Source organism: Bidens hawaiensis, unplaced genomic scaffold (genome assembly GCF_021521415.1).
Source record: "Bidens hawaiensis isolate Kalapana, Puna unplaced genomic scaffold, B.hawaiensis_p1.1 tig00035194_1, whole genome shotgun sequence".
NCBI lineage: Eukaryota > Viridiplantae > Streptophyta > Magnoliopsida > Asterales > Asteraceae > Bidens > Bidens hawaiensis.
Window position 1 is genome coordinate 1 of NW_027505359.1, and position 72,089 is coordinate 72,089.

Genomic DNA, 72,089 nt, shown 5'->3' on the forward strand with positions numbered 1-72,089 from the left:
GACTGAAACAAAAAAGTTAAACCAATTTCAATTTCTCATTAGATAATATCTGGATCTGAAAATGATTAAAGTTCATAAATCATAGCCTATATAACCAGCTTCTATGAAGGTTTACCATGTCAGCAGGTGCTGAGATCTGCTCGCTGATAGCTGCAAGAGTCAATCATGATGTGCTTATTCAGATTCGGGGCCAAGTTGAAAGCAGTTCATTTGTGCCATCGCCATCTACTTTGATGAACCTTGATTTTGTCTGCAAGAAGCACCATATATAAATTTATTTGATTTTGGGTGTATGTAATGAAAATAGCAATTTTTTTTTGTTAAACAGATCTATGCCCCAGAAAAAATCACTAACTTCTTTAATCATGTGCAAGTCTAACAAATACAATCTAATCTACTCGTCACATGCAAAATAAAAAATATCAATCTTAATACCCGTTGCAAAATAAACGTCAAAAATAAAAATCAGCCATGGAACTATTCATGACACATATTTTCCATCTCCACCTGTCGCAAATGATGGTTATACAGGCTGCACTAAAACCTTTCGAGTTAAACGTTATGGTTCGTCTCCATACATGATGCTGGAACAGAAACATTCAAATGGCTCATGACTTTAGTTAATCAAAGACCGATAACTGAACCATAGATAGTAGGTAGAACTTATTAAATACCGCGGTCACTGGTATCTAATAAGTTTTTATACCCATTTGATTATAGTAATATTTTTTTTTGTATCTTTTCTATTCTATTTATATTTATAGTAGGTAGAACTTATTAGATACCGCGGTCAATGTCATTCTCAATTTTGGCAAACTAATTAATTAATTCATATCAAACTTACCTCTTCATCATATTTGATTGGGAATCCACTACCAAAGAAAAAGTTCTCTGCAGATCATCCTACACTTGATGGTCCACCTATGCAACATCTTTGGTAAGTTTGAATCTTTTCTCATTAAAAAATTATTTAAATACATGTAAATGAATGAATACAATTACTTACTTTCTCCATGGGCCGAAACTGGATGCCATCTATCACTAACACAGAAGAATCATAACTCCCTAAGCTCTCAAAAATAGTTTCAAGATCAGCATTTCTACTTTCGCTAGTAAACTTATACAGTTTAGCCATCAACCATCCATCTTCTCTTTGCTCTGCAAAGTACAAAACCCAAGGATCTGTCCCTACCGTAGGTGCTACTCGTAACCATTTGCTTAAAGGGTGATTCTTTTTGATAATTTTGAAAACCAGGTTTACTGTATAGACTGTTTTTGGTGACAAGAATTGAGTTCGGACATGTGTCTTGAATTTCCTGTTATATGCGAGATAGCTGCCAAATGCGAATCTGCACCAACAAACAACAACAAACACCAACAAACATGATCCAATAGCTATGATTTATTCTTGGTCTTCCTAGGAAACTATTTCTTTTTACTATAACCCTCCCCTAGGGGTGGGATCCAGTGAAAACTGAAAACTCCTCTTAAAGAGAAAACTTAAAAACACCTAAAAACTATTTTTAACTTTTTTAAAATTTTTTTTTTTGAAGTTTCTGTTTTTTCCATTATTCTTATATTTTGTTATTGGTTCCCAAAAAAAAAACTTGTCGGTAACCTCGTCGGTGTACTGCACATGTGTAATGGTGTGCATTGCTTGTATGCAAAAGTGTTTGTATTACATAGTATACAACACTATTGCACATATTTGATACACACTATTGTATATATGCAATATAAGACTAATACGCACATCGATTACACATTAGTACGTATGTGTAATACAACATTAACGCGCATGTGCACTACATCGACTTTTATTTTTTTTTCAATATAATACAACACTACTAGACATATTCAATACACAAGTATTGAATATATACAACTAAACACTATTGAATTTAAAAATACATAGTAATACACATGTGTAATACAACGGTTTCGCACAGTAATACGTATGTGCATTACAGCGGGTTTTTTTTAATTTTTAATTTTTTTTATTTTTTTCGAGTGAAGGGGACCAAAATATAAGAATAATATCAAAAACGGAAATTTGAAAATATTTTTTTATATTTAATTAAAAATAATTCTTTAGGAGTTTTTAAGTTTTCTCCCTAAAGATGAGTTTTCTCTTGATCCTCTCCCTATATATATTATATATAAACAAAAAAAATGATGTTACATAGGGTTTTCACGGGTTTTCACAACTCAAGTGTGTTTTCATTTTATACTTCCCTATATATATTTAATTAAATGAAATGGAATATGTGGTTGAGATTAAATCTGGCAAAAAAGTCAAACTAGGAGAGAGAATAAAGATATAATTGGTTACACTAACTTTTACGTTCGTTACACATGTGTAAAAAGTCGACTCGGTGCGTAAAAAATTATGTAATTTTTTTTACGTGTATGTAACTTATATATATTACGCATGTGTAAAAAAAGTTCGAAAAAAAACCATTACAATGAGTTCTTTCGAGTTCTTAAAACTCAAAGGGGTTCTCATTTGAAATCTTCCATATATATATATATATATATATATATATATATATATATATATATATATATATATATATATATATAGGGTTAGGTTAAAATAAAAACCAACTTGAGTTGTGAAAACTCTAGAAACCCATTCCCAACCACATGTTTTTAATTAAAGTTTGAATCATGTGGTCCACAATTAAAGTTAATAAAAAATGTAAACATAAATATAACTTTTTCTCTCTCCTGAAAACATATAAAAAAATTAGTAAAGAAATGTTAAAAAATATCAAAACAATTTTTTTTTGTGTTTCGATGTTTTGTATTAAATGCTACAACATATATTACGTGTGCGAAAAAAAAACGATGTTACATAGGGTTTTCACGGGTCTTCACAACTCAAATGAGTTTTCATTCTATACTATATATATATATATATATAGGGGAGAGATATTTTGAGAACCATGTTGAGTTTTAAGAACTTAATTCTAGGCCACACATTTAATTAAATTGATTGGAATATGTGGTTGAGATCAAATCTGACAAAAAAGTCAAAGTAAGAGAGAGAATAAATATGTAAGTGGTTACACGAACTTTTACGTCTGTTACACGTGTAAAAAGTCGACTCGGTGCGTAAAAAATTCTGTAATTTTTTTACGTGTATGTAACTTACATATATTACGCATGTGTAAAAAAATTAAAAAAAAATCGTTACATTGAGTTCTTTTGAGTTCTTAAAACTTAAAGGGGTTTTTAATTGAAATCTCCCATATATATGTATATATATAGTCTCGATCAAATGGGAGGAAGATGAAATTACCTTGAGTTATATTCATGTGAATATTGATCCTTGTTATGCATACATGAAAGAGGAGTCAAACATTCTTCTACAGATATCATTTCACAATTTTCTCCATGCTTGTTTAATGAAAACCACTGTCCATGGAAGCTAAAATGGTTAAGTTGTGTTGATGAATTTAGTGTTATTATGATCATTTTAGTATAATTGAATTTACGTATCAATTCATCAAACTGAAATAAACATGCAGTAATATTCAATAGTATGCTAGCATTAATCAGCACAAATTGTTTTTTAGTAGCAAATGGTCAGCTGTGACTGCACTGCCTTGAAACTTTTTATTCAGGAACTACGCGTCACCCATAACTGAATAAAGTTTCTACTAAAGACTTTCTACTAATTGTGTTAACAATCAACAATTTTTAACTGTTAACATTCTTTAAGGGTGCGTTTGGTTCGTGGATTGTATTGGAATTGGAATTGGAATTTGGATGGGAAATGGAATTGGAATTGGAATTGGAATTGGAATTTAATGAATTCCATTGAAAATTGATATCTTGTTTGGTTATGCATTTGTTAAAGGAATTGAAATGTGAAGGCACTTAAAAAGACAAAATTGCCCTTTCAAATAAACAAATATAACCAACCTTACCACCAACAAAAAAAAGATCAGCTCTCTTTCTCTTTCAATCTGCCGACCACCACCACCGGTCACAATCATCAGGCACCACCACTGCCCCTCAGTTACTCACCAACGCCGGTCAACTACCGTCTCCGACTACCGCTAGCAATCAAAACTGATTAAGGGGAAAAAAACGGGGTGTGTTGGTTTAGATCTGGCCAGAAAATGCGGGTTTAGATCTGGGCGGAAAACGCGGTTTTAGATATGGCCGGAAAAAGTGGGTTTAGATCTGGCCGGAAAACGCAAGTTTAGATAGGCCGGAAAAAAGCGCTGCTTAGCCGGTGTTTCCAAGTCGGAAAAACATGGTTCATGTAACACCCCGACCAAAGGCGGATTATACATCGGGGCGCCACATATTGTTTCATTACTCGTGACACTATTGGGTGTCAATATTTAATAAATATATTCATTCACGCACGCGCAACGTAAACACGAGATAACATAAATCAATATATTATAAGGCAAAATATTCGAACAACAATAACTTGTCTTGATACATTTTAATCTAGGTCCAAAAGTAAAAACGTCCTACGTGTCCACAAGCTCCAAATGTAGCTACAGCAAACCTGAACATGTGTTAAAATAAAACGTCAAACACTTGCGTGTTGGTGAGAAATCAAGTTTAATACAATACATAGATAACAATAAATCTGCGCGCAACATGTGTATGTCTGGTTTTCAACAAGGGTGTAATCCGATCGGGACCAACTCTAAGATTCATACTCATAGACTGCCAGTGCTCACAATTGAGCTCACAAACAAGAAAGACTGTGCAAGTGTAAACAAAAGAGAAAATCATAAACGATAGTTCTCCCGTGTTCATCTAATGGTACCATGAGAACTGCGGAATAGACCGACAAGACGGTTAATGATCCACACATACAAATAAACAGCCAAGTCTACGTCCTCAACACATGGGATACTGCGCGACTAAAGTTCATAAACAAGTTTAAGACTCTAAGTTTGTATGAACACATGAACATCCCAAAACATTAAAAATAAAAAGGGATTAGGTACGAGATTACTCACTTGATAAACGGTGCGGTGTAAGATAAAGCAAGAACCAACTCTAAACAAGCACAAGTTAACCTATAAATAAGATTATTGTTTTAATGATTTGATTTAAGTCTTGATTATAAGTTAGCATAATTAATAAGTAAATTATTATATATAATATATATATTACCGGAAAAGCAGGGCAGAACAGGATAGAAGACGAAGGCAAAGAGAGAGGAGACGGCAGAGGAAGAACAACGGCAAGGAGCAAAGGAAGAGAAAGATAATAAGTATTTGTGTGTGTAGTGTTAAGAAAATGGCATTATTATTTATAGGGAAACCCTAGGGAACACAATCCCTAGAAAAGGGGAAAAGATCTCCAAAAAGCAAAAGATTCCAAAAGCAAAAGATATCAAAAGATATGGCAGCTGCAGGGGGCAAAGGAAAAGCTGACAGGTAACAGTAAACAGGCATGGGAGGGTCAGATAAAGGTACAGGTCAAGCATGGAAAAAGCAGATCTCAAAAGATAATGTCAGTCACTTTTTCTGTCAACCAATGGGGTTGGTGCGCATGCTGCGCCAAAAGTGGCTTTTCAGACACAAGATAGGTCGGGTCAATAACACAGGAGATAAGACATCACAAAAGTAAACGGCTAGATTAAACAGAAGACTTAAAGGGTTTAGCGCGAGAAGGCATCGAGCGCACGCGCAAGGGCGAAGGCAGACAGAGAACAGTCCACAGCGCGCCGCGGGAAGAACTAAAATCCTTAGCGCGTCGCGGGAAGAACTACCATTCTTAGCGCGCTGCGAGAAGAACTACAATTCTTAGCGCGTCGCGGGAAGAACTTCCGTTCTTAGCGCGCTGCGAGAAGAACTACAATTCTTAGCGCGCTGCGAGAACAGTTCGCCTCGCGTATCGCAGGAACAACTGGTCTTCGCGCAGGCTTCCTTGTAAGGAGTCTGGCGCGTGGAGCTGCGCAGACAACCTTAGGCGGGAAGGAACAAAGGACAGTTAGGGGTTCAAGGCTTAAGGGCGGAACAACGACAAGAGAGAGAAAGAGGCGGGATGGCAACAAGAGGGAAAAGAAGGCGGAAAGAGAGAAGAAGAGGGACGGGACGGCGGGAAGGAAAAGAGAGAAGAAAAAGGAAGGAAAATATATTATTATTATTAAAAGTAAAGTATAAGTATAAATAAATATTAAATCATAAAAGAAAGAGATCGGATCGGGGAAACGGGTACCTGGGTCGGGTCGGATCGGGGCAGATGCCACAGTCTCCCCTACTTTAAGAAATTTCGTCCCGAAATTTATCTCGAAGTAGGTTGCACAGAGAACAGGTGCGGGTACTTGATCTTCATTTGATCTTCCCTTTCCCATGTAAACTCGGCTCCGCGCTTGGACTCCCAGCGAACTTTCACGATAGGGATGCGACTGCGCTTGGTTTGCTTAACCTCGCGATCCATAATCTCAACAGGCTTCTCAACGAAATGCATAGATTCATCAACTTGAACTTCATCAAGTGGAATGTGAAGGTTCTCGTCAGCTAAACACTTCTTGAGATTGGATACATGGAACGTTGGATGCACATTACTGAGCGCGGGCGGCAGGTCAAGTCTGTAGGCAACTTTTCCCACACGCGCGAGAATCTTGAATGGACCAACATAACGAGGAGCAAGCTTACCTTTCTTCCCAAAGCGGACAACACCTTTCCAAGGCGACACTTTGAGGAGAACAAGATCACCAACTTGAAATTCGAGAGGCTTTCGCCTGCGATCTGCGTAACTCTTCTGTCGGCTTCTGGCAGTCAGCAGATGATCACGGATCTTGGCGATTTTATCGGTTGTCTCTTGAACAAGTTCGGGTCCTGTGATTTGAGCTTCACCCACTTCGCTCCAACAAATCGGGGAGCGGCACTTACGACCGTAAAGTGCTTCAAATGGGGCCATACCAATACTGGAATGATAGCTGTTATTATAAGAGAACTCGATCAAAGGCAGGTGCGAATCCCAATTACCTCCAAAATCAAGAACACAAGATCAGAGCATATCCTCAAGAGTTTGAATAGTTCGCTCAGACTGACCGTCAGTCTGAGGATGATATGCCGTACTCATGTCCAAGCGAGTTCCTAGCGCAGATTGGAGAGATTTCCAAAAGCGAGATATAAAACGGCCATCGCGATCGGATATGATGCTCAAAGGAGTACCATGGCGGCAGACAATTTCCTTGACATAAAGCTGCGCGAGTTGCTCAACACGGTAGTTTTCACGAATGGGCAGAAAGTGAGCAGACTTAGTCAAACGATCCACTATTACCCAAATGCTATCATGTTTGCTTGCTGTCAAAGGTAACTTGGTAATAAAGTCCATCGCTATACCTTCCCATTTCCACGTAGGAATTTCTGGTTGTTCGAGCAAACCAGATGGGCGTTGGTGTTCAGCTTTTACCTTAGAACAAGTCAGGCATTTAGCTACGAACACAGCAATATCCTTTTTCATACCGGGCCACCAATAAGTGATGCGCAAATCTTTGTACATTTTATCAGCGCCGGGATGAATAGAATACCGAGATTTATGCGCTTCACTCAGGATATCAGCGCGAAGATTCTCATCAAAGGGAATCCAGATGCGATTGAGATAGCAGAGAATTCCACTCAGATTAGGAACAAAATGAGCTTCCGCGCCACACGCTAACTCGGCGCGAAGGTTACCATTACTGATGGATGCGCGCTGCGCGTCACGAATGCGCGATTCAAGGTTGCTTTGGATCGGCGCGAAGTGAAGCTGCGTGCGCGGCAAGATACAGTTAAGCTGGCTGGGTTTTCGGCTGAGCGCATCGGCTACCACATTAGCCTTACCAGGATGATACCGGATCTCACAATCGTAATCGCTGATGAGTTCGTTCCATCGGCGTTGCCTCATGTTGAGTTCCTTTTGATCAAAGATGTGCTGAAGGCTTTTATGGTCAGTGTAGAGGATACACTTAGTACCATAAAGGTAGTGTCTCCAGATCTTCAAGGCAAGAACAACTGCGCCTAGTTCGAGGTCGTGAGTTGTATAATTCTTTTCATGAATTTTAAGTTGCCTTGACGCGTAAGCGATAACCTTGCCTCGTTGCATAAGTACACAACCGAGACCTTGGTTGGAGGTATCGCAATACACGACAAAATCATCATTACCCTCAGGTAACGCAAGGACAGGAGCTTCACACAACAAACGCTTGAGCGTTAGAAAGGCTTCTTCTTGCTTCGAGCCCCAAATATACGGTTTACCTTTGTGCGTTAGAGCTGTTAAAGGCAATGCGATCTTTGAGAAGTTCGAAATAAATCGCCGGTAGTAACCAGCTAAGCCCAAAAAGGAACGGATTTCGGTAGGCGTGGATGGCGTAATCCAGTTCTTGATTGCTTCAATCTTGGATGGGTCGACATGAATACCCATCTTGTTTACAACATGACCAAGAAACTGTACTTCATCCGACCAGAATTCACACTTGGAGAGCTTGGCAAAGAGCTGCTCGGCTCTAAGCTTTTGCAATACCAACCGAAGATGTTGCTCATGCTCGGCCTTGGTCTTAGAATAAATCAGAACGTCATCGATAAACACAATCACGAATTTATCCAAGAAAGGCCTACACACCCGATTCATTAGATCCATGAAAACGGCGGGTGCGTTGGTTAAACCGAAGGACATGACCAAGAATTCAAAATGGCCATAACGAGTTCGAAAAGCAGTCTTCGGAACATCCTCATCGCGGATGCGCAACTGGTGATAGCCAGAGCGGAGATCAATCTTGGAGAAACAAGAGGCACCTTGGAGTTGATCAAAGAGGTCGTCAATACGCGGTAAGGGATACCGGTTCTTAATGGTGAGTTTGTTCAACTCGCGGTAATCGATACACATGCGAAACGTACCATCTTTCTTTTTAACGAACAACACCGGAGCACCCCAGGGCGAAGAGCTAGGGCGAATGAATCCCTTAGCGGTCAACTCTTGAAGTTGGCTTGCCAATTCTTGCATCTCAGCGGGCGCAAGACGGTAAGGAGATTTAGCTACGGGGGAAGCACCAGGGACAAGATCAATACGGAACTCGACTTCACGAACGGGAGGGATACCAGGAAGATCATCAGGAAAAACTTCAGGGAAATCACGCACAACGGGGATATCGCGAAGCTTCTTTTCTTCAGCAGGTTTAACCACATGGGCTAAGAATGCAATACACCTTTTCCGCATGAGCCTTCGGGCTTCGGCGCAAGTCATAAGCTTAAGACCACTGGAGGGTTTCTCGCCGTAGATATGAAGATCACCATTTTCTCGAGGAATGCGAATCAACTTCTTGGCGCAAATAACTTCGGCGCGATTCTTCGAGAGCCCGTCCATACCAATAATAACATCAAAGCTTCCAAGAGGCATGGGGATGAGGTCGATCAGAAAATCGTTTTCGTTAAGGTTAAGCGTGCAATCCTTAATCACGGAGTTAATTAAAACAGTTTCACCATTAGCCAATTCAACAGAAAAATTTTCTTTTAAATCGTTGCGCGGTCGCGCAAGCTTCTGCTCAAACGCGCGAGAAATAAAACTTCGATCGGCGCCAGTATCAAAAAGTACAGAAGCATAAAATCCGTTAAGAAAAAATGTACCATTAACTACGTCATTATTCGCTTGCGCTTGGTGCGCGGTTATGTTAAAAGCTCGTCCACGCATCACTTGGATCGAAATCTGGTTCACCGGATTCGCTTGCGTAATCTGAACTTGTAGTCTCGGGCACGCGTTCCGGAAATGACTGGGATCACCGCAGTTAAAGCACGATCTGGGTCGGGGGTTTTGGTAGATTGGTTGTGGGTTTTGCGGGTAGACTGGTGGTGTTGGCGCAATTGGATTGGCGGGAAGGACTCTACAGTTTTCTGCAAGGTGACCAGCGCGGCCACATCGGTTACAAAGTCGACATGGGACTTGAGGTGGGTGGTGGAGTCTACAGGTTGGGCAAAAGGGGTGGTTTCCTGTGTAGGGTTTCTTAGTTGGCGGGGCAGGGAGTGCGGGATTGGTTAGGGCATAGTTGTGGACTACAGGGGGAGTTGGGTAGGCTGACAGTGGGTTAGGCGCGTATACTAGAGGTTGGTAGGCGGGTTGCTGGACTATGGGCGGGCTGGTAAGCGCGTAGACTTGTCTGCGCCTACGTTTCTGGTTATGGTTTGAGGGTTCTGGTTTGGTTTCTGCGGGTTCAGGGACAGTTTTGGTGGGTTTGGTCTTCTCAGTTCCCCGCAGGAACAGGGTTCCTGCTCTGACATGGTTGTCGCTGAGCACAGCGGCCAATTCGATGGCGTCAGAGAGGGTAACTGGGTTTCTGTGTAACACCCCGACCAAAGGCGGATTATACATCGGGGCGCCACATATTGTTTCATTACTCGTGACACTATTGGGTGTCAATATTTAATAAATACATTCATTCGCGCACGCGCAGGGTAAACACAAATAATATAAATCAACATAAATCAATATATTATAAGGCAAAATATTCGAACAACAATAACTTGTCTTGATACATTTTAATCTAGGTCCAAAATAAAGAAAACTTCCTACGTGTCCACAAGCTCCAAAACAGCTACTGCAAACCTGAACATGTGTTAAAATAAACGTCAAACACTTGCGTGTTGGTGAGAAATCAAGTTTAATAGATAATAATAGATAACAATAAATCTGCGCGCAACATGTGTATGTCTGGTTTTCAACAAGGGTGTAATCTGATCGGGACCAACTCTAAGATTCATAAGACTGCCAGTGCTCACAATTGAGCTCACAAACAAGACAAACTGTGCATGTGTAAACAAAAGAGAAAATCATAAACGATAGTTCTCCCGTGTTCATCTAATGGTACCATGAGAACTGCGGAATAGACCGACAAGACGGTTAATGATCCACACATACAAATAAACAGCCAAGTCTACATCCTCAACACATGGGATACTGCGCGACTAAAGTTCATAAACAAGTTTAAGACTCTAAGTTTGTATGAACACATGAACATCCCAAAACATTAAAAGCAAAAAGGGATTAGGTACGAGATTACTCACTTGATAAACGATGTGGTGTAAGATAAGGCAAGAACCAACTTTAAACAAGCACAAGTTAACCTATAAATAAGATTATTGTTTTAATGAATTGATTTAAGTCTTAATTATAAGTTAGCCTAATTAATAAGTAAATTATTATATATAATATATATATATTACCGGAAAAGCAGGGCAGAACAGGGAGGAAGACGGAGGCAGAGAGGAAGACGGCAGAGAGAGCAAGGGGCAAGAGAACAGGAGAGATTAAGTGTTTTGTGTGTGTAGTGTTATGAAAATATTACTATTATATATAGGAAAACCCTAGGAGACATAATCCCTAGAAAAGGGGAAAGGATCTTTAACAGGATCAAGCAAAAGATATCAAAAAGCATAAGAATCCAAAAGCAAAAGATATGGAAAGATATGGCAGCTGCAGAGGCAAGATAAAGCTGACAGGGAACAGTAAAAAGCATGGGCGGGTCAGATAAAGGTTCTGGTCAAGCATGGAAAAAGCAGATCTCAAAAGATAATGTCAGTCACTTTTTCTGCCAACCAATGGGGTTGGTGCGCATGCTGCGCCGAAAGTAACTTTTCAGACATAAAGCAGATTAGGTCAACAGCTCAAAAGATAAGACAACACAAAAGCAACGGCTAGATTAAACAGAAGAAAACTCAAAGGGTTCAGCGCGAGAAGGCTGGAGCGCGAAGGCAGACACAGAAGGTCAAGAGAGCGCGAGCGCGAAGGCAGTCAGAAACAACCTTAACGCGTCGCGGAAAGAACTACATTTCTAAGCGCGCCGCGGGAAGAATCACATTTCTTAGCGCGCCGCGGGAGGAACTAAAATTCCTAGCGCGCCGCGGGAAGAACTATAATTCTTCGCGCGTCGAGGGATGAACTACGATTCTTAGCGTGCTGCGAGAAGAACTACAATCCTTAGCGCGTCGCGGGAAGAACTACCGTTCTTAGCGCGCTGCGAGAAGAATTACAATTCTTAGCGCGCTGCGAGAAGAGTTCGTCTCGCGTATCGCTGAAACAGGTGGTCTTCACGCAGGATTCCTTGTAAGGGGTCTGGCGCGTGGAGCTGCGCAGACAACCTTAGGCGGGAAGGAACAAAGGACAAGCAAAGAGTTAGAAGAAAAAGAGGGAAACAAGGCTTAAGGGCGGGACGGCGACAAGAGGGAAAAGAAGGCGGAAAGAGAGAAGGAGAGGGACGGGATGGCGGAAAGAAAGAGAGAGAGAGGCGGGAAGGAAAATATATATTATTATTAAAAGTAAAATATAAGTATAAATATTAAATCATAAAAGAAAGAGATCGGGTCAGAGAAACGGGTACCTGGGTCGGGTCGGATCGGGGCAGATGTCACAGTCTCCCCTACTTTAAGAAATTTCGTCCCGAAATTTATCTCGAAGTAGGTTGCGCAGAGAACAGGTGCGGGTACTTGATCTTCATTTGATCTTCCCTTTCCCATGTAAACTCGGCTCCGCGCTTGGACTCCCAACGAACTTTCACGATAGGGATACGACTGCGCTTGGTTTGCTTTACCTCGCGATCCATAATCTCAACAGGCTTCTCAACGAAATGCATAGTTTCATCAACTTGAACTTCATCAAGTGGAATGTGAAGGTTCTCGTCAGCTAAACACTTCTTGAGATTGGATACATGGAACGTTGGATGCACATTACTGAGCGCGGGCGGCAGGTCAAGTCTGTAGGCAACTTTTCCTACACGCGCGAGAATCTTGAATGGACCAACATAACGAGGAGCAAGCTTACCTTTCTTCCCAAAGCGGACAACACCTTTCCAGGGCGACACTTTGAGGAGAACAAGACCACCAACTTGAAATTCGAGAGGCTTTCGCCTACGATCTGCGTAACTCTTCTGTCGGCTTCTGGCAGTCAGCAGATGATCACGGATCTTGGCGATTTTATCGGTTGTCTCTTGAACAAGTTCGGGTCCTGTGATTTGAGTTTCACCCACTTCGCTCCAACAAATCGGGGAGCGGCACTTACGACCGTAAAGTGCTTCAAATGGGGCCATACCGATACTGGAATGATAGCTGTTATTATAAGAGAACTCGATCAAAGGCAGGTGCGAATCCCAATTACCTCCAAAATCAAGAACACTAGATCGGAGCATATCCTCAAGAGTTTGAATAGTTCGCTCAGACTGACCGTCAGTCTGAGGATGATATGCCGTACTTATGTCCAAGCGAGTTCCTAGCGCAGATTGGAGAGATTTCCAAAAGCGGGATATAAAACGGCCATCGCGATCGGATATGATGCTCAAAGGAGTACCATGGCGGCAGACAATTTCCTTGACATAAAGCTGCGCGAGTTGCTCAACACGGTAGTTTTCACGAATGGGCAGAAAGTGAGCAGACTTAGTCAAACGATCCACTATTACCCAAATGCTATCATGTTTGCTTGCTGTCAAAGGTAACTTGGTAATAAAGTCCATCGCTACACATTCCCATTTCCACGTAGGAATTTCTGGTTGTTCGAGCAAACCAGATGGGCGTTGGTGTTCAGCTTTCACTTTAGAACAAGTCAGACATCTAGCTACGAACACAGCAATATCCTTCTTCATACCGGGCCACCAATAAGTAATGCGCAAATCCTTGTACATCTTATCAGCGCCAGGATGAATAGAATACCGAGATTTGTGCGCTTCACTCAGGATATCAGCGCGAAGATTCTCATCAAAGGGAATCCAGATGCGATTAAGATAGCAGAGAATTCCACTCAGATTAGGCACAAAATGCGCTTCCGCGCCACACGCTAACTCGGCGCGAAGGTTACCATTACTGATGGATGCGCGCTGCGCGTCACGAATACGCGATTCAAGGTTGCTTTGAATCGGCGCGAAGTGAAGCTGGGTGCGCGGCAAGATACAGTTAAGCTGGTAGGGTTTTCGGCTGAGCGCATCGGCTACCACATTAGCCTTACCAGGATGATACCGGATCTCACAATCGTAATCGCTGATGAGTTCGTTCCATCGGCGTTGCCTCATGTTAAGTTCCTTTTGATCAAAGATATGCTGAAGGCTTTTATGGTCAGTGTAAAGGATACACTTAGTACCATAAAGGTAGTGTCTCCAGATCTTCAAGGCAAATACAACTGCACCAAGTTCGAGGTCGTGAGTTGTATAATTCTTTTCATGAACCTTGAGTTGCCTTGATGCGTAAGCGATAACCTTGCCTCGTTGCATAAGAACACAACCGAGACCTTGGTTGGATGCATCGCAATACACGACAAAATCATCATTACCCTCAGCTAGCGCAAGGACAGGAGCTTCACACAACAATCGCTTGAGCGTTAGAAAGGCTTCTTCTTGCTTCGAGCCCCAAATATATGGTTTACCTTTGTGCGTTAGAGCTGTTAAAGGCAAAGCGATCTTCGAGAAGTTCGAAATGAAGCGCCGGTAATAACCAGCTAAGCCTAGAAAGGAACGGATCTCAGAAGGAGAGGATGGCGTAATCCAGTTCTTGATTGCTTCAATTTTGGATGGGTCGACATGAATACCCATCTTGTTAACAACATGACCAAGAAACTGTACCTCATCAGACCAGAATTCACACTTGGAAAGCTTAGCATAGAGTTGCTCAGCTCTAAGCTTTTGCAATACCAATCGGAGATGTTGCTCATGCTCGGCCTTGGTCTTAGAATACACCAGAACATCATCGATAAACACAATCACGAATTTATCCAAGAAAGGCCTACACACTCGGTTCATTAGATCCATGAAAACGGCGGGTGCGTTGGTTAAACCGAAGGACATGACCAAGAATTCAAAATGGCCATAACGAGTTCGAAAAGCAGTCTTCGGAACATCTTCATCGCGGATGCGCAACTGGTGATAACCAGAGCGGAGATCAATCTTCGAGAAACAAGAGGCACCTTGGAGTTGATCAAAGAGGTCGTCAATACGCGGTAAGGGATACCGGTTTTTAATGGTGAGTTTGTTCAACTCGCGGTAATCAATACACATGCGAAACGATCCATCTTTCTTTTTAACGAACAACACCGGAGCACCCCAGGGCGAAGAGCTAGGGCGGATGAATCCTTTAGCTGTCAACTCTTGAAGTTGGCTGGCCAATTCTTGCATCTCAGCGGGTGCAAGACGGTAAGGAGATTTAGCCACGGGGGAAGCACCAGGGACAAGATCAATACGAAACTCGACTTCACGAGCGGGAGGGATACCAGGAAGATCATCAGGAAAAACTTCAGGGAAATCACGCACAACAGGGATATCGCGAAGCTTCTTTTCTTCAGCAGGTTTAACCACATGGGCTAAGAATGCAATACACTTCTTCCGCATGAGTCTTTGGGCTTCGGCGCAAGACATAAGCTTAAGACCGCGGAAGGGTTTTTCGCCGTAGATATGAAGATCACCATTTTCTCGAGGTATGCGAATCAATTTCTTGGCGCAAATAACTTCGGCGCGATTATGCGTAAGCCAGTCCATACCAATAATAACATCAAAGCTTCCAAGAGGCATGGGGATGAGGTCGATCAGAAAATCGTTTTCGTTAAGGTTAAGCGTGCAATCTTTAATCACTGAGTTAATTAAAACAGTTTCACCGTTAGCCAATTCAACTGAAAAATCTTCTTTTAAATCGCTGCGCGGTCGCGCAAGCTTCTGTTCAAACGCGCGAGAAATAAAACTTCGATCGGCGCCAGTATCAAAAAGTACAGAAGCATAAAATCCGTTAAGCAAAAATGTACCATTAACTACGTCATTATTCGCTTGCGCTTGGTGCGCGGTTATGTTAAAAGCTCGTCCACGCGTCACTTGGTTCGAAATCTGGTTCACCGGATTCGCTTGCGTAATCTGAACTTGTAGTCTCGGGCACGCGTTCCGGAAATGACTGGGATCACCGCAGTTAAAGCACGATCTGGGTCGTGGGTTTTGGTAGGTTGGTTGTGGGTTCTGCGGGTAGACTGGTGGTGTTGGCGCAATTGGATTGGCGAAAAGGACTCTACAGTTTTCTGCAAGGTGACCAGCGCGGCCACATCGGGTACAAAGTCGACACGGGGTTTGGGTTGGGTGGTGAAATCTACAGGTTGGGCAAAAGGGGTGGTTTCCTGAGTAAGGTTTCTTAGTTGGCGGGGCAGGGAGTGCTGGATTGGTTAAGGCATAGTTATGGGCTACAGGAGGTGTTGGGTAGGCTGACGGTGGGTTAGGCGCATAAACTGGAGGTTGGTAAATGGGTTGCTGGACAATGGGCGGGTTGGTAAGCGCATAGGCCTTGCGCCTGCGCTTGAGGTTGTTACGGTTTGAGGGTTCTGGTTTGGTTTCTGTTGGTTCAGGGACAGTCTTGGTGAGTTTGGTCTTTTCAGATCCCCGCAGGAACAGGGTTCCTGCTCTGACATGGTTGTCGCTGAGCACAGCGGTCAACTCGATGGCGTCAGAGAGGGTAACTGGGTTTCTGGCCCATACAGAATCTTGAATTTCCATGGGGAGACCCCCAAGGAATTTCTCTATGGCTCGGCGGGAAGGGGTAACAAGGTGAGGGACAAGCAGGCTTAGTTCATGGAAGCGCGTCGCGTACTCGCGCGCTTCACCGCTGTATTGCTTAAGATTCCAAAATTCCTCCTCCAGGCGCTTAACTTCGTTGGGAGGGCAGAATTCTCGCGTAAGAATTTCCTTGAATTCCTCCCATGTCATGCTAGAAGCAGCCTCTGCGCCACGCGCATGAGCTACTCCATTCCACCATGTAAGCGCTCTAGATTCCAGGACACTGGAAGCATACAGGGTTCGTCTGTCTGAGGGGCATTGGGTGTGGAGGAAAGTGTTTTCTATTTTCTCAAGCCACTGGAGCATCACGGTGGCTCCTTCAAGACCTGTGAACTTTGGAGGGTTACCCGCGTTAAAGGATTTAATGTTATAACTAGAGGTGTTGGTATTGTTTTGGCTCAAAGCTTGGGCTATTGCGGCGGCCATTTCCTGGGAACGTTGCTGTCTACGCATGCGCGAGGCTTCTCTTCTCTGAAATCGGCGAGATAGCGGAGGCATTCTATAAAAGTTTTAATTTTAGTTAATATCTTGGTTTTATCGCAAAGTATAACTTTATAAAGCTTGGTTTCACGGAGTCAGTTACTGTCAAAAGTTAAAGTAAAATAAATGACCCTAAATGCAGACTTAATAAATGTAACAAATTCGAATCAAGAATCGACAATTAATGTATCACCATGACTTTCCGAATTCCCAATTTAAAATATACGAGCAAACGAGTATTGGAGATTGACGATTCATGTATCACCATGACTTTTCAATCTTCAATATAAAATACACAAGAAAATGAGTATTGGAAGTTGACAATTCATGTATCACCATGACTTTTCAAGTCTCCAACCTCAGAACATAATCGTAAATGGAAATTGAAAATCAACTATTCATGTATCACCATGACTTTTCGGATTTTCAAACCCAACAAATGAATATGTAAGAAAAATCAATAAAAATCGAAATTCAACAAAAATCGAAATATCGCGAACTAAAACATAAAATCATATACTGCGCAAGCGCGAGCATATTCATAAATAACGAGTAATTAACAATAAGCGCGCAAACATGAGATTTCTCTCATGCGCGAGAAGGGACTCTTAGGTATTCTAGGTCGTTACGTCTAACCACCTATCCTAAAGTCAACGAGCTCTGATACCAATCTGTAACACCCCGACCAAAGGCGGATTATACATCGGGGCGCCACATATTGTTTCATTACTCGTGACACTATTGGGTGTCAATATTTAATAAATACATTCATTCGCGCACGCGCAGGGTAAACACAAATAATATAAATCAACATAAATCAATATATTATAAGGCAAAATATTCGAACAACAATAACTTGTCTTGATACATTTTAATCTAGGTCCAAAATAAAGAAAACTTCCTACGTGTCCACAAGCTCCAAAACAGCTACTGCAAACCTGAACATGTGTTAAAATAAACGTCAAACACTTGCGTGTTGGTGAGAAATCAAGTTTAATAGATAATAATAGATAACAATAAATCTGCGCGCAACATGTGTATGTCTGGTTTTCAACAAGGGTGTAATCTGATCGGGACCAACTCTAAGATTCATAAGACTGCCAGTGCTCACAATTGAGCTCACAAACAAGACAAACTGTGCATGTGTAAACAAAAGAGAAAATCATAAACGATAGTTCTCCCGTGTTCATCTAATGGTACCATGAGAACTGCGGAATAGACCGACAAGACGGTTAATGATCCACACATACAAATAAACAGCCAAGTCTACATCCTCAACACATGGGATACTGCGCGACTAAAGTTCATAAACAAGTTTAAGACTCTAAGTTTGTATGAACACATGAACATCCCAAAACATTAAAAGCAAAAAGGGATTAGGTACGAGATTACTCACTTGATAAACGATGTGGTGTAAGATAAGGCAAGAACCAACTTTAAACAAGCACAAGTTAACCTATAAATAAGATTATTGTTTTAATGAATTGATTTAAGTCTTAATTATAAGTTAGCCTAATTAATAAGTAAATTATTATATATAATATATATATATTACCGGAAAAGCAGGGCAGAACAGGGAGGAAGACGGAGGCAGAGAGGAAGACGGCAGAGAGAGCAAGGGGCAAGAGAACAGGAGAGATTAAGTGTTTTGTGTGTGTAGTGTTATGAAAATATTACTATTATATATAGGAAAACCCTATGTGACATAATCCCTAGAAAAGGGGAAAGGATCTTTAACAGGATCAAGCAAAAGATATCAAAAAGCATAAGAATCCAAAAGCAAAAGATATGGAAAGATATGGCAGCTGCAGAGGCAAGATAAAGCTGACAGGGAACAGTAAAAAGCATGGGCGGGTCAGATAAAGGTTCTGGTCAAGCATGGAAAAAGCAGATCTCAAAAGATAATGTCAGTCACTTTTTCTGCCAACCAATGGGGTTGGTGCGCATGCTGCGCCGAAAGTAACTTTTCAGACATAAAGCAGATTAGGTCAACAGCTCAAAAGATAAGACAACACAAAAGCAACGGCTAGATTAAACAGAAGAAAACTCAAAGGGTTCAGCGCGAGAAGGCTGGAGCGCGAAGGCAGACACAGAAGGTCAAGAGAGCGCGAGCGCGAAGGCAGTCAGAAACAACCTTAACGCGTCGCGGAAAGAACTACATTTCTAAGCGCGCCGCGGGAAGAATCACATTTCTTAGCGCGCCGCGGGAGGAACTAAAATTCCTAGCGCGCCGCGGGAAGAACTATAATTCTTCGCGCGTCGAGGGATGAACTACGATTCTTAGCGCGCTGCGAGAAGAACTACAATCCTTAGCGCGTCGCGGGAAGAACTACCGTTCTTAGCGCGCTGCGAGAAGAATTACAATTCTTAGCGCGCTGCGAGAAGAGTTCGTCTCGCGTATCGCTGAAACAGGTGGTCTTCACGCAGGATTCCTTGTAAGGGGTCTGGCGCGTGGAGCTGCGCAGACAACCTTAGGCGGGAAGGAACAAAGGACAAGCAAAGAGTTAGAAGAAAAAGAGGGAAACAAGGCTTAAGGGCGGGACGGCGACAAGAGGGAAAAGAAGGCGGAAAGAGAGAAGGAGAGGGACGGGACGGCGGAAAGAAAGAGAGAGAGAGGCGGGAAGGAAAATATATATTATTATTAAAAGTAAAATATAAGTATAAATATTAAATCAAAAAAGAAAGAGATCGGGTCAGAGAAACGGGTACCTGGGTCGGGTCGGATCGGGGCAGATGTCACATTCTGGCCCATACAGAATCTTGAATTTCCATGGGGAGACCCCCAAGGAATTTCTCTATGGCTCGGCGGGAAGGGGTAACAAGGTGAGGGACAAGCAGGCTTAGTTCATGGAAGCGCGTCGCGTACTCGCGCGCTTCACCGCTGTATTGCTTAAGATTCCAAAATTCCTCCTCCAGGCGCTTAACTTCGTTGGGAGGGCAGAATTCTCGCGTCAGAATTTCCTTGAATTCCTCCCATGTCATGCTAGAAGCAGCTTCTGCGCCACGCGCATGAGCTACTCCATTCCACCATGTAAGCGCTCTAGATTCCAGGACACTGGAAGCATATAGGGTTCGTCTGATTGGAGGGCATTGGGTGTGGAGGAAAGTGTTTTCTATTTTCTCAAGCCACTGGAGCATCACGGTGGCTCCTTCAAGCCCTGTGAATTTCGGAGGGTTACCCGCATTAAAGGACTTAATGTTGTAACCGGAGGTATTGTTTTGGCTCAAAGCTTGGGCTATTGCGGCGGCCATTTCCTGGGAACGTTGCTGTCTACGCCTGCGCGAGGCTTCTCTCCTCTGATGACGGCGAGATAGCGGAGGCATTCTATAAAAGTTTTAGTTTTGTTAATATCTTAGCGCAAAGTATAATCTTATAAAGCTTGGTTTCGCGGGGTTAGATACCATCAACAGTTAAAGTAAAACATGAATTTGAATGCAAACTCATTACAGATAACAAATTCGAATCGAGAATCGACAATTCATGTATCACCATGACTTTCCGAATTCTCAATTTAAAATGACTAGTAAACGAGTATTGGAGATTGACGATTCATGTATCACCATGACTTTTCAATCCTCAATATAAAATATACAAGAAAATGAGTATTGGAGGTTGACAATTAATGTATCACCATGACTTTTCAAGTCTCCAACCTCAGAACATAATCGTAAATGGAAATTGAAAATCAACTATTCATGTATCACCATGACTTTTCGGATTTTCAATCCCAACAAACGAATATGTAAGTAAAATCAATAAAAATCGAAATTCAGCAAAAATCGAAATATCGCGAAATAAAACATAAAACCATACGCTGCGTCTGCGCAAGCATATTTATAAATAACGAGTAATTAACAATAAGCGCGCAAACATGAGATTTCTCTCATGCGCGAGAAGGGACTCTTAGGTATTCTAGGCCGTTACGTCTAACCACCTATCCTAAAGTCAACGAGCTCTGATACCAATCTGTAACACCCCGACCAAAGGCGGATTATACATCGGGGCGCCACATATTGTTTCATTACTCGTGACACTATTGGGTGTCAATATTTAATAAATATATTCATTCACGCACGCGCAACGTAAACACGAGATAACATAAATCAATATATTATAAGGCAAAATATTCGAACAACAATAACTTGTCTTGATACATTTTAATCTAGGTCCAAAAGTAAAAACGTCCTACGTGTCCACAAGCTCCAAATGTAGCTACAGCAAACCTGAACATGTGTTAAAATAAAACGTCAAACACTTGCGTGTTGGTGAGAAATCAAGTTTAATACAATACATAGATAACAATAAATCTGCGCGCAACATGTGTATGTCTGGTTTTCAACAAGGGTGTAATCCGATCGGGACCAACTCTAAGATTCATACTCATAGACTGCCAGTGCTCACAATTGAGCTCACAAACAAGAAAGACTGTGCAAGTGTAAACAAAAGAGAAAATCATAAACGATAGTTCTCCCGTGTTCATCTAATGGTACCATAAGAACTGCGGAATAGACCGACAAGACGGTTAATGATCCACACATACAAATAAACAGCCAAGTCTACGTCCTCAACACATGGGATACTGCGCGACTAAAGTTCATAAATAAGTTTAAGACTCTAAGTTTGTATGAACACATGAACATCCCAAAACATTAAAAATAAAAAGGGATTAGGTACGAGATTACTCACTTGATAAACGGTGCGGTGTAAGATAAAGCAAGAACCAACTCTAAACAAGCACAAGTTAACCTATAAATAAGATTATTGTTTTAATGATTTGATTTAAGTCTTGATTATAAGTTAGCATAATTAATAAGTAAATTATTATATATAATATATATATTACCGGAAAAGCAGGGCAGAACAGGATAGAAGACGAAGGCAAAGAGAGAGGAGACGGCAGAGGAAGAACAACGGCAAGGAGCAAAGGAAGAGAAAGATAATAAGTATTTGTGTGTGTAGTGTTAAGAAAATGGCATTATTATTTATAGGGAAACCCTAGGGAACACAATCCCTAGAAAAGGGGAAAAGATCTCCAAAAAGCAAAAGATTCCAAAAGCAAAAGATATCAAACGATATGGCAGCTGCAGGGGGCAAAGGAAAAGCTGACAGGTAACAGTAAACAGGCATGGGAGGGTCAGATAAAGGTACAGGTCAAGCATGGAAAAAGCAGATCTCAAAAGATAATGTCAGTCACTTTTTCTGTCAACCAATGGGGTTGGTGCGCATGCTGCGCCAAAAGTGGCTTTTCAGACACAAGATAGGTCGGGTCAATAACACAGGAGATAAGACATCACAAAAGTAAACGGCTAGATTAAACAGAAGACTTAAAGGGTTTAGCGCGAGAAGGCATCGAGCGCACGCGCAAGGGCGAAGGCAGACAGAGAACAGTCCACAGCGCGCCGCGGGAAGAACTAAAATCCTTAGCGCGTCGCGGGAAGAACTACCATTCTTAGCGCGCTGCGAGAAGAACTACAATTCTTAGCGCGTCGCGGGAAGAACTTCCGTTCTTAGCGCGCTGCGAGAAGAACTACAATTCTTAGCGCGCTGCGAGAACAGTTCGCCTCGCGTATCGCAGGAACAACTGGTCTTCGCGCAGGCTTCCTTGTAAGGAGTCTGGCGCGTGGAGCTGCGCAGACAACCTTAGGCGGGAAGGAACAAAGGACAGTTAGGGGTTCAAGGCTTAAGGGCGGAACAACGACAAGAGAGAGAAAGAGGCGGGATGGCAACAAGAGGGAAAAGAAGGCGGAAAGAGAGAAGAAGAGGGACGGGACGGCGGGAAGGAAAAGAGAGAAGAAAAAGGAAGGAAAATATATTATTATTATTAAAAGTAAAGTATAAGTATAAATAAATATTAAATCATAAAAGAAAGAGATCGGATCGGGGAAACGGGTACCTGGGTCGGGTCGGATCGGGGCAGATGTCACAGTTCAGACTCGCCGGAATTGTGTTGGTGGTGGCCGGAGAAAATGGTGGTGGTAGTTGGTGAAGTGGTTGCTTCTTGCTATGGTTATTTAAGTAAATTTTTAACATTCCTTTGAAATCCCATGAAATCCTTTACAATATGGAAGGAATCTAAATTCCATCAAATAATGAATTTGATTGGAAAGTAAATCCAATTCCAATTCCTTTTCATACCCAACCAAAGAGGTTAAGCAATGGAATTTAAATTCCAATTCCCTTCAAATCCCTTGAAATCCTCCAACCAAACAAGCCATAAAGGTTTTTGGTCTAATTATAGTGCAAGCTATGAGTAACATTCTATAAATCAGACTTTATCATGATATATATATATATATATATATATATATATATAGGGAAGGGTTATCCTAAAAACAAGTAGTTTCCTAGAAAGACTAGAAATAAATCATAGCCATTGGATCATGTTAATCAATAGTTGAGATTTAAAATTACCAAAAACCGATATAGTTTCCTAGAATTACTCTTTCATAATTATAATCGACATAGTTTATTAGAATTATTCTTTCATCATAGGTTATATTGCCATATGTCAAAAATCTATTGGTTCTTACCATTTCTAGGAAACTCCTTATTTTTATTTGAACCATTTTCTATATATATATATATATATATATATATATATATATATATATATATATATATATATATATATATATATATATATATATAGAAAAGGGTTCAAATAAGAATAAATAATTTCCTAAGAATGGTAAGAACCAATAGATTTTTGGCATTTGGCATTAAAACCTATGGTGAAAGAATAATTTTAGGAAACTATGTCGGTTATAAAGGTGACAGAGTAATTCTAGAAAACTATGTCGGTTTTTAGTAAATTTAAATCTCAACCATTGATTAACATGATTCAATGGTTATGATCTATTCTTACTCTTCCTAGAAAACTATCTCTTTTTATTTTAACCCACCCCTATATATATATATATATATATATATATATATATATATATATATATATATATATATATATATATATATATATATATATAAAATAGAACCTCATAGATATTATAGATCTAAATACCGTTTTTCCCATGTTAAGGAGCACCCCTTTCAAGATAAGCATGTGTATTTCCTCTTGTGATCCATAGATTAGCGGAGGCGTTGCACTCTTAATAATCTTTTCATAGTCTTTACTCTCTTGAATTTCAAGAGCAATCACTTCTTCATACTTGATTCTCTCATCGTGCGTCTTTTGAACTTCAAGTGCAGTCTCAAGTTCTTCCACGACCCAAGCCATAGTTGGTCGTTGTTTATTAGTTTTCTGCAAGCACTGATATGCAACATTTGAAAATGTTTTCAAAGAGCTCGGATCCATTTGTTGCTTCAACTCTTGAAATATAATATGGTCAAGCTTATTCAATTCGTAGCTTTGTTTCCACATTGGTACTAAACTATGAAACCGAGCATCACTATATTCATAGCATAATCTGCCACACAACACTTCAAATAAAACCACACCAAAAGAGTATACGTCTGATTCTTTTGTGAGGCAATACGTCTCCAGATATTGAGGATCTAGTTATCCAGGGGTACCTACGACGTTGGAGAAAAGAAATGAGTAGTGCTGATTAGCAGGACCTATTTTCGACAAACCGAAGTCAGAAACTTTAGCATTCCAATTTTCATCCAATAAGACATTGGAGCTTTTGATATCTCGATGAAGAACTCTTTGTTGTGTCCCGTTAGGATCATGAAGATAACTTATTCCTCTTGCGGTCGCAAGGCATATCTTCAAACGTTGACTCCATGTGAGAGAGGTGGCACTTAAATGGCGATCAAGACTTCCATGAGCTGCATGCTCGTACACAAGGATCTTCTCATCATCCTCGTTGCAAAATCCGAGAAGGGAGATGAGATGTTCATGCTTGTAAGTAGAAAGCATCATAATCTCTTTGAAGAACTCAAGGTCTCCTTGCCCATATCTACGATCTAGAAGCTTAAAAGCAACCACCATTTGCCACGTGGAGTGAAAGATTGATCCTTTATAAACCTTTCCAAATCCACCAATCCCAATGATGTTGTCAACACCAAAGTTGTTGGTGGCCGATTTTATGCCTTCAAGTTGGATATTAAGATGATGAAACTCCTCCATTTGTTGATCAAACAGTAATATAAAAATAACTACAAATATACCTGAAAGGAAATGCTTGTTTAGGTATAATATAACTCATCATCAAACAAAGAGAAAAGTCAAGCCTTTAGGCGCGTTAAATAGTGAACAATACGTGTTGAATTGTCAAATTTTCATTGTTGAAAAGTTGTTTTAAGTAAACCAAATACTTGGAATGAAAGAGAAAAATCGATGAAGACTATATACGTTGGACGAAGTTCTCTCACTTTTTTATATCCAAACTATTAATTAAATTTGGATTTGTTTTTTGAACGACCAAAAAAAGTTTTATTAACTATCACAACGGTATAGCAAGTTACTAACTAAACTAGGTACATCACAATCACCCGATGGCAATTGCGATTAAAAACAAATACATCCAACCTTTTATACCTCCTTACACGCGCATCATCTAAAAATCAAAGACACACCTTCTTGCCTCCTTCATTTTCAACTTATTCCGAAGCCAAACAGCATGGAACACTTTCTTCTTCCATTTTGAAAGTCCTGCATACTTGTACATCTCCAATATGTCACGAAGTGTCAAACGCATAGAACAGAACTTTACACAGTTGTGCAGCCACTTGCCAAATTGTCCGGGTGAAACTGCATGATATAAAAATATGTTCTGCCGAATCTTTCCTATCACCACAAACCGGGCAAAGAGTCGACGGGACTAGCACGTTCCTTTTTGCTAGCGACACCAAAGATAGTGCTCTCTCCAATTCGGCCCTCCATGCAAGTATTCCCACTTTCTTCCGGAGCCAATTATTACAAGTAAACGTAAAACTGGACCCTGCCTTGTATCCTTTGCCATCCCACACTGAAAATTCATTGGATCCATCTAATAGCCAACGCCATTTATCATCTTGTTGTGGTTCCAATGTTTTAATCGTTGGCCAAGAAATCTAGAGATAAACCAGATTAGAAATCATAGGTTTTTTTAAAAGAAACTTGATCATTCAATCATAATATTTTCATTCATAGCCTAATAGGAACACGTTTTGACCATTATATAGCCATACAATTGGAAAATAATAACTTCTTTAAACTACCCACTAACTAAACAAATAACTGACCACCAATTTAATCAAAAGAAAATGCATGGAACCAAAACTACTAGAAACCCATGCTGTGTTCATGTGCATGGATGTGGCACACATCATGATAGTAAGTCGATTTGAGATGGCTAATCTCCCAATTGATAGTAACCCTTTGAGCGGGTTGGACTCCAAAGAAATAGAGAGAACAAGCTCTAATTTTACTTCAATATTCTTCTTAATGTTATGCTTAAACTTGCAATGCCTTTTATAGGCTTGCACTTAAAAGTAGATGACCTAAATAAAAGGTAACATGACAATGAACTAGACCACTAAACTAAGATAACTTCCCACTAACCTAAAACTAAACAAACAAGTAATGAAATTCAAAGAAACTAGTAAGTAATTAATGAGTTGAATGGTGAACATGGGTCTTGCACGTATCACATCACATCTCCGCTGTTCAAAACCACCTATTTGCATATCCGTGGGCGGCTCTAAGAGCGGGCAATGTGGACGTCCGGCCGTGACATATCTTTTTTGGGGCACAAAAAAATTTAAAAATTCCCGATGCTGTATATAATATTGGGAATTTTTATAATACGCAAGAACTTTTTAGTCCCACTTTTTTTAAATTATCTAAAGATTTATGAGCCCATTAAAAATTGAAAAAGATCCAATCAATCGATAAGAGTTAAATAGAAAAAAGGAAATGAAATAGGCGGGATAAAGACGTCGATTTTGAACACCAGCGGTCACGTTGCATTTATAAAAAAGAGTTTTTCGAGATTATAGATATTGAAATCTTATTTATTTATTTATGATCCCAGAGTCCTAAGAAAAAGTTAATGAAATATCAGAAAAAGCAAAGCATAGACTACTAAGAATTAATTCACCATATAAATCCTGTGGATTAGCTATTAGGCTGAGGGGTGTGGGGCTTCAACGGGGGCGCTAGAGCCCCTCCGCTCGCGCCCCCAAACGCTAGCACCACACCCCCGGGGCGCGAGAGGGGCGCGAGAGGGGCGCGAGCACGAAAAACAAAGCAGGCGCAAGCACCTTCGCGGGACGAATATGGCGTAAAGGGGCATGGGAAAATGTGAAAGAGCCGTTGGAGCTTAAAAATGAGCCGTTGGGCTCTTATTTAATAAAAAAAAAGTTTTTTCTTCCTATATATAACCCATTTCATCTAAAACAATTATCACAACTTCAAAAAAAAAACCCAAAATCAACTCATCTTCCAAACTTTTTTTTAAAAAATGGCTGGAAATTGGTACCCAAACCTAGATTCAGATTATATTGACGACGATTTATGGTCGTCACCGGACCAACCGATGTTTTATTCGGAGCCGCAACAATCATCCGGCTTTCAACCATCTAACATACAACCGTCTCCTAACTTTGTTGTTCCGGAGACACAAGAATCACACGGTGAAGCTACGGGACAAAGAAGACGCGTCCACCGGAAAAAACAAGTTGCAACGGACGGGTCGGGACCGGCTTCGACTCCGAGGACGAAACGGAAAACCACTCCGTGGTCATCGGATGAGAAGGAAGCCTTGTGTCGGGCTTGGATAGTCATTTCTGAGGATCGGCGTTGCGGTAATTGTTTTAACGTTTTTAAAAATGATTTTTAATAAAAAAGTTAAATAAAAAAGTTAAATGACTTACAAATTTATTTATTCATTTTGCAGCCGACTACCAAAAGAGCAAGATTTTTTGGACAAAGGTTAGGGAGACGTTCTATACGCTCGTTGGGAGTACAGAGCGGAACGCCGATATGATTTCGGGTCGGTGGTCCGAAATCAGAAAATTTGTCGGCTTGTTTACTAATCTTTTCAACAGGAACAGCGGTCGTATGAGACCAAGTGGCAGTGATGATTTGGCGGTTTACAATTTCACTGTCGAAGAGTGGAAGCAGGAGTGTTTGCGGAGGTATGGGACGGTGAAGACGTGAGACGATGTAAAGTTGTGGGAGAGGTTGAAAAGGTGTTCCAAGTGGGTTGAGCTGGTGGCGCCGGACCTTGATGCGGAAGTAGGGCCGAAACGGACTAAAACTAGTTCGTCTGGAGCGTATAGCACTTCCGCCGGGTCGGATTGCCGCGTTGGATTCGACCTAAACATTGCGGGGGAGGAAACGTCTTCACCGCCGAGGAGGCGGCCATTGGGACGGGACGCCAAGGGGAAAAAACCGGCTGATGGGGAAGCCGTAAACATCGCCAATCTTGTTGAATCCCTCAATAAATTCAACAAAACCATGGAGGTGGTCTCTAATGACAAAAAGGAAAAAAGTCGAATGAGAGATTTGGACTTCCTTACTAGAGACTTCAGTAACCTAAATCCGGTCGATCAAATGCTAATGGAAAAGCAAAAGGAACGTATCCGAAAGAGGTTGATCGAAGAAAACCAAGCCGAATAATAAGAATAATGTTTTTTTTAGTACTTTTATTTTTATTTTATTTTTTGATATTAATGTATTTTTTTTTAATGTGTGTTTTTTTTAATAATTTATGAGTTTTTTTAATAATACGTTTTTTGAATATATTTATAAAAAAATAAAAAAAAAAATCCGCTGGAGCCCCTGCTGGAGCCCCTCCACACCAGGGCCAGGGGCTCCAACGGGGGCTCCAACAGCCCCCTTATCCAGTTTCTCTCTCTGCCACACGTCACAATATTATTGGCTGGAGCCCCCTCTCGCGCCCCCATTAGAGCCCCCCCACACCCCTCAACCTTAGCATTGAAATAGCATTATTTTGGCAGGGCATATGATTTGTCAACATCTAAGTTAGTTGTTGAATTTGTGCATTTGAATCATCGAAGAGTGATGACGTTAGCCGCAGGGATCGGGTACGTGCTGCTAGCGCTGGGGCCGTCACTGGGTCTCTTCGTCACTGTAATATCCACTAAACCCTTCCTCGTCCTCCTCCTCCTCTCCAGGTAGGTACTTTTACTCCCTCTTATTATTATTATTATTATTATTAGGGTTTATTGCTATTAGGAATTAATAATTGATATTTCAGTTACTAATTACTATATGAATTATTATATGATGATGATGATGATGATGTTAGGGTTTATTATTTATATCATTATCATTACCGGCCGATTCATGATCATACACAGCTAGCTACTAACTAATGTCTGTTTGTATTATATATATATGTAGTACACTGCTGTGGCTCATTAGCTTGATTCTGCTCTCTGCATTTTGGAAGCTCTTTCTTCCTATCAAAACAACCCAATACTGGCCTTATCTCATTCTTGTTACAACTTCTGTTCTTTTCCAAGAAGCTCTTCGCCTCCTCTTATGGAGAGCTTACAAGTATGTTGCTTATTCTCTTAATTCCAAGCTGTTCTGTGCTCACAGGGATCTGCTACATGATTAATAAAATAATATTATATACCTACTTTTGCATTGATCAGGAAGATGGAAGATATGTTGGATGCCTTTGCTGACAGGGTTGCTAAACCGCGCCTATATCTTACTGATAAGATGCAAATCGCCCTCGGTAATCATCATATACTTTGCTTTATAGACCGATATCGAATTATTATAATAAGAAATGAACTAAAGTCCTACTAACCTAAAGTATCATGCAAACAATAGTAAAATAATATTTTAATCTATTTGCTAAAATTAGTTAAGAAAATCCCACGGTTGATTATTATTAACTTGTGTACAGCTGGCGGTCTTGGTCACGGTGTGGCTCATGCAGTGTTCTTCTGTTTGAGCCTATTAACTCCTTCATTTGGTCCCGGAACATTTTATGTTGACAAATGCTCATACGCTCCATTTTTTCTTATTTCTGGTGAGTATATCTTCAAAACCTAAGTTATACATACAATGCAGTAACTCAGTAAGTAGCATTGGTGTATTTTTTGCATGATAAGAAACTGTGAAATGCTTTTATAATATCATATCAAAAATCTACTCCCTGTCCCAAGAAAAAATCAGTGTTTTTTTTAATTATTTATTATCTTATTGGGAAATTTTCCATGTTTTCGGTTGTTATTGCCACAAATTGTTGCTGTTATTGGTTTTTTGGTGCACGAGATTACTTTTATAAAAACTGAGTATAACTGCATTAATGTTAGAAATATAAGTTGTCGGCCTGCTTCTTCCAATTTTCTTTTCATTTAATCTATTTTTATAATATATTAAAGGGATAATTTCATATATCTCACTCAAACCTTATTGTAATATCATATTTACCCAACAAAAAAAAATCATAAATCGAATATACTCATTTTCTAACATTCGACATTTTCACCCTTCCCTACAGCTTGCATTATGATATGAAAATTTGGAGTTAAAGTGAAGGAGAAGGGTATAATGACCATGTTATAAATTGTAGTGACTGAAACATGTAAAATGGTAAATATGAAATTTATTTTGAATAGGTATCTTTTGATATGAATTTTTTTGGTTGGTAAATATGATAATGATATGCAAGTTTTTAATGGTATATATGAAATTGCTTTTATATTAAATGGGTGTTTGGGTATGCGTTTAGAAAGTCATAATGTGATTTAGAAGGAGTATATTTGATATAAGTTTTAGAAGCATAATTTGTTTAACCAAACATTTAAAAACTGATATTTTGCAGCCATTATTTCGCTTGCATTTGTTACAATCCACACCTTCTCAATGGTAATCGCATTTAATGGATACGCTCAAGGGAAGAAGAGTGATCAGTTGATCGTGCCAGCTGTTCATCTAATTGCTGGAACATTGGTAAGACATGTTTTTAGTAATCTTAACACATGAAATTTCATATTTACCTATTTCATTAAATATGATTCATAGTGTGACCATCATACCCTTCTCTTTCTCCTTTAACTTAAATCCTTACACAACAGAAGAATTTTATGCCAAAAATATGAAGATGTCTATAGTTTTGAAGTTTTAGATTATAATTTTTATTATGTTATTTTTACAACCATAGTTAACACATTAGTTTTATTATTTTCTGTTGCTGAAAAGTTGTTTTGTATGTGATGTAGACTCTTGTAAATCTGGCATCAGGTGGTTGTGTCGTGGGAATTCCACTGTTGTATATCGTGGCATTGTCGACTTTAGGATACTGTGGGAAGATGGTGTGGGGGAGGTTGACCGAGACTCAAATAAGGTTGGCCCATTAAAATCAATGATAGATTGGTGATCTGGATCCACAGTTACTAGTTTCCAGTGTTGAATTATTGTTATATTACTATGACTCATGGAAACGAGATGATGGCGTTTCACTCTTGTATGTTCATGACATTGCCTTTTCTGGTGTAATAGGAAGGATCTCTCTCTCTCTTATCAAAGAGCAAGTCTAAAACATAATTTTACTTGCTTTTCAAGTTCATTTTTATTATTATTATTATTATTATTATTATTTTGATAATTTATTTAAAGACCATCCAAATTTTCAGAGTTCCACAAGTTATCAAAAGTATTAAAATGATCAAAAAGAAGTCATTTACATTTTTTATTGGTGGTGTTCCGCCTCATTTTGGTGATAAAATATATGGAAAATGGTAAATGACATGTTATGTCTGTAATTCATTTATAAAGTGAATTTGTTAATGTGAGATGATATGAAGTTTAAAGATGTTTTTGTAAAGGGTTTACTCTATAAAATAGTAACCAACTTTTAAAGTTGTTTTAATCAGGTCACTGAACAAATTTTTGTTTTCAATCATGAAGTTTCTTTTTTGTCCCAATCATAGATATTTTACTTGAATAGTTGGTAATTTAGGTTTTTTTTTTTTTTTAAATATTTTGGCTTGAATAACAACTTTTAAAGGTTGGGAAAATTAGTAAAAAATGCGAAATGTAATTTTAAAATTCCGAAAAATTGCAAAAAAATTCGAAAATTTGCAATAAATTGCGAAAATTAAAATAAACTTGCAAAAATGTTACAAATTTTTTTTATTTAAAATTGCAAAAAACCACCACTTTCATTATAAATATTACAGCCTTTTATAAACAATACTAAATTTTTAACAAAAATTTGAAAGCTTACGATCCTTTTTATTATATTGTTATACGAGAATATGACTAAATAATGATAAAATTTCAACTTTACCATGTCAAAATAAAATTTCAACTTTACCATGTCAAAATAAATCAAAGTATACAAAAACATCTAAAATGCTCAAACGATCAAAATACACCAAAAACCTTATAATGTCAAAATAAACCAAAATAAATCCAAACGATTCTGATATGCCCAAATGGGTCAAAATACACCAAAATACCCCACAAATATAGACGAAATACACCAAAAATACGCCCAACCGGGTATACTCACCTACTCTACCCCCTCACGGGTCACACTTCTTGACTCTGCCTTTTTTATTTCTACCTTTTGCTCTTGCCACCTTAAGTTGTGGATCTTTTTTCTTCTTCGTTCACGACCTGATGTTATGTCCAGTTTTTTTGCAGATTTGACAAGTCATTTTTCTTGCAGTTCTAACATTTTTGTTTTTCTTTTCTTTCTCTAAAGGGTCTCTTTTCCTTTTCATTGTCGGTCTACCGGGCATTCGTCTTTCTTTTGGAGGTAGAGGTTTAACAAAGTGCATTTAAGAAAGGATCGTTAACACTAAAGTCATCATTATCACATATATCTTCTAGGTTTGCCTGACAAAGTAAGTATAATAAGTATCGTTAGTCATAAAATACCTTGAAGTTAAATTAATAATTAACGAGATGGTCAATATACTATATTCGGACACAACAATCAAAAACTTTGAGCAAAAAATCCTTTTACTATTCAAGAAATGTTTTGTTTTATCCTATAAAATGCTTCAATCTGCTAAAAGAATCTATGAGATAAATCCTTATCAATAACAAAAAAGAATCACAAACACTCTATGACGAATTTAATTATTATTTAGTGAAGCTAATAGGTACGGTTCCGAAAGATGACCAAATAGCACCAGATGGTAGCAGTGGAGGCAACTTTACTATATCAACCTGGTCAAAACTAAAGCACAGCCAGCACCAAGGTATCACTTGGATTTCTTTTTTTTTTTGTTTTATAAATGTTGTTTAACGGTTTGTGTACTCGTGTTCATGGGTTGGTAGGTCCAACTAGCACGAACCCAAAATTATGACCCGAACACGACCCGAAACCTAATTATATCATACACATGAACCGAACATGGCATTCGTATTTGTTGGTTATTTTCTCTTTTGCACCAAGATTTTATAAGAAGTTTGGCTTCTTTTGATCAAATATATGTGTGTGAAAGGTCACTAATAATTATATGAAATACCAAAATCATATCAAGAACTGTTAGTGATATAAAAACCGATGAAACCAATTAATGTTAGTGATATCCTTTACTTTTAGTGAAAATAAAAAACCGATGAAACCAATGTAATGCTAGTGATATAAGTGAATGTGGCAGTGGGAGGAAAACGATGAAACCAAACGATACCATAAAGGATCGGTTTTAATTTCTAACGGTTTGGTTTTTGTTTTCAATAATAAAAAACCGTTAGTAACAGTTGGCTCATGGCATTTTATTGAGCAGTTGGCGTGCACATATTAAGAAGAAAAGATAAGATAAACACACATGTGGTTGTTCGATTGGTATTGAAATAATGTTGTCATCGTCGTTGGATTCTCCGAGTTCTTGCTCAATAGTGTTTGCTGAATTGGGTTCTTGATTCGATATCAATCTTGATTACGATATGTTCTTGATACACAGTAGAGGGTTGATTAAAGAAGAAGGTAGGGCTGATAGGGATTACCATATGTTCATGATTTGCAGATGATTGATTGAAGAAGAAGAAGAAGAAGGTAGGGTTGAAGAGGATTGATGTGTAGAGAATGAATACATGTTCTTTTTTCCAAAGATAAATTTATTTTATTATTATAATAAACAAGAAATGCGAGAAATTTATCAAAAGTCAAAACCATTGATTATATGTGAATGATAAACCAAAGGTTGTATATTATTGAATGACAAAGAGGGTTACAAGAAGCTGAATATAAAGACTAAAATATTACATATTAATTCCTCTAAATATCATAAATACTGGTTTAACATTCCCTCGCAAGTTGAGAACGAGAAACGACCTGCAACTTGGACCTTAAGGATAGAAACCGTTGAGATGGTAAAGGCTTTGTGAAAACATCTGCGATCTGATCACTTGTAGAGATGAATTGAACTTGTAGTTGACCTTGGGCCACTTGTTCACGAACAAAGTGGAAATCTACTTCGACTTGTTTTGTACGCGCGTGAAATATAGGATTTGTTGAGAGGTAAGTAGCCCCTAGATTGTCACAACAAATTGTAGGGGATGTGTTTATTGAAATGCCTAGTTCATGTAGGAGGGACCGTAACCAAATTATCTCTGCCACGGTATGATCAGCCAATGCTTTGTACTCAGATTCAGTTGAGGACCGTGAAACAGTTCGTTGTTTACGGGCAGACCAGGAGATGAGATTAGATACTAGATATATAATGAACCCTCATGCGGATCGACGGTCGACTGGGCAACCTGTCCAATCTGAATCAAAAAAAGCCTGAACCGGTGAAGTGACAGCATTTGGCCAGTAAGCTTAAGTGAAGGCTTGCAAGGTGGAACCCGAAGCATGACGTATAAAAAGGCCTAAATCCGTAGTCCCCTTGAGATATCGAAGAATGCGTTTAACCGCAAACCAACGATTCTCGGTTGGAGCATGCATAAATTGGCATACACGATTTACAGCAAAAGCAATGTTTGGACGTGAGAGAATAGCATACTGTAAAGCTCCAATGTAACACCCCGGCTAAAGCGGAAACGCCTGAGTGTGACGTACAGATTTCTCAAACACACGTAACACTATTAGGTGACCATAATAACATTATTTCATTTAAATCTTCATGTAACACAAGTTTATCAAATAATACAATTTGTAACAAATAAATAAACAAATGATAAGTTGTTCTTTGAATATCGTATAGGCATGCTATGTGTCTTCTAACTTTCATCCTCGTATCTTTACACCTGTAACATATGTATAAAATATGGTCACTATGAACATAGCTGGTGAGATTACCACAGTTTGATATAATACGTAAAAATCATACAATTCATGGACAAGTGATAAACGAGCAAGTAAAATCCTTTCCAGTTGGTATCAACCAACGTACTCGGGTAATCGCGCAAGTAAAGTCCTTTCCAGTTGGTAACAACCAACGTACTCGGATAATGAGGCCCTTTTCCACTCGATACAAATGGACCTGAGTGCAAAGGGGGGGGGGGGGGCGTATGATCATACTTATTGAGGCTACCACGTGCAAGTAAATTCGAGCAAGTAATCAAGTAACACACAAGTCCATATAGTGAATTGTAGTTTGTAATCGAAATAATAAATACTTGAAGTTTTGTAGGATACATATGCTACCCCAAAATATGTAAACGTTTAAAAAGGGATGGTGAGAAACTCACCATGAAATTGAAGATAAACATTGCAGGGAAACCGAAAGCACGATAATGAAACCGAAGCAACCAAAAGTGCGTTACAGAACCCGAAAGATTGAACTTCTTGAACTATAAATAAAAATAAATACGGAAATTTAAAGATTAATTAACGGGATTATACGGTTAATTGTTTAGTTTTAAAGATGATGCGCTATATATTTTATTACTTTTAGGTGTGGAATATTTTAATATTATTCTAAGCTTAACGGTGTTTTTAATGAACAAAATATTATTTTAACTTATTTTTTTTATTAATAATTTAACACAATTATGAGAAATATAATGTTTGCGAATTACGGATTTTAGTGATAGTTTTAACTCTAATTATAAGGGTTAACGAAATTGAATAAAGTTATCTTTAATGGTTTTAACAAATTATTATTACCTAATTAAAGTTTAACGAAATCAAAGCTAACGAAACTAATATTAAAGTTGCAACGAACTATATTATTTAAATATTATTTTAACTAATAAATTATTATTAATATGAGAATTAAATTATTTACGAGGCACGGATTTTATCTTAAAACAACTATTTTAGTGTTTATAAAGATTAACGAAAAATAATTATAAAGTGAACGAGATGTAAATAAATATAATATAATTTTAACGGGGTTCATGAGCTTACGAATATGAAAAAGTTGGGGTTTTGGATGAAAATGATAAAATTTAGTTATAAAATAATTTTAGTTGATTTTTAATAACCTTTAATATATTTGCTATGATTTTTAAATAATAAGAAAAAGGTTTGAAATATAAATAAACAACAACAATCTAACCCAGGTTCGAACCAGGATTCTTTGTTTCAAACTCAAGTGTACTGACCAACTGATCTAGTTCATTGATTGATTTTATTTTAGAAGCAATAGTATATAACTAATAGTACAAGTTTATCTTCAACCTAACAAATCCTAGGATTTCAATTCCTTTCGTTCCATGTTTGATCAAACGAGTTTAGGGCTTTTGCTTTGTGACTTATCACGATCAAAATGAATATAAACATTACCTGGTATGGTGTCGGAATGATGGTGAACACGGCTCGCCGGAAAAACGAACTTTGAAGTCCGATTATGCGATTTAGAGTGAGTTTTATTGTATAATTAGTACTTGTGAACGAGTTTGGACGAAGATTTAGAAGCCATTTATAGGTGAAAATGAAACGTATTATCTTAAATAGTCGTTATTGCATTGGGATAAAAATCCGGCCGCGGTTACGGGGATTACGGGTTTAATTACTCGCTTTTAGATTGATATAACGCATTGTAAACGTTGCTTGATAGTCGCCGCTATGGTCAAAGGACGTTATTGGTTTTATTTGAGCTCGTCGGATACTTCGCGGCCTCGCCGGAATTTCGGCCGGAAAGCGAACGGGAACAGTGGGCTGGGAGATGATTTTTATTAAATATATTATTTTAAACAAACTTTCAGTTTAGCCCCTGAGTTTTCAAGATACTTTAAAACATAATTAAACTTAATTTACACATTTAACCTTGAACTTTTTGTTGATTTATAAATTCGCTAAGATTAATATACATGGATAGTTTTCGAATTAAACCCGTAAATTTTGTGGATTGATTATACATTTAAAACTTTAAATCTCGGCGTTTCGTTTATTGAATAAAATGAAAAGAAAACAAACGAACGATGAACGTAAATCATCGAGAATATAATGTTAACGATGAATAACGAACAAGAATTCATGTAAATGATAAATCGGGTCGATTTAACGAATTTAATATAAAATACATTAAATGAACTTGAGATGGATATAAATATATACATATATATATATATATATGTGTGTGTGTGTGTGTGTGTATATATATATATATCTTTATAAACAAAATCGAAAATTTAAAATGGGCTGGGTTTTCGGGTTTGAAAAGTAACGAATGTTACATTCAACGATATGATGATACTTCACCGGGTCTGATTGAAGTGGACTATCATCAATGGTTAACCCTTGGGATGTGCTCATTGGAGTATTCATCGGTTTGTAAGCAGAGACGCCGGAGCGGTGAAGGATATCTAAAATATATTTTTTTTGTGACAAGATCTTTTTTATGATGAACCACTTCAATTCCCAAAAAATAACGAAGCTTGCTTAGATCTTTGATGGCAAATATGGAACTCAGACAGTGAACAAGACCAGTAATAGCTGAGTTGTGTTAGGATTAAACACACACACGAAACTGAACACGCACACGAAAGCAATAACGAACACGAGGATTTAACGTGGTTCGGTCTAAACTGACCTACGTCCACGGGTGACAACTAGATATTCTTTTATTGAGTGACAAAGATTACAAGTGCATGATGTGGTTTATATAGATATTGAACTAGGGTTAGTAAATTATTAAGCAAGAAATTTAAACCGGGTCGGGCTTCGGTCTGGCCACCCTACACCCGTCTGTTATTTGGACTTCAAATAATAAATCGGGCCTAAACAAAAGGCCTACGAAACCCAACAATCTCCCACTCGGAGGCCTTGAGCACTCTCGTCTGCACTTTTGATCGTACTTTTGCAATCTAAACAGTTAACTTCCTCTAGTTGCCACCTTCTCATCAATGAACCTGAAGGCCCGTTGAAGCTCCCCGGAGCTCCAACAAGTCAGACACGGCTAAAACTACCCCTGGCCCGTTCTCTGTCCTTACCGGCTCCCGCTGTAATGAACTACCGGATCCTGAGATAACCTGAGAACAAACACTCTCCATATTCAGCAAGTAATTCACTGTAGATACTTTTGCAGCTGGAGTACTTGTTTTCTTAATCCACTGTCGACCTGGAAATGTAACTGAAACACGACCTGTGCTCCCACTGTCACGATGTCCTCCGACTGATTTAACCTTCTTAGCTTGTTCATCCTAAATCTTCACTTTGGCTATAGGTTTGTTACTTGCAAAACGGATCTTCTTCTGCCCACGAGATTCTGTGAACCAGACTTTGTCTTTCATTGGAACTGGATCAACTCCTTCCGGTGATATATCCACCATATATAACGATCCCTTTTCTTGCAACGAGCAACCACAAGATTCCCTTTGACTACTTTCCACTACCCATTCCCGAACTTAACATCGTAACGCTGGTCATCCAACTGCCCGACTGAAATCAAACGTTTTTTCAAACTTGGAATAACCCTCACGTCTTTCAAAGTCCAAGAAGTACCGGATGAAGTTATTAAATCAACATCTCCCATACCCGTAACCTCTAAAATTTCATCGTTAGCTAGTCGAACCTTTCCAAAATCCCCAAATTTAAGATTCTTCATCGTTTCACTACAGTGAGTGGCATGAAAAGATGCACCAGAATCCATCACCCAAGCATCAACGTTACTCTCAGCACTGCAAACCAAAGCCTCATCACTACTGACCCCGTCATCTGTGTCGTCTTCTGTAACATTCACCTCTTTCTTACCATTCGGACACTGATTCCTGAAGTGCCCCTTCTCTTTACAATTCCAGCATTCAATATCTTTACGAGTCTTAGACTGACTCCTCTTCCTTCTCCCACTTCCTTATTGTTTTCCCCTACCTCTACCTTCTATGACTAACATATTGCCTGATGATTCACCTGAACTTTTGCGTCTTGAATCTTCTCCCAGAATCAGGTCCCGAATCCCATCAAAAGTAATTTTTGTAGACGAACTACAAACTGCAGTCATTGTTCGCGACCAACTGTCGGGCAAAGAGGATAATAGTAAAAAGCCATGAACTTCATCATCAAACTTAATGTCGACTGACACTAAGCAGGACAAGATCGAATTAAGATTATTGATATCCGTTGTAACTGACCCACCCTCTTTCATTCTTGTTGTCACTAGCTCTCGGATAAGATAGACCTTATTCGCTGCCGAAGGCTTCTCATACATGTTGGATAGTGCCTCCATCATACCACGTGCTGTGGTTTCTTTCATGATGTTAAACGCCACATCTTCCGACAACGACAAAGTAATACAAGCCCTAGCTTTCTTGTCAAACTTCTTCCAATCATCATCTGACATCTTTTCTGGTTTTTCATCCTCAAGCACTACATCTAAATCTTTCTGACAAAGTAGCGCCTCAATCTGCATCTTCCACCAACCAAATTTCTGTCCATCAAACTTCTGTATCGAAACCTTTCCGTCTTCTGCCATTACAATAACTAAAACGAAAACCTGGATAAAAACAGAGACAGACACAGCAATAGCATGGGCCTGAACTTAACGGTTGTTCTACTGAACTCTGTTAAAAATCAACCTATTTAAACGCAGCGTAAATAACGAACTGCAAATCAGAAACTGAAATTTTAAACTGAAATGATAAAACCTGACAAACGCGGTTGGCACTGGTTTTGGTTTTTTTAACGCTTATTCTGATTGACAACGGTTCTTCAACAAAAATAGAATCTTGATTCAACTGTTCTTGGCTCGTTCTTTGCAAAATTGGATCTCGATCCCTTTCTTTTTTAATTTTGTTATTCTACCAAATTAGAATTTTGGCACAAACAAAAAACAAAACAAAACTGATCTTAGGGCTTGGCAATCTACCAACACACTTTGTTAACCAATTGAGAATGCACGGCCCAAAATAAAAATGGTTTTATATGCCCAAAAATGTTTCTGCCCTAAAAAACTCTTTTTTGCGTACCAACTTCCCAAATACTTGGAAACAGGTCCCTGCCTTGCCAAACGATGGCAAACTTTTGATCTTCGGTCAAACGACTGCCGGAAAATCAAATAGTTAACCGGCGACGATCTTGTAGTTGTCGGTGGTGGTTGTCGACTATGGTAATAAGTGGTGCTGGTGGTCAATTGCTTTCGAAAACGGAACCAAAACTCAAATCGCCGGCACTAGCGGTGTTGCGACAACCACAACAAGCTACCGTGGTGGCGAATCGGAAGGCCAAAAAATCTCTTGTCGGCGGCGGCGGAACCCTAGCAATTACTAGCGGTGACGCGGCGGCGTAAGAGGCTGGTTCAACGGGTTCTTTGTGTGATCCGAACCTAAGCTCTTGATACCACTTGTTAGGATTAAACACACACACGAAACTGAACACGCACACGAAAGTAATAACGAACACGAGGATTTAATGTGGTTCTGTCTAAACTGACCTACGTCCACGGGTGGTAACTAGATATTCTTTTATTGAGTGACAAAGATTACAAGTACATGATGTGGTTTATATAGATATTGAACTAGGGTTAGTAAATTATTAAACAAGAAATCTAAACTAGGCCGGGCTTCGGTCTGGCCACCCTACACCCGTCTGCCTTTTGAACTTCAAATAATAAATCGGACCTAAACAAAAGGCCTACGAAACCCAACAAGTTGCTGTTGCCGGCAATGATGATATCGTCCAAAAACAAGAACATAAACTAAATTGCCACCATAGTTGAGAATAAACACCGATGGATCAGTTTTGGATCCACAAAATCCAAGTTGGACCAGAAGTCCAGTGGCGGATCTAGAACAAAAACTCAGGGGTAACCTTAAATTTTTTTGGACCTAGCGACTTTGACAAAGCCAAAACATTTTAATATAGAGGGTCCGGGTTAACTTTTGTTGTTGTATTGACGATACGATATTATAGCCTACTATCTTTTTATAGTTAATGTATTTTTTTAAACAACAATAATCAATGCATTACTAACATCAAAAAGTCACTTTTTTTTAGCATTGCCTTGATATCAAATTGATAGCTAAATGAGTTGATAAAAAACTCTCTTAAAAAGAATAAATTTAGACTCCGAACAATAATAAAGATTTTATTCAAATATTAATTTAACATTACTTAGACTACGAAGTTGAATAAATATTAATACCAAGTTAATAAAATAAAACTATTATTCAAATACTAATTACAAGTTAGAATAAAATAGTTTAAAACTTGCTTCTTAACGTTCACTATCCAAGAAGGCTCATTCATTTCCTAAAGAAGGCCCAATTCTTTATGACTTATTAGTCATTATTTTATAGTAAAATGGGCTTTGGCTTAGTGTTTAAGAAGGCCCAATTCTTTTCTAGGTCTTCTTCTTCATCCTTACATTAGTTACACTGTTCCTGTTGCAGATTTGCAGCACTGCAAGAGACAGCATAGATACATCCTGCTGTCTCAAAGCAATAATTTTCGCTCAGGGGTATTCTAATATTTGCTCAAGGGTATCCTAATACATAAACGGAACATAATGGAAAAATTTTGCCATAAATTTGCACTTAGTCGTGAACGTTGAGGGGTAACTCGGGCAACCCCTGGAGACACTGTAGATCCGCCCCTGACCAGAACTATAGACAAGCGATTAAACCAGGGCCGAGGGGCTTGTTTAAGCCCATAGAGAGATTTATGTAGAAGACACACATGATTTGGTTTATTCGGATCAACAAAACCAGCTGGCTATCTCATGTAAATTGTTTCTTTCAAATCCCCATGTAAAAAAGCGTTTTGTACATCCAACTGATGCAAAGGCCAGCTATTTGTCATAGCAAGAGACAAGAGAACCCGAAGTGTGGTTGCCTTTATTATCGGATTAAATGTCTCATGATAATCAATTCCGGGTTGCTGAGTACCCTTTTGCAACAAAACGTGCTTTATGACGGGTAGCATTGTCTTTTGCATCTTTCTTTATCTTGTATACCCGCTTGCAGTCAATAACATTAGCTTTCTTGGCATAAGGAACTAAAGACCATGTTCCATTCTTATGAAGAGCTTGAAACTCCTCAGTCATGGCATGACGCCACTCCAAGGATTTGTTGGCAACGGTAAAGGATGTTGGCTCGATGAGAGAGGAGGAGCGAGTAGCATTAAAGGATGATGGATCATAAGGAGTCGTTTGTTTAGGGTTTTGATGAAGGTGGGAAGGTCTAGGCCGGATGGGGGGAGGAGGGGGGTAGGAACCGAAGCAGGTGAAGATGGTGACTGTTGTGGAGAGGGATCCGTATCTTCAAGCACATATACCCAAAACTTCCAACAATTTCCCCTTGGAAATCATTATAAGTAACTTCAAGCACTTCTAGTTGTGAACAATTTAATACTGATGATGGAAGGAATCCATTGAATTGATTGCCAGCTAATCCTATAAGCGTTAGATGCGGTTGACTCTAACATAAGTTCGAGCGTAGAGACTGCCTTGAATTTTCTAGCAAACTTAGAGCTTCTAACATGGAAAAGTTTAATAAAAAGGAAGGAAATGCACCAACAAGATCATTTTCGCCAAGGCCTATTTTTCGCAAGTTTGTTAATCGATGGAAGGAAACAGGAATGCTCCCTCCTAGAAGACAATAATAAAGACCGAGTATTTCAAGTTATGTGAGATTGCCTAGGGAATGCGGAATGCCACCAGAGAGGTCATTTCTGGAAAAGGTTAACGGATTTATCTTCAATGAAGAACTAAAAGTATTTGAAATTACAGCTTATTGAATTCCAAGTTAAGGTATGATAATTTGGCCCAGGTTGACATGTTAGCCGGTATTAATTTCCCTTGTAAATGAGTTACCTGTGTAACCAGTGTAAATGGCCTATCTCATGTGGTATTCCTTCCATGAAGTTGGTTGCTCGCCAAGGTAATATCACTGAGGAAGCTCATATTACCGATATAAGAAGATAAAGAACCCACTAAACCCATGCCTCACTGTGACTCTTTGGTGTCGGCAACCGCATGTCACTCCTCTCCTTTGGCAAAAAGGAAGAAACCATTCCAATTTGTCAAAGCACCTTGAGGGTCACGTGTAATCTTTGCTTTGATTTCGAGTAATGCAAGATCGATGATCTGAAGCATTAGAACTCGCAAAGACTGCTCCAATCATATGTATGACAAGAGCAGCAACTATGATTGTTTCAAGTTTAGAGAGGACTAAGAAGAGCATTATTATTAGCTAGTGTTGTAGAACTGTAGGGGATCCTAAATTAAATAATGGTTTTAATTGAAATAAAACTCAGCTTGCTTGCTAGTAATGCTAGGAGTTGACATCTCAATATATTGTCTTGACTCTTGACTTTTCCATTATTGGCCCCCCCTGGTGTGTAAATATTTGGCCATGTATCTTTTTTTAGTTGTGATCTCTTGTCTACAGCATATTTACTACCCACTAAGATGGTGACTGTCGAGAGACGTACATGATACATAATGTACTTGAACCGATACAAAAATCCAAAAAGAAATAAATACGTACCAAAATAAATATGGTACCAATATTGCCGGTTTGGTATACCCATATCACCACAGACAAATCGTGTCACATGTGTGTGTATTTTTGTTAAGAATTCCTGAAATTAGGATATGGGATGGTACTTAAATTGAATTATTTAGTATTTATGTACTTGAATTTGTATGTGGATGGTAGATACCAAAGTGGCAAAGAAGCTATGCTTGACTTTAACCAGTTTTAATAAACTGAAATTGAATTATTTAGTATTCATGTACTTAAATTTGTATGTGGATGGTAGATACCAAAGTGGCAAAGAAGCTATGCTTGACTTTGACCTTCGGGTTTGCTTTACCAAAGATGCATGTTTGAGTGCTTGATTTTGACCTTTGGGTTTGGACGGTGTGAACACTTGGACTAAAGCATCTATTGCATTTTTTCTTTGTTAATTGAATGTATATAATCTGTTCACTCCTTGATTATACTTGACTTACACCTTGCATGGTCTTAGAATCCTGTCTATGATCGTTTTAGTTTTTTGCATACTTGGATTCTTATGTGATTGGGTTTGGTTGTTATCAAATAGCATGGATAATCCTAATTCTGCATGTGACCATAGAACCACTAGTAGCACTTTAATAATATTATTAGCAGGATATATATATATATATATATATATATATATATATATATATATAAAAGATCCCAATATTAATAATACAACTTGTTAGAGCATTCGCAACTCATCCGTCAAACCATTCTCTATTTTTAACATATAAAAATTATTTTAAAAACACACTATATCCCTTCAAACATTTTATTTATCTAACCTTAAATTATAACAATTCGATACACTAACTTTTCATATATGAAAAGCAACTTTCCATCAAATTTATGTGAAAATAATAAAATAAACGTTTGTGAGTAAGATAAAAATAAAAAAAAGGGAATGGGATGCGGGGAGTTTTTTTAAGTAAGCGAAATTTTTAAAGAGTTATAATTTTTAGCTAAATTATAAGATAAAATATGATGGGTTAAATTATAAGGTAAAATATGGTGGTGTGGATGTGAAATGTGAATGCTCTAGGCTGATGATGTTTTGAGTAAACAATATGAAATATAGGTTTATCAAAATGATTATATTGTTTTTCAGGTAGTAATTTAAGAAAAGAAAAGGAAATAGGAAATTTTACAAACCTAATAGCATAATTTACAAATCATGAAATCATAAAACCGTTTAAATAGTAATGTTACGAGTAGTTCTCCTTTTATTAACATATGACGTATACATATATGTATGTGTTTATAACATCAAGTTCATGCGAAATTGATATTAGTACGATTAATTCGAGAGATCAAACGAATCAATCACAAATTGTAATATTCTTTTATGATTAATTTTAATGCAAATGGTAATTAGTAACAATTACTTTCTTTATTTAGATAACTATGAATCTTAAATTGAAGGTTAGGTAATTATGTTTTTAACTTTTTTATGATTTAAACTCTATATATTCTAGTTAAATAAATAAGAAAATATTTCTTTTTTATTATACAAAATTCAATTACATTTCAAATGACAGAAAATTATCAAACCTTATATTTACATCCTACATAGCATATTTACATCCTACATGATATATTTACACAACATTTAACCATACACAACATATTTATACACTATATATTTAAGATATTTATACTAGCTACACATCACACAACATTCAATGTATATAATATAATATATTGTATAGATTGTGTAGGATTTAATTTTTATTTGACTATATAGTGTGTAACTATGTATGAATAAATGTTGTGTAAAAAATTAGAATAGAATTCATATGTAGGTTATATAATTTATGAATGGAAAAATTAATCTGTAAATAATAATAATAACAATAATAATTCATGGAACAATTAATCTGTAAACAATAATAATAATAATAATAATAATAATAATAATAATAATAATAATAATTCATGTGTGCTAAGCTATGTAGGTTTACCGTTTATCCCACTTTTGAGTATGTTATATAAGTCATGTGCTCTAAAGTCTAAACTACCATTTTGGGTAGGTTTATCCCACTTTTGTGTTGCTTATATAATTCAACCAACAATCCTCTTAAAACTTAAAAGTTTGAAACTTATTTATGATGCAGACGATATTTGAGGGATTTAAATAATACGCAGATTGGAAATAAATAATCACAATTTTTGTGTATTGGACGATAATAATCCCAACTTTAAAAATCACTACCAGCGGTTTCAACTTTCAACTATTTTTGTCTCAATGAACCCTCGTTAAAAAACACTTAACGTCGTTAAGTTTTTTTCCGAGTTTCAAACCGATGTTTTAGGGCTTTTGATCGGAAGAACAATACGCTTCGACTGATGTAAAACTTATCATGAAACGGTTATTCAAATGACTTGATTTTTATTAAATGGAAATTCAAACACCCGAATTGAAACATTATTTCGTCGCTTGGATCACTGTTTCGTGATAAGTTTTACATTAGTCGAATCGTATCGTTCTTCCGATCAAAATTCCTAAAACATTGGTTTCAAACCCGGAAAAAAACTTAACGGCGTTAAGTGTATTATAACGGAGATCCATTAAGACAAAAAAAGTAGAAAGTTGGGACCGTTGGTAGTGATTTTTAAAGTTGGGATTATTATCGACCAAAACATAAAAGTTGAGATTATTTATTTCCAATCTACCTTTAAATAATAACATGAGTTTCAAACATTAATATAGAGGAATAAAATACCAAAAATACCCTTATAGGTATTAGATGCATTTAAATGAGACATCTCGATATTACAAAAAAGTCATCTTGAATATGCCATAGTTCAAATACAAATTATTCACTTCTCGCATGAACCGTTGAATTTGGGATAAGTTTTCTTAAAGCAATTGTAGTACCAACCCTTCTAAAAAAAGCAAAAGAGATGGAAGATCAAAGAATTCCATGTATGGGTCGACTCACTGCTAGTTGCAAATAAGGTGAATTGTCTGCCAATATGAAGCGAAAGACTCGGCAATGAAAAACATGAGGAAGTATAGACAAAAGTGTCAAAGAGCTTATGCGAGAATTCAGGAGTTAATTGCCTGGTTAAACAGGTTCCTCGCTTCAAAAACAAGCAACTTGATGCTCTTAGCAAGTTAGCTTCCCTAACTTTCTAAACAAAACAAAGAAGGTATTGGCTGAGGTACTACAAACACCTTCGATTGAAGAGTTAGAAGTACAAGACATCGTAACCGAAAATGGAACTTCTTGAAGGAAGGTACGTCACGAAAGATGCATCTGAAGCTAGACCAAGGCCAAGAAGTTGTCATAGGAGAGAGAGAGAGAGAGAGAGAGAGAGAGAGAGGGAGGGAGGGTCCTCTTTAATACGTAGATTGGTAGTAGTTTATAATTTCCCATTATGTGATGTTGATGTATGTTTTGAGTGTACCTTGCCTTCACACTCTCAGCTTAAGAGGCGACACTTGTATATAAGTTTAACCCATTCATAGCAGGTTCACCATTTCAACACACCCACTCACTAACTTGACATGACAATGGGGCGTTATGGAGCATACTCGCATAGTATATGCAATTTTCGTATCACCAACGTTCTAAAGTATAATACCCTATCAATAGAATCATATCTTCAAGTATGGAAGGATTGTCATCAGGCCAGAAAAAACCTCAAAATTTTGATAACTTAGATGTAATTTGATTACCTAAAAAAGAAAGAATTATATGTTTGTTATCCAGGTAGCCAAATGATTTGGTTCCAACATTTAATCGTCGGCCAAGAAAATTAGAGGAAATCCATATTAGCGGTAACTCTCCACTACTTCTAACTAAACAAGTGCGTAAAGGAAAATAAATACAACCAAGTAAATGCAAGTAAAATGGCAACGTAGGACTAGTAATGCAATGAAGAATCTTACGTATGATTACGTGGCTTTCGCACGTAACACCAAATTGGTTTAAGTTTAAATGGGCCATTTTGCGATATTTCTTTTTATGATGACAAGCAAATAATCACATGTATTCACAACATATGTGCGTACACACACAGAATTATGAATTTTCTAACTCGCCCGCTTTGACATGCTACTCAACCCGTTTGACCTGCTTTTTATAGCTGCTCGTTTCAGCCTGAACCGTTTTTGACCCATTACACAAACCCGATCCAACTGTTTTGCTACTCATACATTTCATATATTCTTCCTATGTTATGTGGTTTTACATGCAACCTTCTTCCACCATCTCTTGTTGAACAAAATTTCTAATTTCATAAAGTTTAATAATTAATAAACATGTTAATACTAACAGAAAAGATGGTAATACCACAAGCTTTGCTAAAAGAACACACTAATGTTACATCTATGTAAATCTTTTAACAGAAGATATAAAAAACATTTAAGCTAACCTGCAAAATGTAACACTCTAACAAGGAATTCAAGGTTCTCCAGAAATATGCTCCAAGTCATAACCCGAAAAAATCAGCGATCCCATGCTGACTCACCACCTAACCCGATTTGGGCGTCCGATGCCAATAACTGCACAGCAGAAGAACCTCTAGTTTTGCTCTTAACTTTCTTCTTTTTCTTTCCCACTATAATATCATCATTATTATTATTACCATCATTGTCAACTCTCGTTTTGTTTCTATTTTCATTTTTCTCAGTGGCGTCAACATGCACCTTTTCTTCATCAAATTTGATTTTCTTTGACTTTTTTATCCCTTCCTCCTCTGTGACGGGTTCGTCTTTTAACCCCCGTGATTTGCGTTTTGGTTTCTTTTCTGAAACAGAATCCGTTATAGTAGTATTCTCCTCATTGTCTTCTTTTATTGGTATTATTGATTTATCTTCTTTAACGTTCTGTCCCTTTTTATTATCATTATCCCGGGCATCAACTAAAAGATTCTCATCTGCATCAACCGTCACGCTCTTCATAGCTTTATCAATTGGTTTTGCATTAAATATTTGCAAGCCCGGAACCAACTTCTTTATCTGCATAAGTAGACAACTTTTTAGTTTATAAACCCGAATTCAAGATCCAAACTTATTGTCTATGAAAATGTTACCTTTTTCGCTAATGAATCCTTCTCGGCAACAGGGTTCCCAGCTACGTTCAGATTTTTTAGGTTTACTAATGACGAAAGTATCTGAAATCCAAAATGGACCACAAGTTTTACAAGTAAATTATGGTACCAATAAGAGATTATAAAATATGAACTTTTATGGATTGGCTTACCTTCAGATCTGACCACCTCATAATCAAGTTGTTTCCCAAATCCAAGTTTTGGATTTTTGTGTTTCGAGTCAACTCACTTGGAAGAGTCTGACAAAATAATTAACCAAGAAAACAAAAAAAATGTATAATCAAGAACTAAAACAGTGTTGCAAGTAATAATGGTTATAACCAGCATAGATGCTACATTGACAAGTGCACAATGGCATCTTATACTGGTAGGATTGGGTAGCGTGTCAAAACATGTTTGGGTCAAAATGAGTGGTTTTAGCTTTTAACTCATTTGGCCTGATTCAATAGCTTTTTTTCTTTTTTTATTATTATTTTATAAAAATTAATGTATTAAAAATGTTTGAAATGATCTTTCAGTAAGTTATTTAACCAACTCTTTGAAGAAAGCACTTTTAAGGTTCTAAGCATTTACATACGTATCATGTCACTTTTAACTCATTTGAGCCGGTATACATTTAACTAATATTTCAAAGATTTCCTGCTTGACCCTTTGGATTAAACTACCTTTCACATGTTTAATTATTTAGTGTTTAATACTCTAAATATTCAAATACAAATTACAAACATATAGTTAGTATTCAAACAATAATTCTGAATACATGGTATATAAACGGTAACTGTTAATAACTTGTATTTGTTTGTTACTAAATCATATAATTAGTATTACTCTTTGTAATTTTGTTATGATACTTTTGTTTAATATCAACATGTGATCTTTCAATGGTTCATCTATATGGATGGCTTGTGTGGTTTTCATTTTTCTTACATCCATATTGGCTAATAATTTATGAAATCTTTTGCTTAAATTAACAAAAGAGTAAATCTGAAAAAAGAAAAATAACATATTTAAACTAACGTAAATTCGTAGCTACATCACAACATACCCGAATCTCATTGTGAGCAAGCCTTAGTTCTTTTAACTCCGTACACGACTTTAATGAAGAATCAATGTCTTGAATTTTGCAGTTCGAAAGAGACAGCTAGAGTCAAAGTCAACATATTAAAAGAAACATACACAGAATCCCAATAAATTTAAATTAAAGTTGTCTTGTTAAAACCGCTTACCTTTGTGATTGATTTGACCTTGCTCAAACTTTCACCAATTTTAGAAATTGGATTCTTTGAAAGAACTGCCGAGCACAAATACAGAAATCAGGCATCTAAATCTAATTCAATTATACATGTATAATTGGATGTGTATAATCCAGTTCATATATCATACCTATGGTATTTAATTCTTTCATCTTATCAAGCCTGCAAATTGAAGTGATCTGATTGTCTATCAAGAAACAGTACGTTTTTTTAGTCTCCTACAGTGAGCCTAAACAGTATATTAGAAAATTAAGGCACAAATAAAACATAAAAGTGCTACCATTCAGTATTAGTGCGCGCAGCCTTACAAGATTGCTGACCTCATCCATTGACTGGATCATATTGCTTCCAGCATTAAGTACCTGCAATAATAACGGGACTTGTGTACAGATTAAGGGACCAATTACTGATTGTTCATATACCCTATTGTTATATGATTATCTAAGCTTCAGCAACTAATCTTCAAGTTATGAACGTGCATATGTTTTACCACTTTATCATTATAACTTAGACAGACAGAAAGGTGAAATCAACGTGACTCACCGTTAGAGAAACACACCCTTCGATCCCTTTTAAGCTTCGAAGCTTGTTCTGCTTAACGGATAACCACTTCAAATTGACACATGGCTTCAAGCCCTAGTGTATCAGTCACATAAAACCAAATTAATTGGGCCTTCAACGAAAGATAGAATAAACAGAAACGAAGACTATGTACTCTGATTTCTACATCAAATCATAATATTTTCATTTGGCCCAGAAAATGAAAATGATTATAGATTAATTACTACCTCTAGAGACGACAGGTTATTGAAAGTGAGGTCTAGTCTCTCCAGCTTCTTGAATTCAGCCAAACAGGACACCTAATAATAGTAATAATAATATTAAGGAAAGCCGAATGAATCAATAGATTAATGGGAAATTGTTACTACATCGGATAGAGCTCTGTGTGTGAAGGTAAGAGATGCAACGGCGTTAGAATCGGTGGTTTGCTTCTCTTGCAGAACCTGCTCCGAGCTTAAACCTTTCATTCCGCTCTCTCTAAACCCTAGCACTTGCTGAGATTACAAGAAGAAATATCGAGTTTGAAAAATTATTATCCGTATTCAAAAAACAAATAAATTAAAATATATTTGTTAATTATCAAAACTTTCTTATTTTATATTTTTGAAAGAGTTAAAAAGCATTTTTCAAAAAATCTCAAAACATGACTTTTAAAAATGACTTTTTGAAAAAACCAATAAACATTTTTCAAACTCAATCCCAAACATGCCCCCAAAACTCTGCTCCTAAATCAATTTCTTATATTTTCTATATTCTAAATAATATAAATAAAAACTTACATTTTTTATTATTATGTGATTTTTATATCGGGTTGGTTGATGGGAAATTATTTTACAGAGGTCGGAAATTTTTAGGGCCGATTCACTATCGTTACGTGACAATTTTCAACCCAAGACTCCAAGAGTATAGACTAAATGTTCAAATCAATCATCAACATTCAACAATACTAAAACTTACTCTAAACCAGGGGTTGATTTAGGTAGAGCTTAGAGGTAGCCTTAGCTACCCCTCAACTTTACCGATAAAGTGTAAATGTTTAAGGTTTTTGGTATTATTAAGAAACCAATATGTATATTATGTTAAGCAGTTTAATGACGTCATCTAGATTTGTTGGAGTGGTTATCAAGAATCAATAAAAAAAGCTCGAACTCTACCGGCGCATGTATGCACATTTTTTAAGCTACAACTTTTAAAATAATACATTAACTATTAATTGTTTGCAAAATTATTCCTCAACTATCATTTGCACCCACTTCCAACCTCTAAAAACCAGATTAATTCATTAATGGATTATTCTATAGAATAGTAACCAAGTTTCAGATTTGTTCCAATCAGGTCACTGGTGTAAAGTTTTATTCTATTTAGGTCACTTAACCTTTATTTAGTATTTCAATCCTACATATTTGGCATGTATAGTAGGTTATCTAGGTTTTCTTTTATTTTCAAATATTTTGACATTGTATATTAAACACCTGTTAACTTAAGAGGTGTGCATACTAAACACCCGTTACTTAAGAGGAGTACAAAGTAAACACCTCTTTAACTTAAGAGGAGTGCAAAGTAAACACCTCTTAACTTAAGAGGAGTGTTAAGTAACACTTGTTAACTTAAGACGAGTGCATAGTAAACACCTCTTAATTTAAGAGAAGTGCAAAGTAAACACATGTTAACTTAAGAGGAGTGCAAAGTAAATACCTCTTAACTTAAGAGGAGTGTATAGTAAACACCTCCTAACTTAAAAGGAATGCATAACAAACACCTTTTAACTTAAGAGGAGTGTAAAGTAAACATCTGGTAACTCTCGAGGAGTGCACGTGTTTACCTTTTACTTAAGAGGAGTGCATAATAAACTTGGATAACCCGCTATCCAAGTCAAATATCTAGGATTGAAACACTAAATAAAGATTAAGTGACCTAAATACAACAAACCTTTACATCAGTGATCTGATTAGAACAAAGCTAAAACTTGGTTACTATTCTATGAAGTAATCCCATTAATTAACTATAAATTGTTTGCAAAATTGGATTACCAGTAGTTCCAAAAAAAAAAAAAATTGGGATACCCCTCAACTTTTTTTCTAAATTCATCACCACTCTAAACTAAATTTTTAAAACCCTACTACTCAAATAAATTAACTAATTCAAAAAAAGGTAATCTAATTGAACATTAAAATACTAAAATTGGATAAGAACTAAGTAACTAATACCATCAAATATTCAATTTTGAATTTCAAACCTTGAGTTTTTGAAATTTTCAAACGTTAAGAGAGAGTCACCAACAAAGTAACTGGCAACCGGAAATTTTTCGGTATGGGAGGCGGGTGGCAGCAGCCACAACCTCACGATTCGTCGATGCCCACTTCCACCTTTTTAGGTTAGGATATAAACCTGACCCCACCCCATCTATTTTTTTATTAGGTTACATATCATTTAAATGCAAAATGTTGGCTTCCAACTTTAACATTGGGGTTGTGTTAGAATTGAGCTTTTAAATTCTGTTAGATAAAAGAGTTTGGTTTGGGTTTTCAAATTTAAGTAAATGCTTATATTAGATTTAATTGGGGCAAATAATTTTTATGTAAATATCTAATTTTCTGCATTAATTTTTATTACGGTCCAAGTTGAAATTTAGCGAGGGTCGTTCACAAGTTCTTAGAATTCTAGGGGTCGGTGTCAAAATTTATTGGGATCGGTTGAGATGTTAACATGAATGTAACAAAAAAAGAATCACAAGGGACGGCCGGTCCTCGTGCCTTAACATTAGGTCCGTCCTGGAATTTGGTTAGTAGTCTTAACCATATAACATCATATATGGATATAATTCATACATTTATGGGTACCCCTAAACAAGATAGGTAAGAAGTAACGGGAACCGCGCGGGTATGGGACCATGTATGGAACCAAGATTATCAATATCCGTCTCATACTTTGACAGATCCGAGTCTCGGTGCGGAAGCGTGCGAAATAGTGAATAAACGATCTCGGAACTAGGATCGATCTACAACATGTATTGACTCTTGAAAGATATGGATGGATGTAGAGAGTTTGATTCAATCACATCAATGATTGGATGAACAATTGCAATCGAAACACAAGATAAATCGATGTATGTGTGGATGTATGTATGTATGTATGCATGCATGCATGTATATGTGTTTTGGTCAAAAATCATCGAAGCAATAATTAAACAATTTCGTTAAGTAAGGTAGTGTGTTCTTCAAAGAAATGGTAAACAAGTGCGGTAAAAGTAAAGAGTTGACACAACGATATAGCGAGGAAAAGCCTAGGATCCTTACAAGGATCTTCGGAAAAAACCTCGGTAGGGGAAAACTATCCACTGCCTCAATTTATTAATAAGGTAAAAGTGGTTACAGCTCGAGAACTGACTGTGAATGATCGCCAGGATACAAGTGTAGTGCAGTGGGCGAAAAAGATGTGTCCTATAACATTCACAACAGCCTCCTTATATAGAAAGAGAAAACAACTATAAGTCCTACGAATCCGGGAACCCTAGCGGCCATGACCGTTTGAAGACATATTCTCCAATCCCACGTGCATATCATCTGGTCCTCTGGTCTTTCAGGTAGAATTAGTCATCTAGCCATTGTAGGTCGTTATAACTTTGAGTTGCCTGCAAGCATAATATAAATAAAACAAGTATAGTCGGTTAGTTTAGGATCTAAGCTATCATGACAAATGCCAGGATCATGCTAGGGATAAAATGACCGCTAACAATTGTCCCCAAAAACTATTGCAACTGCCAGCCATAAATTCACAGCTGCCATATTTTTTTCCACTTAATTACAAATTTGAATTATGACGGGCTGAGGTAACTTGATAAGACCCGGTGCAATTTTCGAGATAACCCATCCGCCACTCCTTTAATCCCGATGAAACCCCTATAATAACTCCTAGATCACTTATAATCCCATCTCGCTTTCATCTCCAGGAAACTTTTTCTTCTCTCCGACTTAGGGTTTCCTTGTTCCTCTTTCTTTTTTACCAGCCATGGCCAAAAAGAGATCAAAAACTTCTGCCTCTAGCAACATAAACACCCATCCCGACTTCGTGTGTCAGCAAATCCTTGTTGATCCTGATTTTGAAGTTTGTAACTTTTCCAATCTTGACATGTCCTACCTTCAATCCGGTAATGCTTTCCCTGCTAGAGCCAAGTTTCATCCTTTCGACAAGACCCTCCATTTCGACTGCATCTCCAAAAAGTGGGATGGCTTCCTAGCTTACCCATTTACCCTTGGCTTAACTTATCCCTTTCTGGATTTTATTACTCGTTTCTTCAAGGTCATTGATGTGCGTCGGATAACCCTCACAACTAAGCTTTAATATTAAAACGAAAATCCTAAAATCACACACAACCGGCAAGTGTACCGATCGCAAGCAGTATAGACCTAGGAAGTCCGAGTATCGAACACGTGGACACGTAAGACGCTAACGATCACTAACCCTAGAAAAGACCTACCTAAGAATAATATTTAATTGATTTTTGATTTCTTTTTAACTTAACTGAACAAACTAGACTGACTGACAAAATTTACCTAAAATAGAAAACTTAACGGGGAACTAACTATGTTAACTATGGATGGAGAAAAACATCTACCTAGGTCTGAATCAAACTGTAGGCCTAACAAGCTAATGGATTGAATGATATCTAGACACCGGTTCCTAAAGATGACACGACTAAGGATCGCTCGGGCTCACTGGATTACTTCTCGGTCTCACTCAACAAGCCTAAACTACTCAAAATAGACTAAAACGACCAAACCGGGAGACAATTGCTACGTGTTCTAATCTTGACTCACCTCTCGGTCTCACCAACACTCGACCCTAATGGCAATGAATACTACACAACTAAGGATAGAGGAACAATTCAACTTAAACCAAAATAGATCAACTAGTCGCTCAAAACACCTAAACCTGACAAGAAACAAACTCGCTCTCGCGCAATCCTTATTCTAGCATGCAAAGGTAATGAGACGACCCTAACTTCTTATCACCTCTCGGTCTCTAAGAAGTTGCATAACCGTTGTACTTAATCCACTAAATCATGAAACAAAACCCTACGGTTGTACCTACAGCAAACAAACCCTAAACATAAAGTCTAGAATCAAACAATGCACCGATCAATCAACACAAAACTAATACTTTTGAAGTCTTACTTATTTCGCGGGACCGAGGCCGGGTCATTTGACGGAAATGGAAGGCTTTGGACTATGAACCTATTAAAGAAGACCCTATTGGAGTAAAGGGATTTCTACTCAAACCCAACTAAGCCCTGAGGACACCTTCTGCTCGGAGGGCACAATCCAGCATTTCTTACAAAGTCTTACAACGGATGTGAGCTTAAGGGTAGTATTTTATCATGGTGTCGGATCCTAAGTTTTTATGGATTCCTTCTTTGTTACCGGGGTCGACCCCAAGTCTTCGTCCACCCTTTCTCGAACCAGATCCATGCCTTGGGCTTGTGTCCCAGCTTCGGTAGGAGTCCAAACAGCATTAACCGACACACGGGGTTTATGCAATGAATTATCAAAATTTCCAGCCCTTAAACACAACCTATTTCATGTCTAAATCAAACTTTACAATAACAATTAACTTCTATCAATCAAACAATCCATAAAGCTCATCAAACACTAACAATTATCATCATTCCTAGGTAGAACTAACAAGTTTAGCTGAGAATCATAATTGGACAGCAGCAAACACTCAATAAAATCATCATATAACTCATCTCAAACATCAATTCAAGCATTCAATGATCAATACAAATCATAAACAATTTAATCTCTCAAGTAAGTGCAAAACAATTCAACAATTAAGTAAGAAACTCAAAGTGTATGAACAATGAAAAAGATGTAAGGATATGAGATGTTCTGGGGCTGCTCTCGGCTATAAAAAACAGTGGTGAATGATCCCGAGGCTTGGTTCTTGTGTCTTCTTCCTTCCCTAGCCGCCACAAGCTCCAACCCTAGCTCCACAAAACCTTTTTCCCTTTTTCTTTCTTGCTGATCTGCCGATCGGAACCCAGCCCTAGGCTTAGGTTTTTTTTTCTTTTTTATTATAATATTAACAAGAGGCTTGGGCTTTTTCATGATGTAAACGGGTCGGGCTTTGAGTCTTGTCTTGAAATTGTATGCGTAAACGACCCATAAGCTCCTCGAAAAGTCCGGTTTTTCTTCCTTTCCACCCTTTGCCTACAAGATAATCAAAACTACGTAAAACATATATAAAACAAGTTAAAATACATAAAATATAATATAATAACGTGGATAAAAGGTGTGGAAAATACGTGTGTTTTACAACACATCAAATATCCCCACACTTAAGACTTTTTCGTCCCTGAAAAAGAATACTACACAAGATCATATCTGAGTTCAACCGACAACTCTTGGTTTTCTTTATTTATTATTATTATTATTATTATTATTATTCTTTTTTTCTTTTTAAAGTATTAGAACAAGTGATCCGTTACCAAAATATTTCTTCCAAGTTTCACCTAATAAGCTAGATCAGGTCGATTGCCGGTATTGCTGTCCACTTTAAACCCATGCCCCTAATACTTACCGAGGCAAATAAGGTGTGACAATTTCATTAATTTGTATGACTAAGTGGAACCCACACCTAAAGGCCCTGCTGCCACTTCATCAATTCCATTATGGTTTTACCGGGCCGAGTCACCCCAACTTGACTTAAACCTATAGCCACATGATTAAAACATTTCGACTCATATACGAACTATAAACTCTAGCTCTCTTTCAAGTGCACGCAATTACAAATGCATCTCTTTTATTTTTATTTTTTTTTCTGCCTTTTGGCTTTTTGCATTTTTTTTGATATTCATAGTACATGGCTTTGCATGAATAGAAACAAATACAAAAGATAAAATAACTAATATACAGATGATCATGTGACTCGAGGCTTGAGTATGACCCGACTTTTCATTCCAGTCCTGTCACGAGTTTAGTTAAACAAACAAAACCCCTAAGATGTTTCCCACTATAGTCAGGCCATTTAAAAGGTTCAATTAGGTCAACAACCAAACCGCCTTTTCATTCTCAAAGGCTGAGCCTACTGACACATCGATTACTGAGTCTAAACCTTTTCGGTTGCCATACATTACGTGCGGGTCTAATGGGCACTGTTCTTATTTATTATATATATATTTTTTTTGAAAACACCAAGAATTTATAAAATAACCACTACTCGGTAATAATATCATTTCCTGTTTAACGTAGAGAAAACAAATTTCAAGGGACTATTTTTTTTTTCAAAATTTTTTCTACAACTAAGTAAAATAAACCCCATCCCCACACCTAGAACGAAATCGTCCTCGATGAGAACGAAGAAAAGAAATAAAATAGAAATAAAAATAAAAATAAAGCCAAAATTAAAAAGATAATATACAAGACTAAAACAAAGAACGGGTGTAAGTCCCCCCGGGGCGTCGCCGATCGATACGAGATCCGCACGAGGTCTAGGAGTGCGGAATCCTCCTAGACTCGTTTATTGGTGTAGATGACGAAGAACACGATTACACACAAACACATACACGAACAAACACACGAATGGGATAAACACATCTGCAGATCTTTTATATAATAATCATAACTCGTTACATACCAAACACGAAAACAAATGACGGCCGACCCGAGGTGAGCTCTACCTCGGGCCGTCCCAAACGACTCTCTCTCTCGGTTTTTCTCTAGCTACTTGAACTGGATACACACAACTCTAACTTTCTGGATACACAAACCTAACCAAGACACACATATATATATATAAACAACTTCACGGGCTTGGGCCTGTAGGCGAAGTTGTTACAACTTCGCCTAAGACAAAGTTGTTCTAACTTCGCCTATGGCGAAGTTGTCCTAACTTCGTACATCGTTTCCGCTGATCAGAATTGCATAGCGACGGTCACAAAATGCACTAACAGACTCCCCTTTGACCATTGCTCTCAATTCTAACAAACACAAAAGTTCATCTGTTACAAAACATGCACCAACAGACTCCCTCTTAACTGATGATCTTCTGTTTGCTCTTCAACCAGCCGTGTCTGAAACTGTCTTGTAGCTTCACAAATCTACCAATCACCCAGCGTCTTCCATATCAGATCTCCCCTTCAGTGTAAGCTTCTCCGACTATATAGATTGAGGTCTTTGAAATGCATGCATCCCCGTGCCTAATTGATCATCTCAACCAATCACGTGAGTCCTTCTGACTTCACAACACGTGAAGTTGGGCTCCCTCCACAACTTCACCAACACGTCGGCATACGATAAGGTTTAATCTTCAACTACTCAACATCAAGTGATCAATTTCATCACAAAACCACCTTGACAGAATCTAACACACATGACCATTAATTAATCCGAAGCATCTTCAATCACCAGGGATAACGATCAAGAACATGAACACTTTAATTCCTGATTAAATCCAACTTGTTCCAGAATTTTCACTTTAATAAATAAGCATCACGTTTCAGGATCCAATTCTCGAACGCCTTGAAAATAACATAAATAATATGCTCTGACCGCAATCCAGTAATGACGAAAACCTTCAGTTCAATTTGACTTTCTTCAGTTGGTCAACCTCGAACAACAACAATTTCATTGCCCACAAACACCCAAATATGTGTCAATATCCAGTTTCAATCAATATCCCATTCACAAACTCAACTCCATATCCAGAGTTGACACGTATTTGTTCACACGTAAGACCAAGAGATAACAAGTTTCACTCGTTGACGGAACAACGTCTTCGGTCTCACAATAATCGTGTACACCTGGCCATACAGACGAAAACTCCAAACACTTTTTTTTTAGTCTAATAATTTAGCCAATCATAATTACGAATGAAACAAAGATATAACAAATAATACGGTTCATCGTAAATAATTATAATAGTTGAGCTACTAGCATGTGAGCTTAAATTAATTGAGCTGCCTGGTAGCTTGGTTATTAATTCACTTTTGAGAAGATATGGCTTTGATATTTTTGACGTGCTAGCCTGCCTGGTTCTTTCTCCAAATTGCCGTGACTTTGAGATGCTTGGATGCTTGGTTGCTTTTTTCTGTCTTCCGAATTCAAGCCACCAACCATAGGGGTGCCCCCTGTTCACGATCAGTGATTGATATCACGTGTTTCCGGTTGCAATATACAACGTGTCTTTGCTTATTGTAACGTGTGTTCGATCGTGTTAACTCGTATCGTCTTCTACGCTCGTAACGTCTTACGTAGGGATTCCGCACCTACGTAGAACGAGATATTCCGTGTAGATCCGGCTGGGAACCTACAATTGGTATCCGAGCTTTTGCTCGTGATTGTGTGGTTCGGGATTATCACGCGGGTGTAGAAATCGTTCCGTTCGACTATTCGCGGGACGAGTTTACCGAGTTTTTGTGTCCTACTCCCCTCCCACCATCATAAACAACCCATAACACCTTCACAAACCTCGTAAAATCCAGAAATCAAACCTGCAAAACCATCGTGTTCATCAGGCGAAGTTGCCGTCACTGTTTGTAGGGTTTAGGCGAAGATATAAGGTTAAGCGAAGTTATCCACAACTTCGCCTACCTTCTCAAGTTCGCTTATCTCAAGCGAAGTTACCCACAACTTCGCCTACCTCACAAGTTCGCTTACCTTAAGCGAAGTTATACACAACTTCGCCGAATCAGGCGAATTTAACAAAGGGAGCGAAGTTCAGAATCAACGAAGTTCAGACTTAAGCGAAGTTATCCACAACTTCGCCTACGGTACTGTTAAAAATAAAATTTTTATTTTTCGGGTTTCTTTGTGTTTTGTGAAAGATGTCTTCAATCAACATTACGGAACTAGTTAAGATGGAAGTGGAAGCGGGTTCGGCTACAAAGGCACCGAAGATGCTTAAGAAAACCGATTATGTAGCGTGGAAAGATCGTTTTGAACAATATGTCAAGTACCAAGATGCTAAAATGTGGGTGTGCATACAAGATGGTTACATTCCACCAACTGCTGAGTATGAGGGCCGTGATCAGATTAAGAAATACAAAGAGATGGAAGAAGAAGAAAAGAAAATGTATGAGGCTGAAAGCAAAGCTCATGCAGCGATAACAATGGCTCTTCCACAAGAGATTCTTCACACCTTCAGAAAGTAAAAAACTGCTAGAGAGCTTTGGGAAGCACTTGAAAACCGTTTTGAGGGTAATGTGGGGATTCGTGCATCAAAGATTAAACTACTTAAAACCCAATTCTCGGTGTTCAAGTACTTGAAGAATGAATCACTTGATGATATTATCACTAGATATTATCATCTGATGACCGAACTCAGCAACTATTCCATTACTTACAAAGAAAATGAGATCGTTGAAAAGCTTCTTGATGCTCTCCCACCGAAATGGGAGATGTACACTGTGTTGATGAGAGAAGACAAAGAGTTTGCCGACTATGACTTGGAAACAGCAGTCAACAAACTAAGAACTTTTGAACTTAACATGGTTCGTAAAGAGACACCAACTGATCAGGTTCAGGATCCAGGAATGTATGGTGCAAAAGTTAACTCAAGTTCAAGTTCGAAGTCTGAATCGTCTGTTTACTACTCTAAGGGAGACTCGGGCGCTAACTCAACACATGAAGGTCATGTATCTCTCAACATGAATGGTGATGTGTGTTTTGTAGCTGGTGGATCAAACGCTTCTAAACCTCAAGCAACCAAGAGCAGTTTTTCCCCAAGTGTTTCGAATAACAACTACTCAAAGATGCCCATGAGTGTTAAATCTGCTGAACAGCAGTTTGCTCTCTATGCATCTTTCATTGCTTCGTATGAAAATTACATTCAGGGTAAGATTGTTGATCCTGCAACATTGGATGAAGACTATGATCAGATCGATGCTGATGATCTGGAAGAAATGGATCTACAGTGGCAGATGGCGATGATTGTGAGAAGGGTTAAGAGGTTTATGAAGAAGACAGATAGAAAGTTTGTTGGTGAGAGACCGGGTTTTGACAAGTCAAAGGTGCGATGTTATAACTGTCAGCAGAATGGCCACTTTGCGAAGGAGTGCACAAATGAACGTGTAGAACGCAGTCAAAACAGGTCTACACAACAGAATGGGGGTGGTAGTGAGAATAGAGCCATGATTTCCAGACAAAACGGGGAGTACAACTGGAATCTGCATGTTGAGGAAGTTTTTGAACAGGCCAATTTGGCGAACATCGAAGCTGCAGATAGTGAGAAAGTGACTGGCAAAAATGAAGCTTTCATGGCAGAAGTGAAAGACCAGCTCTCCGAGGTAAGTACTAAACTCCCTTGTACTAAATGTGAAAATCTGTCTGAACAATTGACAACTATAACTGATCAGTTTGTTAGTTTAGATGCTTAATTTAAAACATTAAAAGAAGATCATCATTTCACTAAAGCTAGAGAAAACAGTTATAAAGTAAAAATAAAAGCTAGTGAGAAAGATATTAGGAGTCTTAAAGCAAATCTAGCTGAAAAAATTCAAGTAATTGATCTTAGCTAAGAAGTGTTAGAAGAGAAAACCAAACTAATAGCTGAAAGGGATAAACAGATAGCTGATCACCAGGTGAAAGTGGTGGAACTAAACAGGAAACTTGAGCAATTCAGAAATTCCTCCGCTATACTTGATCACCTCGTTAGTGATCAAGGTTCCCCAGTTAAAAGGGGAGGAATTGGATATCATGAAGTTCCACCACCGTACAATCATAATTACACTTTTGATCCTAGTAATCAGAAATCTGTTGATGTTGATTTTGGTCGGACAGTTCCGGTTAAGGTTACTATTAAAGAACCAGAAGTTAGTAAAGGCGAAACAAGTAAGCCTGTTTCGTGTGTTAAGATTTCTGCTCCTAGTCCTGTCTCATCAAACTCGGACAAGTCATCCGAGTCGAGAGAGACAAAAGAAGAGGCAGCGTTACCAAAAGGTGGAGAGAAACATAAAACAACTGAAAAGAAGTCTCCACTAAACCCGTTTGTCCCACTATATGTGAGACAAACGGGCAGTAATGCAGCCTCAGCATCTAAAACAACTATTGAAAAGAAAGTTGAACACAGGAGTTGTTTCAGATGTAATCAATTAGGACACCTAATTGCTGATTGCCCTCTGAAGCAGAGATTCAGAGGTGTGAGGCCTTCAAAAACTGAGAACAGAACTAACCGTAATCACTATAATGGTAAAAATGAAAACTCATCAAAGTTCAGAAATTGGACTAATCCTGGTTTTCAAAGAAATCAATCTCAGTTTTTCCCTGTTAACAACCAAAGAATGAGTAATAATTCATTTAATTCAAGAAGGTTTGGATGGCCTCATAGTCAATCAACAAGAAGGTATCCTTTTAGGACTTACAGAAATTATTTTGATACTAACTTTGGACAGCCAAAGTACGGGATGTATCGACCCAAGACCAATAGGTCTTAGGTCCCCAGATTTTAATCCTCTGCTTTAATCGTGCAGGAACAGTTGAACAGGGCTGCAAACAATCTATGGGTTGTGGATAGCAGCTGTTCCCGGCACATGACGGGTAACAAGAGTTTGTTACACGAATGGAAACCTGTTCAGGGAGGAAGAGTGAGTTTCGCTGGAGAGAGCGGTGGAAGGATCACAGGAATTGGGACGGTGACTAACGGAAAGATGACGTTAGAGAAAGTAAATTTCGTTGAAGAACTGAAGCATAATCTGCTGAGTGTATCGCAGATCTGTGACAAAGATTACACCGTGCACTTTACCAAGAATGAAGCGATCGTGCTATATCCTGGTTTCAAGATACCAGAGGATTGGATTGTTATGAAGGCTCTAAGAGAAAAGAATACGTATATTATGGACATGAGGTCGACTGAGATGGCAATAGAAGAATCTTGTCTTCTGTCAAAAGCAACTGAATCGGAGTCCGAATTATGGCATAGGAGAATGGGGCATATTTATCTTCGGAAAATGAACTACATTGTCAAGAATGGGCTTGTGCTGGGTGTTCCCTTGAAGAATTTCAACCTTGAAGACCAATTCTTATCGTGCAAAAAGGGAAAGCAACACAAGAAATCCCATCACACCAAGAAGGTTAATTCAATAGTCAGTACCCTAGACTTACTTCACATGGATCTCTTTGGTCCCGTGAATGCAAAAAGCCTAGGTGGAACATCTTACTGCTTGATGATCACTGATGATTTCTCTCGATACTCTTGGGTATATTTCCTGAAGTCAAAGGATGAAACTGTTCAGATGGTAATAAATTTGATTACCAAGGTTGAGAATATTATGGGAAAAAGAGTTAAATACATCAGGAGTGACAATGGGATTGAGTTCAAGAACTATCAGATGGAGCTCTTTTGCTTACAGAAAGGAATAGAACACCAGTACAGCGCTCCGTATACTCCGCAACAAAATGGAGTGGCTGAGAGGAAGAACAGAACATTAATTGAAGGAGCCAGAACCATGCTGGCTGATTCGAAACTTCCTGTGGTGTTCTGGGCTGAAGCTGTTGCAACAGCCTGTTATATCCTTAATAGAGTGTTAACTGTTAAAAGACTGAATAAAACATGTTATGAACTTATGCATGAGAGAAAGCCCAACTTGAGTGGTCTTGAACCATTCGGGTCCCCGTGTTCGATATTAAGACAAATTCTAAATTTGGTGAAGTAGCCGACGAAGGAATTTTGGTCGGATACGTTGTTGGGACTCCCAACAGACGAGTCTTTAATACATCGACCGGCAAGGTTGAGGTGGTCTATAACACTGATATCACAAGTTACAAATCACCAAAACCAAGCACGGGACCCGCTGGGGTTTTCGACTATGATAGACTTTTTAGATCTTTTAACATGCCTTACTTGGATTGTGCAGAAGTAGATGAAAGAATAGCTTCGAAGATGCTTTACGATGAGGAAGACAATGTTGTGCAAAGACCGCTGTACGATGAATGTCAGCCTTCCTCGTTCAATACTGTCGATACCCCTGCTGCCTCTACAGAAGAGGAATTCTTCAATCCTTTTCACTCTCAACAACAAACACCCATTGATGAGCTACCTTCGAACCTGGAAGACAATCTGGATGTCAGTGCGGTTCCGACTACGAGAGTTCACAAAAATCACCCATTGGAGAATGTGATAGGTGATCTGTCCGACGGTGTACAAACAAGACAAAGCTTGAATGAGCACACCTGTGTTTACACAAGCATTAAAGATACGGGCATAATCAACGAATGCTTGTACACCTGCTTCATCAGCCAGATTGAACCAAAGAACTATCAAATGGCTCTCAAGGACAGCTCGTGGGTCGAAGCCATGCAAGAAGAATTAGCCCAGTTTAAGAAGATGGAGGTATGGAACTTGGTTGCAAAACCGAAGAATGTGCATGCGATTGGCACAAAATGGGTTTTCAAATGCAAGAGAGATGAGAAAGGGATTATTATCAGGAACAAGGCGAGGCTGGTTGTAAAAGGTTTTAATCAGCAAGAGGTGATCGATTACAATGAGGTGTTTGCTCCTGTGGCAAGATTGGAAGCCATTCGATTGTTTTTGGCATTTGCTGCACATAAGGAGATGAAGGTATTTCAGTTAGACGTGAAGAGTGCGTTCCTTAACGGTAAAGTCGATGAGGTTGTGTACGTTGAGCAACCTCCGGGTTTTCCTGACCCAGACTTTCCTGATCACGTATACAAGCTAAGTAAAGCACTGTATGGACTACATCAGGCCCCTCGTGCCTGGTACTCAACACTATCCGACTACTTGCTTGAGAATGAGTTTGAAAGAGGAAAGATCGATAGCACATTGTTCTTCAAGAGAAAAGGGTGCGACTTTCTACTGGTGCAAGTCTACGTGGACGACATCATCTTTGCTGCATCAAAAGTCGCCATGTGTCAGGAGTTTGAGGCCGTCATGAAGAAGAGATTCGAAATGAGTGCTATGGGTGAACTAACTTTCTTTTTAGGACTGCAGGTTGATCAGAAGAAAGATGGGATGTTCATTCATCAGACTAAGTATGTCCATGATGTTCTCAAACGCTTCAAGATGGAGGACAACACTCCATTTGATACTCCAGTCTGCGTCAACCATAAATTGGGTGCTGATTCAGACAACGATGCAGATGTGGACCCAACCCAATATCTGGCAATAATAGGTTCTTTAATGTACTTAACTGCTTCTAGACATGATATTATGTTTGCTGTTTGTCTTTGTGCACGCTTTCAGGCAAACCCAAAGGAATCTCACTTGAGGGGTGCGAAGAGAATATTGCGCTATCTCAAAGGCAAACCTAAGCTGGGGTTGTGGTACACGAGAGGAGGAGACTTGGAGTTGGTCGCCTACACAGATTCTGATTATGGAGGGTGCAATCAGAGTCGGAAGTCAACAACAGGTGGATGTCAGTTTCTTGGAGGCAGATTAGTGTCATGGCAATGCAAGAAGCAGACCTCAGTCGCCATTTCAACCTGTGAAGCAGAATACATGGCAGCATCCAACTGCTGCTCCCAGGTTCTTTGGATTCAACAACAGTTGCGCGATTATGGTCTGAATTTCACTCATACTCCTATTTGCATTGATAATACTGCTGCTATCTCAGTAACTAACAATCCCGTAAAGCATAGCAAAACTAAACATATTGACATCCGTCATCATTTTATACGGGATTGTGCTGAGAAGAAATTGATTGTGCTCGAAAAGGTTGATACGTTAGATAATTTCGCTGATTTGTTCACTAAAGCGTTTGACAAAAATCGTTTTCAAAATCTTGTTGAGCTGAATGGGATGATCAATCCCGAGTAACCGTGTTTTTGTCTTTACTTAAAAAAAAAAACGTCACTATCGCTTAGAATTATGTCGGTTGCCTCAGCTTGAAGGACATATCTTCGGATATGTTTGGTCCTCATTTCTACTTGTAGAATATGAGGATAGCCATTAACCAGATGACTGAAAGTGACCAGGGCGGTTTATGATGTGTTTTTATTCTGTCGCTGAAAATTAGTCGTTCAAACTTAGTTAGAAGGACACATACTCGTATGTGGTCGGTCCAGCTGATCCATTGGATCTTCAGGATAGCCGTTTACCTGAAAACTTCAATTTGATCGGGGCGATTGAAGTTAAAATTTTTCGGGAAATGAAATTATTTTTCAAGTCTACTACTTCGTAAGAAGTTCCTTTACTATGATTAACAGAAAATTGATCCAACCTTGGAAAGTGATAGTTATACTGATTTTGTGTGCTTAACTAGTGAAGTTATAAGGCCTAAAAGACTTTAGAACAGTCATTGTATGTCATGGTAGCTTTTTATGGTGCGTAAAAGTACAAGTGATACTAACTAAATCTACTCGATTTTATGTGGAAAATCCTTATGAGTTGTGCATGTCTCCATATATATCTTTCCGAATGATAGGCAGAAAAGCGATTACCCAGTCATACACGAGCCCGTGAGTGTTCTGATTCCCGTGAAGATAGCGTGTCAAGAAACTGCAGTGATCCAGATTCGGGACTTGCAGTTATTTACTACTCTGAAGTTTGTGTATTTGCTTAAAAAAAATGTGTGTTATTGAGACATTCTAGACTTCTCAATCAAGATGTAAGAAAGAGAACGGGAAGAAGAGTCTGAAGATCGAAGAGTAATTACTATTTAATCAGACACTACGGGTCGAGGTCAACTCGGGGTGACTTGGGGAAAGCCAAATACGTCTTGAGAATAGATAGGAGGCATCATAATCTCTGAGTTGTTGCCCACTTAAGTTTTGAGCTTAATTGAATCTAACCCGTATCACAGAAACGATGAAAACCATTCTAAGTCATATACCTGCTTACAACCTGTTTCTTTATGTTATAATACAGCTAAACACGGATCTGTGTGACAGTCACTTAATTAGTATGATTCCTGTTCGGATCTTTTCTAAAACATGGTAGTCCCTATCGAGACTGAAATTTGATCCCGTGTATTTTATAGTTAAAATATTTTTCTACTTATGTAGTTGTTTGATTTTATACCTGGTTACTTGGTCTTGATCGTATCATTTAACGCTTTAAAGGTTGTTTTAAAACTTAATTGCAAATTGTTCAAAATATAGGGTTTGTTTTTGAAAATTTTAATATCTTCGAAGTTGTGCCTAACTTCGCCTGCAATAGGCGAAGTTGTCCATAACTTCGCCGGTACAACTCTGACTCTATATAAAGGAAATTAAAGGTCAAACTGTTCATTATTTCAACAAACAAGCGAACTTGTCTTCCTGTAACCCAACGAACTTAATCAGTGAACCCTAAGCGAACTTATCATTCGAATCCGATCTGTGTTTTCATTCTCGATTTCAATCCGTGATTAAAGGTGTGTAGGTTTGCAGTGTCGTATAATCATGTTCATTAAGGGTAATCAAAGGTCGTTTCGACCCGATTCACGACCACGTTTATTCGAAACCTAAACAACCGGTTTTCAAACTTACTTTCACGTCGTAGTAATCAACTGAATCGTCTAGATCTTCATAATATCATGTGTTTATCACCGAACATTCTCCAAATCACGTCGATTGAACAGTCTAATCTGTCGCCGTTTCATATTCGGCGAAGTTGCAGTTTAGGCGAAGTTATCCGTAACTTTGCCTGAGGTTCAACTTCGCCTGATAATTAATTAGGTTACAGTATATGACGCGATGTTGTGGTTAGGCGAAATTATCATTAACTTCGCCTGGACCTTTTTACTTAACTGTTATCCGGCGAAGTTCAAGTTGAGGCAAAGTTGTTCCCAACTTCGCCCCACCTCTAACTTCGCCTATACAGAATAAATCACAACTTCGCTCATGGTAACAGGCGAACTTGTGGTTTGCCTTGAAGTTTATCTAACTTAGTCTGTTTGATGCAGATATGGCTGCTGTAGCTGGAGCAGGCGGTGCAGGCGGTGATGATGGAGGAGACAACCAAAGACAGTTCTTCCCGGGTCATAACATGTACATAACATTAGACCCGGAGGCGAGCGGAGTTGATGATTTCCACGAAATCATCACGTTTCTTTTACGCTCGCGTATATTCCACGCGATTACCACAACTCTGCCGATATCCTTGCCAAACATTGAGGATTTTTGGCAGACCGTGGAATATGACTGTCGCGTCGAGCCCCCGGTGATGCGAGCAACGGTCAACAATCAGATTGTTCAGTTCTCATCTGAACAGATCCGGGCGGCTTTACGGTTTGGAGATGAGACAAGAGATGATCCGACAGACTTTGTAGCTCCTTTCCGAGATGGAGCGTTTCTGAGGATGGGATACTCTGGTCCCTTGGGAGATACTCAGAGAAGGAAGGGGTTCTTACTAGATCAGTGGCGCTTTCTCATGCATGTCATGATCGTGTGCATGTTAGGGAGAAAGGCGGACACTGATGGCATGGGCGCGACCATGCAGTCGGCGATGACTGCTCTGACTTATAATAAGCGTTACAGCTTTAGTCAGATGGTCTTATACGAGATAGATCGACAGAGAAGAGCGGTGGCGCGTGAGAGATTTATTATGTATCCAAGATTCATTCAGATGATCTTGAATCATGTTGCTCCAACGCTACCTCAGCGCCGTCCAATTAGGTACGTGGAAAGTGTGAGCAAACGGATCTTCGCCCAATGCAGATCTTCCAGTGCGAGGAGCAAACCTGAGCTCCGTCCTCGACATACTCCACTTTTTGGGTACTTGATCAACCCGGAGTATGTGCCAGCTCGTGGGGACGAGTTTCGGGACCCGGCACCACAACAGGCAGGAGCACCTCAAGTTATACCTGCTGCTCCTGTTGTGTCACCGAAGGAGAACGTAGACCTTGACGCTGCGTTTGGCGGTCAAGGCTTCTTTGATATGGATCGGATGGATCCAGAGGAAAATGTACAAGTCTCGATTGCACAAGTTTCGAGTGTGAATGTGACTAGGGCAGCTACAACGGTGGCTGATTCTGATTCTGATGATGAGTTGGCTGAAGCGAGACGAATTCTAGTTAACCAAGAACGGGTTCAAGGGAAAAGAAAGAGAACCGATGATGACAGCGAGTCAGATTATGAGGAAGAAGTACAACAGTTGATCCGGAGATCAAGAAGGGAACGGGCAGGTGCAGGTTCGGGAGCTGGTGAGAGCTCAAGGGTGGTACGTTTCACCCCACCCGCACTGTCCGGTATGACTATCGTTCCCTCATCATTACAAGTTACAAGGCCAAGCGCCACGGATGTTCCCGTGGTGGCTAACTCATCTGCCTTTGGCCTCCCACCCACTACATTCCAACTATTGGCTCCGGAGATTGTATCGTTGCCACCTCCAACTCTTACTCCAACGGAGGTCGTGGCACGATTTATTGAGTCGACGGTTGTGGCCACTGCAGGGTTATCGGTGACGATACTACCTGCGGTTACGTCTATGCCTACTTCTGAGGTCCCGGTTACATCGGAAATCCCTCCTCAGTACACTCAAGATATATCACATCTGAGGTTTGATTTCGATGCAACCTTATCAGACTCTGAATGAATAGCAGCACTTGAACGGGTCGTGGCAGAACAATCAAGGGTGAATCTTATCCAGACCCATGCTATTCAACGCCTCGTTGCAGAGAATCAGATACGTCGTCCCTGCTGATAGAACATGGCAAAATCATTGATGCTTTGAAGGTGTTCTTGGCATCTCAGGGGGAGACGAGCTGTAAAGGCGATGAGCTGAGGACTAAGAAGCGAAATGATAGAGACGATGATCCCAATGCATCGAAAGGTGCAGGTGGAGAGTTGCCAAGAACTGATCAAGCTATTGGGACTTCCACAACTCAGGGGGAGTCGACAAGTGCAGCTGGTGGTGATTATGTGGTGGTAGTGGACGTTGAGGAGATGGATGATGAATTTGTAGGTGATGATGATGTATTACCGATGGATGAGATAGATAAGATTGGTGCAGAGATTGTTATTGAAAATGATATAGAAGAGGGAGAGATAGTAGAGGAGAATGTGGAGCATGAGATTCCAAAAGTCGATAAGGCAGATATGAGTCAAGAGATTGGAAATGATGAGACGGAATGGGAAGAGCAGCCAAGATGGAAAGAAGGCTATGCTCAATGGTTTGTAAAAACGAAGAAACCGGCGGTCCCTACTATGTTTAAGAAGAGTTACAACATTAGAGGCTATGCTGAATCGAGAAAGGGGATTATATGCTGGATATATGATGAGCAGTTGAGGCTCTTTGTGATTAAAAGGTATGATGGTGTTCAATACTTCAAGAGGATGTTGAGATCATTGAATACATTGCCAGAATGTGAAGTGAGAGACTTAGCCAGATTGGGGTTAATAAACAGAAGTGATGATAACATGGCTAGAGTCATTGGGAAGATTGTTTGGAAGGAAAGTATAAAAGAGAAGAAGTTCGAGCTGTTGAAACCACAAAAGGGAAAACTCATTGAAGACAAAGATAGAGGGATGAGAGCAGATGGAAAGCCTTGGATGATTATGAAGTATAAACTGATCCGGTGTCTAAAAGAGGTGCCGAAGAAACAAATACCCAAGGATGTGCTGAAAGATCTGAAGTGGTGGTATGTAGATTGTGAGACAGCTGAAGCAGTAATGGAGGACGAAGATGAACAAGAGCTGCTGAGAGTCTATGATCCGATGCATCTAGTGAACTTGTCGCAAGCTGATCTGCAGGTGCTGAATGAGAAGAAGATATTTTATATTCATGCTTGGAAAGACGAAGCGAAGAAATATCAAAGAATTGTATCAGTTTGTGTACGTGAAGGAGTTCATGCTTAAAGATGAAGATACAAGATTGTTGAAGATTACAAGACACGTGTTTGAAGATAAAGATTGAAACTACTGCCAAGGGGGAGTCTGTTGGTACATGATGTCAGTAATTCAGTATATAGTGTCTGTAATCGAGTCGTTTGGATTAGTGTTTTGTATTAAGCGAAGTTAGCTAACAAGTTCGCTGATACAGGCGAACTTGTTAGATAAGCGAAGTTAGTGACAACTTCGTTATATCAGACGTAACCTAGACCTTATATCAGACGACAACTTCGCCTGGCATGTTCAGGCGAAGTTTTCACTAACTTCGCTTATCTAACAAGTTCGCCTGTATCAGCGAACTTGTTAGCTAACTTCGCTTAATACAAAACACTAATCCAAACGACTCGATTACAGACACTATATACTGAACTACTGACATCATGTACCAACAACGGGTTACTCCCCTGGTTTGTGTGCAGAATCATCAACAGCTGTGTAGTACACAAACGACCATATAGCCTTTCATTCGCGGCCGCAACCTTGAGAGAACCTGTTCCAAGACGCCATCGTAGCTACCATGCGCATAATATAACCTGCAAAACTCAAACTCGCTCGCATGTAGCGGCGTAAAACACGGATAACAAAAACATAAACAAATAGATATATTTTTGTGTTTTTGGTTTTTATAATTTTTAATTAATTTATTTTATTTTATTTTATTTTATTTTTTCAATAA

The 72,089-nt window shown here is 38.6% G+C and overlaps 2 protein-coding genes and 1 pseudogene across 3 annotated transcripts; 1 reads left to right on the forward strand and 2 right to left on the reverse strand.

Moving 5' to 3' along the window:
- Positions 1-1,006: 1,006 nt before the first annotated feature.
- On the reverse strand, positions 1,007-24,978 carry LOC143612680 (putative serine/threonine-protein kinase PBL12; annotated as a pseudogene). The gene is made up of 3 exons (XR_013149982.1): positions 24,022-24,978; positions 3,305-3,420; positions 1,007-1,349 (listed from the first exon to the last, which is right to left on the reverse strand). The product of XR_013149982.1 is annotated as a putative serine/threonine-protein kinase PBL12 (transcript).
- Positions 24,979-28,974: 3,996 nt separating this feature from the next.
- Positions 28,975-31,410, forward strand: LOC143612679 (gamma-secretase subunit APH1-like). The gene is made up of 6 exons (XM_077086605.1): positions 28,975-29,087; positions 29,317-29,472; positions 29,574-29,659; positions 29,834-29,959; positions 30,758-30,885; positions 31,155-31,410. The coding sequence occupies exons 1-6, from the start codon at positions 28,975-28,977 to the stop codon at positions 31,290-31,292; spliced, it is 747 nt and encodes a 248-aa protein (XP_076942720.1). The 3' UTR covers positions 31,293-31,410.
- Positions 31,411-48,194: 16,784 nt separating this feature from the next.
- Positions 48,195-51,121, reverse strand: LOC143612675 (uncharacterized). Its single transcript, XM_077086601.1, has 10 exons — positions 51,020-51,121; positions 50,879-50,950; positions 50,634-50,726; positions 50,371-50,452; positions 50,221-50,277; positions 50,064-50,128; positions 49,883-49,978; positions 48,990-49,076; positions 48,820-48,900; positions 48,195-48,745 (listed from the first exon to the last, which is right to left on the reverse strand). Exons 1-10 carry the CDS (start codon positions 51,116-51,118, stop codon positions 48,233-48,235), a joined length of 1,245 nt encoding a protein of 414 aa, XP_076942716.1. The 5' UTR covers positions 51,119-51,121; the 3' UTR covers positions 48,195-48,232.
- Between the last annotated feature and the right edge of the window lie 20,968 nt (positions 51,122-72,089).

Excerpts from the sequence above, each read along its gene's own strand:
- LOC143612679 (XM_077086605.1), top strand. The coding sequence starts at position 28,975 with ATGACGTTAGCCGCAGGGATCGGGTACGTGCTGCTAGCGCTGGGGCCG. Across the intron at positions 29,088-29,316 it reads GTCCTCCTCCTCCTCTCCAG|TACACTGCTGTGGCTCATTA; the intron begins GTAGGTACTTTT and ends ATATATATGTAG. Across the intron at positions 29,473-29,573 it reads CTCTTATGGAGAGCTTACAA|GAAGATGGAAGATATGTTGG; the intron begins GTATGTTGCTTA and ends TGCATTGATCAG.
- LOC143612675 (XM_077086601.1), bottom strand. The coding sequence starts at position 51,118 with ATGAAAGGTTTAAGCTCGGAGCAGGTTCTGCAAGAGAAGCAAACCACC. Across the intron at positions 50,727-50,878 it reads ATAACCTGTCGTCTCTAGAG|GGCTTGAAGCCATGTGTCAA; the intron begins GTAGTAATTAAT and ends CTGATACACTAG. Across the intron at positions 50,453-50,633 it reads AAGGGTGTGTTTCTCTAACG|GTACTTAATGCTGGAAGCAA; the intron begins GTGAGTCACGTT and ends TTATTATTGCAG.